Here is a 72,089-nt window from a genome sequence, read left to right as displayed (position 1 = left end):
AGGAGCCTCAAGGTTTGAAGAACTAAGCACTTGGCATACTTCAGAATATAGAAAAACATGGGACTGCTATTGAGACACTATAGTGACACTGTCCTGGCTTCAGCCCTAGGGTCCTCCCTGGGAAGCAGGGATGCAGACATTGTCGTGGCTGTGCTGCAAGGGTCTCATGAGAAAATGCAGGAAAGTGCAGTCCAAGAGGTGGGGGAAACCGAGTATTTCAGTCTCTCTGAAGCCCTGATGCCTGTGCGTCCTCAAGACTTTCCCTCAGGGCCCCAGATCACTTCCACTTAGAAGCCCCACGACGCAGATGTGTGCTTTGTGTATTTTCCTTGTTTTGGTTCCTGTTTGGCTTTTTTTTTTTAAGGAGAAAAAAGAAAAAAAACAGAAAAAGGGTACAAGTTATACAGAATTTCATAAAAAATAAACAGTAGGAAACAACTAGTTAATAGATTACATATTGTCATCTTAGAAATAATAGTTCAAGTTACAAAATTAAAGCATATAGAGTGGACATTCAAACAGTGAGACTGCAAACAGTTCTGTTCAATGATCCAATAAAACTCGGTAATATAGTTACCTGTCTTATACACTTAAATATACATGCAGTTATGTCCTTTAGAGCACTTTCTTTTCCTCTCTTTTGTACAATGACAATTACACAATTACTTTTTTTTGAAGAAAGTAAACCAAATGTGACATAATAGGACAGAGTCAGTCAAATCAAAAGGATGGACATAATAATGTAAAAACAAAATACAAGGTGATCAACAATGGTTACCATTAATGCCTCTTGCTATCTTAAAAAGAATTGCCTATATCATCAGTTATAATAAAATTGAACAAAACAGTAAAGAACAACTTTAACACTATTCCACCACCAGGTGGCAGACCTTGTCCCATGTGCTAGTTGACAACCAGATTTGGAAAGATCCCAAAAGCTCTTTCGGGTGGAATGCCTGACTGGGAAGCACCACAGCTGCAGAGATGATGCTTCCCAGGCTATGCGAGGGCCATCCGCCATCATCATCTCTGTCCTTGCCTTCTACAGGCCAAGAAGCTCCTCAGGCCAAGAAGAAAGTGCAAACTCATGCAAACAAATGCGTGAAACTGAGAAGAGCAGGCTCTAAAGTGAAATGAAGCAAAATGCTGTGAGGCGGAGCTGGAGCTCAGAGCAGATCTGCTCCCAAAAGGTCACAACTTTTCCTGTGACCAGAAAGACAAGAGGAGCCAGCCTGCTGGGTGGTATCTGGAAGCAGCAGGCTAGGGGTGAGCATCCATGTGCAGAGACTCAGCAGCACAGGAAATTGTTCAGAGGGGAGGTTAGCAAGGCGCCCTGTAATGCTCAGGTTACTGGGAGCAGAGGAGGACAGAGAGCAGTGGGGAACCAGAGCCTGAGACCCACAAGCCTGTGCTGTGAGGCAACATTACCCTAATCTTACTAGCCTGAAGGAACTCCTTTACATGGTGGCACACACCTGTAATCTCAGCATGCAGGAGGCTGATGCAGGAAGATCACTGTGAGTTGAAGACTAACTTAGGCTTCATAGGGAGACCCTGGCTCAAGACAAAATTCAACATTTACTTTCTCCCAGATTCTGTGTGCCAGGAGCCAGATACAGCTCAGCTGGGTCCCTCTGCCTTAAGCTCTCTCAGGAAGCTGAAGCCCTGGTCTCAACTGAGGTTTGCCTGGTGGGGATTCACATTTTTGTTAAATTTTTCTCAAGCACATTTATTATAGAAAACTTGGGAAATCACAAATAAACCACCAAAAACTACCCATAACTGTTGTCTAGAGTAAACATTTTGTCATATTACCTTCCTCTTTGCACATGTATGTATTTGGTTGAGACTTCATGTTATGTACCTGTTGAAAAAAAAATCTTTGTTTTCAGAAAAGCTGGAAATTTGTGAATTTTACTTGAATTTTAAATCTCTGACAGTGCTGCTTTTCTTTTTTCTAAACAGGGAGTAATCTGTTATGCTTCGAAAGCTTCCTTTTCTGCATTCTCCCCTATGTCGGGTTAAGTAGCATGCTATTACTTAAGAAAAATCACTGTGTTTGGGAAGACTAAGGAAGCTGGACTCCTGAGCACATCCTCTTTGGGGATGCCGGGGTTTCTTATTAAGCTGCTGGCCTAGACCATGCACCCTCTGATCCTGTAGCTGCGCACCTCCACGCAGATCTGTGAAACCTAATTTGCCAGTGGGTAACTTTCACAGGCTGGCCACAGAGCACTTCTAGCATGGAAAATACTGCTGGAGAAGGCTGATCTTGATGTTGTCATAAACAAATAGCTAATGCAATGGGATGAGAAAATGTGAAGAGAACACAGCTGACTGCTTCGAAAAGTTTAATGACCCAAGGAAATGAATCCATAGGATATTACAAGAAGTAAATGGGAGCAGCACAAGGGACGTGACTGTCATCGTAGTGCTTGGTTTACAGGTGCTACGTGAGGACCTTGTGTATATAACACTAGCCTTGAGCCAGGTTGCTGATGAGGGTGTTAAACACTTAGACAAGGTAACTTTGCTTAGGAGCGTACCAGGAAAAAAGGCTCTAGTGTATGAGTCTAAAAAACTCTCCACAAATATTGGGGACCTTCAAAATTGACTTTGGCTCAACCTTATAAAAATAGAGGTGTCCAGGGATACAGAGTGGGATTGATCCCTTGTGAGAAAGATTATTAAACACATTCTAAAGTATTACAGATTAACAGTTCTCTGTAATAGTAGACTGAGAAAATGATGCATATGTAAATTTGCCATATTGATAGATATTGGAATATTTTTCCCTGCTATCTGCTATGTGAAATCTTCACTGAAAGTGATTGTTAGCTTTTTATTTTGTGTTGCAGACCAAACTCAGTGCATGATTTGGGACTCTGTCTCCAGAGGTTGTCTTCCTAGTGAAACAGGAAATCCAGGAAGTGGACTGTTTGCTTTTCTTTTTTTTTTCTGACGCGGCTCCTGACCTCGCTGTGGGTGGGATTCTGTTCTGCTCTTCGTTCCATGGCTTGCATCTCTCTTTTCCTTAGTCTTCAGCACCAGCTCCCCAAGTTGGCACGATCTCCTTTTGTCCTCACACCTTATTTTTATTCTCTTTCTCTTCTTCCTATTCTCTATTTTGTCCTTAATCCATTCTAAATTTTAAGCCCTTTGGGCAAACCATTAGAGGAAGGGGACAAACTGGGAGCCAACAGCAGTAAAACAACATGACAAGGGTAAGTCAGTACATCTCAGTTATAACCATCAATGTCAGTGGTCTCATACAGCAATCCAAAGGCACAGACTGGCAAAAGAGATCAAGAAGCAAGATCCCATAATATGCTGTATAAAATAAACATACTTAATCCAAAGAAATTCATAGACTGAAAATCAAAGGGTGGAAAACAATACTTCATGTGACAGTAACCCAGAAAAAAATTGTGGTAGCTATTCTATTTGAAGATAAAATGAATATCAAGCCAAGACTAATTAACAGAGATAAAGATAGTCACTATATCCTTGTCAACGGAACAATCTAAGAGGAAGATGTAACAACCATAAATGTATATGCAATATATAATGGTGCACCCACCCAATATAAACAATTACTGACAGACATGAAAAATTATGCCCTAAGGGGCTGGGGATTTAGCTCAGCGGCATAAGCGCCTGCCTTGCAATCAGGCAGTCGTGAGTTTGATCCCTGGTACCGATAAAAAACGAAAAAGACAAAAAAAAATTATGCCCTAATACAATTCTATTGGGAAACCTCAATGCTCCATCATGACACAAAGGCAGATCAACTACACAAAAAAATCAATTATGAAATATCACAACTAAATCAAACTTTTAAAAACAATGGAATTAGTAGATGTCTATAGTGTTCCACCCCATAACATCACAATACACGCTCTTCTAAAGCTACACAAGGGACATTCTCCAAAACAGACTGAATACTGGCTCATAGAATATCCTTAAGTCAATGCAAAGAAATTGAAGTTATGCTGTGCATACTCTCAGAACAAAGTGCAATGAAACTAGAAATCCATGCCACAGGAAACCACAGAATTTCATAAACACATGGAAATTAAATAGCACCCTAATGAACAATTAATGGGTCACAGGTGAAATTAAAGATGAAATTCGAGAGTTTTGCAATTCAATAATAGCATCTTGTGGGAAATCAAGAAAGCAGTCTTAAGATGGAAATTTATGGCAGAGAATATCTATATCAGGAAAACAGAGTAAGCACATAGAAAAACTTAATGTTGAACCTCAAAATTGCTAGAAAAACAAGAGCAGGCTAATCCAAATGGTCATACAAGGAAAGAAATTATAAACATCAGAACAGAAATCATCACCCTGGCAACTAAAAAAAAAATACAAAGAAAGTGAAATTGCCAAACCCTTAGAAAACCTTAAGAAAAAAAAGGAAACAAAAGACTTAAATTCACGTAACTATGAGTTAAAAGGGTGACATCACAGCAGACCCTCCAGATATTCAAGAACTCTTCTATACCTACTTTGAAAACCTGTATTCTAAGAAGATGGAAAATACAGAAGAAATACAGACTCCTGGATACATGTGAATTACCAAAGCTGAATTAAGAAGATATAAAAATCTTAAATAATTAAATATCAATAAATGAAATGAAAGATGAAATTGAAAACCTATCAGCAAAGAAAAGCCCAGGCCTTCAAGGATTCACTGCTGAATTCTATAAGAAATCTGGAGAACACCTAACACCACTACTTCTCAATGTTGTAATGAAGCTGAATGAGAAGCAATACTTCCAAATTCGTTCTTGGAAGTAAATTACCCCGATACCAAAACCAAAGAGGGATCCAACTAAGAAGTGGAATTGCAGGGGCTGGGGATTTAGCTCAGTGGCATAAGTGCCTGCCTTGCAAGCAGGCGGTCATGAATTCGATCCCTGGTACCGATAAAAAGGAAAAAGACAAAAAAAATAGAATTGCACACCAGTCTTATTAATTAACTTTGAAGCAAAAATCCTTCATAAGATACTGCATTTATGCATAATGCATAAGCATTTATACAATAAATGCATAAACATAATACAGCATATAAACAAAGCCAAGAACAAAAATTATATGATCATTTCAATAGATACAGAAAAAGATTTTTCAAAGTCCAGCTCCGTTCATGATAAAAGCACTACAGAAAATTATTTCAATCTGATAAAAGACATCTATGACAAATGTAGTCAACATCATACTAAATGGATAAAACTTGAAATTTTTCACTCTAAAATTAGGAACAAGACTAGGATGTCTACTGTCTCCAATCTTATTCAATCTAGTTCTGGAAATTTTAGAACAATTAGATAATAAATAAAATAAAAGAAATAAAGATAGAAAAGGAAATAGTTAAATTATCGTCATTCACAGATGATATGATATTCGGCATAGAATATTTCAAAGACTCTACAAAAGGCTTCTAGATTTAATAACCATATCTAATAGCACAGCTGGACAGAAAGTCAACACTGAAAACTTAATAGCCTTGTTGTGCTCGGATAACACACTCACTGAGAGAAATTAGTGGAACAGCACCTTTCACACAGTAGTATCCAAAGAAATGAAACACCTAGGGATCAGTCTACCAAAAGTAGTAAAATGCCTCTACATTGAAAACTACAGTACTCTGAAAAAGGAGATTGAGGAGGATGTTGGAAAATAGAGAGACAGCCCATGCTCTCTGATAGAAAGAGCCAATATAGTGAAAATGGCCAAACTTCCAAAAGTGTTTTACAGACTCACTCCAATTCCATTCAAAATTCCAATCGCATGTGTCACAAAATTAGAGAATACAAGGGCTGAGGATTTAGCTCAGTGGAGTTAAGCACCTGCCTAGCAAGCGTGAGGTCATGAGTTCGATCCCTAAAACTGCAAAAAAAAAAAAAAGAAAATTAGAGAACACAATCTTCAAATTCATCTGCAACCAGAGGAAACCTAGAATAGCAAAGACAATCCTGGACACCAAATACAAGACAGGGGGCATTACAATCCCTGACTTGAAATTACACTACAAAATTACTGTGATAAAAACAGCATAACACTAGCGAAAACAGATGCAAGAAACAATGGAACATATTAGAAGATGCAAAAACAGCTCCTGACACACTAAGCGACCTTATCTTTGACAAAGGTATGAAATGCATTCCCTAGAAAAAAAGCCTCTTTAATCAATAGTCGTGGAAAAACAGGCTTATATAGGCCAAGGGTTAAAACTGGACCAGAATCTTTCAGCATACCCTAAGCTAAAATCAGAATGTATCAAAGATTTTAATATTAAAACAGAAACATTAAATCTGCTAGAAGATAAAATAAGTAAAATGCTTGAAGACATTGGTACAGGCAAACACTTTCTAAACAAAACACTGACTGCCAGGAGCTTTCACAAAGAATCAACAACCCAGATCTTACCCTATTGAAAAACATGCACATAAGAGAAACCACCCACAGAGCAACCTACTGTGTGTGAGAAAATGTTTGCCAGCACTATTTCAGATTATTATTGAGGGTTATTATTGACAATGTATAAACACTCAAAAAAAATGAATCTTCCCAGATTTAAAGACCAAAACTAAGACTGAGCATCTGAGATGAATACACATACTCAGACAAAGAGATATAAACAGCAAATAAATATTTGAAAAATGCTCAGTGTCACTGATTTTTTGAGAGATGCAAATTAAAACAACACTGAAATTACACCTTTCCCCAGAAAGAATGCCTACCATCTAGAAATCAAATAATAACTAATGCTGGAAGTGCTGCGGGAAAAAGGAGCCCTTCTCCACTGTCGTGCGAACGCAGACTGTGCAACCTCGGGGGAAATCAGTGTGGAGAAACCTTGGAAAAAGTAGGACTACAGGTCCCATTTGACCCAGCCATTCACCTTTTGGATATCTCACCAAAAGAAATAAAAACACCAAACCCCAATGATATATGTGACCCAAGATTCTAGAAGCAGATTTTGTAGGAGCCAGATCTTGAAAATGACATAAATGCCCATCGACTGAGGAATGGATAAAAACATCATATTTTCTCATTAATGTGAGAAGCTGAAAGAAAAAACATAAGTCTATGTCTATGTCTATGTTCATAATAATAGTTAAGAATTTATCCTATTCGTTTCTGTGAGTTCACTGAAGAGGAAGATTTGTTCCTGTATTGTTTGGACTATTGAGTGCAAATGTCTTGTGTTTTGGGTGAATGATTAGGAGATTAAAATGCATAATATAGGTACCATTGTTGCCCCTGATTAATGTGTTTTGTAATTTTGTCGTAATTTTTTTCCTTGTTCTTCTTTTTTCTTTTTCTTCTTGAAATAAAATGTATTTGGAGAAAAGAGAGAGAGAGAAGAGAGTTCACATCAGGAAAGCCGGTACAGTAAGCTTCTCCAGGAGATTCATCAGCATGCCAGGTTCCCCTGCAGATTAAGCATCTCCCCCAAATGAGCATAACCATTTCCAATAATAAGGCCCTGAGCTCCTCAGATGATAAGAACCAGGTTCAGAGCAGAAAGCCAGCAGGACAGCTCCTCCAGTAGAAGTCACAGAACCAGCTCTTCCTCTTCTATTCTTCTGGGTATGTTGTGGGCGGTGCTCAGGAGGGCCCCTGCACACACAGCACCACACTGATGCAATTTTTCTGGATGTCACCAGTTCACCTCCAGCTGTCACTCCGCCAAACTGTGTAAGAGGCATTTGCTGACAAAAGTGTGGCTACCACCACTGGGAAGCCACCAGCTACATGTGCCTTTGTCCTGTGCAAGGTGTGCCAGAAAATGCTGTTTGTGTCAGGCCACAGAAAGGTGCCCTAAGTCCAGTACATGTTGATTGATGTTCAAGTAGCACCTTGACTGTCTCTGGACGTTGATTGACTTCTCTAGCTATGATATCAGGTGAAGTTTCCTTGACAGCATCAGCTCATTCATGATTTTTCACCTTGAGACTTACACTCACCTCCCACATCCCTACCACTCTGAGCTCACTGGGACCTTCCCTCCACTTGCCAGGGCACAGCCTCTCTGGCTACACATGACTCTGCCCTGGAGATTCTATTACTAATGTTGCCAGTGAGTTATAGGCAGAACTCAGTCTATAATGTGGGTCTCAGTCGTTGTCCCTGCCTCAGAGACCACAGTTTTTTCATGGCAATCTTGAATATTATTTTTAAGGTATTTCATTAGTTGGAAGCCAGTAGGGAAGTCTCATTTATCTGAGAAAGCAGGCAATTACAAGACAGCTTGTACATTCCTGTTGGGTTTTCAAAGTTACTGCATTAAATTGACTTCCATCAATTTTCCTGTGATGAAATTGGAGGTCTTAGGCAGGGCAGCCTGGAGCCAGTACACAGTGAGGTCTGAGCTTATCCTACTGCCCTCGTGTCTGGCAGCCAGGAATGGGACTTGTCTTACATGTGCCATGTGGTGCTCATGCACGTTTTACCCCAAGAACTCAGCACAGCACCCAGGGGCCACAGCAGTCCCCTTCAAAAACACTGGGTGGATCTGAGTAGTACCCTGGCTCTGAGATTGCTAAGAAATGGGTGGGGGAAGAAAGTGCTCCTGCCTGGGTTACAAAGCCTGAGGGGACTTTGCCTAGGCTTCTCCAGGCTTCTTCAGGAGCAATAGGAAGGTGCTACCGCTGTTTGCAATGAATATTCACGAGTGTGTCACTCTTTATCCCTTAAGTCATGTTCTAGGAAGAGCTATGTTACAAAAGTGTCCTCCATGGAGGCATTACCAGATGGGAATCATATGATGCTGTGATGTTTTCAGACATTTAGGACTGATTGTGAGGAGCAATCTCAGCACAGATTCAGAGATGAACAACCACATATGCAACGTGAAAGAAAGCATGAACACAAGGACTCTTTAACCACTGGGTCAGGCCATTGTAGCTCAGTTAGAAAAGGAGGGGATGGGTCACCCCCTCACCCTGGCATTCTACACTATCCCCTGTGGCTATTCCCGACTCCATTATCCTAAGAGAGATAAAATGTAGAATAAGGAAGCTTAGGAGATGCAGATGCCTGAGGTGAGCGCACATTCAGTGTTAGACCTGCTAGCCTGACCTTCTGGTCAGCATTACCCTACTCCCCCCTCACTGGAGGCCTGAAACACCAGCTGGCAAGCACATCTCAAGATTCGGGGAGGCCCTAAGCAGGTGTCCAGCCTATAAATACTAAAACCCTAAATTATCAGCACACTATTGTTCTGTTGCTGCTTTTCTGTCACTTGGTGTGTGCTACACATTCATTTGCATAGCTGAGCCCTGAGCGCAACCTCTTACATATTAAACAAATGGAGCTGCTGAGCATACAATTGGCGATCCTTTCTCATGGTGCACAGGGGCTGAACTACTATTAGCCCCATGCCCTGCAGCAGTGGTTGCGAGAGCCAAGGGAGAGCTTAGGCAAAAGGAAGTACCGTGCTCCTTGGTGCATGCTGGGCTGAATTTAGGATGTCCACTTGTCCTACCATAGCACAATAATTTAAAATAGCTAAAAGCAATACTAAAACTATAAATGTTTTTAAAAATTTAAGTGTTGTAGCAAAGCAATTGTTTTTTAATTTTCTTGACTTAAAGAAAATAAATTTAACAAAATTGCCATACGATAAAGCTAAACTGAAGCTGATTGTCCTGGAAAAGATTTTCCAGGCTTCTGAGCATTCAGTCGATGAAGTATTACAAGCAGTAGAAATTCAAATGCTAAAATCATTTTACAATCATCTCCAGATTCACCACACCAAGAATGCTGGCTTTTAATGTATTCTTCATACCGAATCTCCATAGAAACATTAAACAGAAAGTAACTTGCTTTATAATGGCATGAATGACATTCAGGAGACCTACTTTCTAGAACATTTACCACTAATCCTGCTTTATTGGCACCATGTCAATATGGTATTTTTCATTATTTTATCTATTGTCATTATAATTCTTTATCAGGAAGTACACAAAAATGAATCATTTCTACTATTTGTCTATAAAATATGATCTCTAATAATATAAGTAAGTGGTTATTAATTATTTGAAGGATATAATTAAACTTATTTTTGATGACTTTGTAAAATATCAATTGTAACTTTTTGTATCTAAGACATATCCATGAGGAACAAAGCAAACTTTAAAAATACAGCTCCAAGGGGCTGGGGATTTAGCTCAGTGGCATAAGCGCCTGCTTTGCAAGCAGGCAGTCATGAGTTCGATCCCTGGTACCGATAAAAACAAAAAAGACAAAAAATAAAAAAATAAAATTTAAAAAAAAATAAAAATACAGCTCCAAAAAAAAAAAAAATACAGCTCCAGAATAAGTGAAATGACACTTACTACAGGCAGTGAAATCTCTGTCTAAGCTGTAACAATGGAAAAGTAAAATTTACTTTGTACCATAGACCTATTAGGCTAAATGAACTTCTATTCTGTGTCCTACAGGTGTGCTTAGGTTTCTTATTTAAGCAGCAGAATTATTTCACTGACTGAAGTCAAGTGAACTTCTTTGAAAAAATGCATGTGATGGAAAACACCTACGATCCCAGGATCTGGAAATCTGCAGCAGGAGGATTGGACGTATGATCCCCGCCTGGGAAATTTAGGAAGATGAAATCTCAAAATTAGAAACAAAAGTAGAAAACAACTGAAGATGTAGCTGAATGTAAAGGCCCTTCGTTCCAATGCTAGTGACAGAGAGAGGAGACAGAGGGAAATTTTGAGGGTTTTTTTCTTTTTTTTTTTCTTTTTTTTTTTTGTAATAGGAAATGTACCCATGACTCATGACCTCACACTTGCCAGGCAAGTGTTTGTGTCACTGAGCTAAATCCCCAGGAGGCAGAGGGTTTTTTTGACCTTGCTGAATCACTGAGGCAGGGTTCATACTTAGGATCCTCCTGCTTCAGCCTTCCAGATACTGGGATCACAGATGATTTTCATCACGTGCATCACTTCAAAGCAATTGATCCTACTGCAATAAATGAAATAATTCTGCTATTTGCATAGTATGTCAATTTTATGGTATCTTAACATAAACAGGGAAATCTGGAAACTGGATGAAGAATTCTATAAAATTTTTAATAAACTCTTCAAATTTAGCTATTATTCCAATCCATTTTGATTTTCATTTTTCTTTTAAACATTCATGGTCAAGGTGATTCTCTCTTCAAGATACCTGTGAAATTTCAGTCTGTTTGCCTTTGAAACAGTGATGATGGACAGATTCTTCACCATTTATACCCCAAGCTGCTCAGCAGGTAGTGGGTGGCTGAGTCCTTCGTCATCCCAGTACCTACTGACCCATGGCCTACTTGTCAGCAGCCCCAAATTAAATTAAATTTAACTAGCCTCAAATTAAAGTGGGCCATGTATATAGATAAAAAGGAAAAAGCCTTCATTCAAAGCTAGCTCTGAGGCTGAGGAAACTGTTTGCATGAAATCATGATGCACTGTGTAGAGGTGGGCAAGGGTTTTACAGTAAGGAATAGAGAGTAGAGGAGCAGGCAGAGACATTGAAATCTCCTCACGCAGTGGATCGCTGTCAGCCATCTTCAGCTCATTGTCCAGTTTTTCTAGAAAGGAAACTGAGCTCCAGCCACTTTGATGTCAGTATCTGCATATTTTTTAATCATCTGAACTGAGGAGATGTTGGGGAGCTGTTTATGCCCTAAGCCTCAGGAAGCCACTTCTCACTAAAGGAAACAAAGTGAAACATTTAAAATTTTAATTTCCGGTGCCACTTACAGTTCCCTTTCTGATTTCAGCCTGTGTCCTGAGGCCTCAGGTGTCACACCACCTGCCTGCTGTCCAGAGCGGGGCCTCTGCTTTGAGTCCTTTAAAGCCACCTGGAGCATAAGACAAGGGAAGTCAGCGCTTGAACCGCCCCCAATTAACTAAACTTCATGATGTGAATTATCAATGAAAGCCAAGCTCCGGAGATTTTTAACCACACTAACTTACAAGTTAGCAGAGCCTGGGGCTTTTAATCAGTCCTGCATCAGGGTTACCCTTCAAAACCTCAGCAGCTCTCCTTACTTTGGTAGGTCTGGCATACAGGTAACTCTTTGATTCTTGCTAATTGTCCCCCTTATCTCTGAATGTATTTTTAAGACACTGTCAATCATAGATAGCTATGCAGCATGGTGGCCAGGAAACTTTCATACGTATGATTAATTAGAGTACATGCTGCATTGCAGTGGCTGTGACACATAGTCACAGCTCTAGTTGTGTTAAATTTGAACAATATCAGATTTAGAAAGAGTGATTCTTATAGTCTGCTGTCATGTATAATCTTTTCTATTTAGTAGTTAACATCTTAAGTTGTTAGAATCTTGACAAGCAATGGTTGCAATGGCCATTACAGATTTTAATCTCTGTTTTATGCCATAAACAGACATAAAACCAGTGGAAAACCATAATGCAAATTTATTCTATGCCATAGACTTGAACTAAGAAACACAGGACCAGGTTAATGAAAGAAAGCCAATATTATTGTGAAGCAAGCTTTAGTTCTTCTAGAAATGTAATTAAGATGATTTTTAAACTACTGTGAATTCCCACTTAGAATAAAGCACACAATTTACTAAGATTATAATTTACTGACACCACTGTAATATTTTAGATACTCAGCAGAATCTAACCAATCTTGAATATAAGGTGAAAACAATGTTTATTTTACAATCTAAGAGTATAAATTTTTGAGCAGAGTGTTTCTTATTAGCCCAGAGAAACATGGCTCTTGACAATGTATGACCATACAAACATGCAAAGTAACAATTCAACAAAACCGGTGACTTTCATACCATGTTAAGATAACGCCATAACTAAGATAGTTCTTAGTCAATTTCAAAGTTCTTGCCCTAGGTGTTTTGGGGGTTTTTTGTTTTGTTTTGTTTTTTGGTCTTTTTCCTTTCTATCGGTACCAGGGATCGAACTCACCACTGCCTGCTTGCAAGGCAGGCGCTTATGCCGCTGAGCTACATCCCCAGCCCCTGCCCTAGGTTTTAATACATTATTTTTTGCGCTAAATTAGATACACCTGGTCAGAAATTTATGTCTCACATCAGCTCTGTTGCTAACTCGCTGTAATATGGGAAAAGATGCCTGATTAGGAACAATGCTGCCCACCAGGAAAAATGCAAAAGGAAAACTTGCGTACTCACAGGTGTTTGCTGTGGTGGTTAAGGAAAGGAGGAAGCAGCATACAAAAACCAAGTTTTAGGGAACATGTTTTACAAATGTTTTCAAGCACAGTTGCTTTACATTGAGTCAAGGACTGTTACAGAAACCAGGTGGAGTGAAGTCCCAGGAAACTGCCTGACATTAGTCAAAGAGCCTCGGGGTTCAGGAGCCCCACTGCTCTTGCTTGCCACCATCCTAACACAGACAAATGCAAAGAAAGCTGGTGTGGATATCATGTTGGACAAAGTGATTTCCGAGAATCTTTTTTTTGTACTCACAACTTCTTTTTTGCCAAGCAGGCAGCTATACTGTTGCACTAAACCCCCAGGCTCAGAGAACCGTTTTGAGGGCAGTTCCATGAAATCAGAGGGTGCCTTCTGCTAACATGCTACAATGTATCACAACCAAATGACCTTCTTCACGTCATGGGTAACTACAAATATTTAGAGAGATGCAACATGGCACTTTTAGTTCTGAGCACTTTGTGACAGAGCTCCTGACAGGCACCTTCAGTGCTCTGTGTTCCTGAAATCTTTCCATCTAAGTTTGTTCACCTCCAAGTGATAAAAGAACATTGAGCTCTATATTGCTTCACTGTAGCTCCCCAATCAATATTGGGACTGATCTCTGATGAAAATGACATGTGAGGGGAGGGCTGATAGTCACCTTTACTTTTGGAAGTGTTGTGTGTTTTATTCTCAGTGAGAACAGGGGCTTTCCTTGGGGATTCCTAACCACATTTATGGAAAGTGCATGTCCTCCCTGAGCCCACAGCTTTGGGACAGAGCAGGAAAGGGGCCACATCCTGTAGCTTCAGGGCTGCACCCCCTCCAGTCCTGCCGGGCTCCACTCACAGTCCTTATACACAATCTGCTTCATGGACATATTTTACTGCTGATTCACACACTCACAAGGAAGCCCTAAAAGAACTGAGCCCAAGTGGCTTACAGAATTCTAATGGGCACCAAAGCCTGCTGCCCATTCTAGGCTAAAGGTGGTTACCGGAAGAGAAAGAGAAAAGAAACAAAAGCAAATAAAAGCATACCAGAGCAAAGCCACACAAATGAGTACTGCAATCCAAAATAACTGCTGGACAAATAATTTTAACCTCTGAATCTCTTCTCAAGCCAATTAGTGTCCCCAAATGACAGCAACAGTTCCAAGGGACCACCAAGAATGGCACCCTCCTCACACAAATGGCCCTGATGACCACCTGATGTCTCAAAATGTATTACATCCCACAATCCCCCCAACAGTGAAGGTCCTTACCTTGCTGCAGGAATGACCTTGGAGTAAATCCAAGCCGTGGGGCCAGTGGATTCTGGGGAGAACTTCCCAGCAGGAAAACAGGCACAGATCTCCCCCTCCCCAGCTCCCCAGCAGCCTTTTTCCTTTTCACAGCAAAAGGGGGAATCTTTTTAGGCTGCCTATGCCATGAATAGGAAAGGAGGAAAATTCCTAGTTAAAAAAGTCATTCCTAGTTAAAAACGGTCTTGAGTTCAGGCCTTGCTAACAAAATAACAAAACAAAAACAGTGACCCATGGTGTCCAGGGATACAGCTCAGGGACATGAGCACCTGCCTGGCAAGCATGAGGCTGTGAGTTTGGTCCACTGTCCGGAAAAAAGAAAGTAACCCTGGGCCAGAGATGTAGCTCAGCACCACACAGTCTGCCTGGAAAGCCCAAGGCCCGACTTCATTCCCAGTACCAATAACTAATTAATTAATTAATTAGGAAAGTAGCCCAGCAATAGCTGCCAGCACTACATCCCTGTTCCCAGCATGCATGCCTCTCAAAAGGCGGGACCTGTGTCCCTTCATGCTCCCCAAACTTACTACACTCTTAGGTCCATAGGCTTAGGTTTCTCTGCTTAAGGTTGATGAAATTAGAGGAGGCCATGAGTTTGGAGAAAAAGGGAAAGATTTGCCCAAAGCTGCCTCTGTGGCATCATCTTCTCAGCGTGGAGCTGGCCAGGCTCTTTCACAGTGAGGAGCAGAGAGGAGGGAAATGCAGGAGGGTAATGCAGGTCTCCACACCAGATTCCGCAGGGTTAGCCCTCCTCTGTTCTTTGTCCTCTTGCTTTTGTGCAAAGGAAACTGGGCCCCTGGCTTTCTGATGCTAGTATCTGCATATTTTATTTGTTTATCTGAACTCAGGATATGGGAGGAAGCTATGCATGCCCTAGCCTGAGGAAGCAACTTGTCTCTAAAGGAAAAAAGATAACTTTTACATTTTACTTTGCAATGCCTTGGATATATTCTGTCCTTTTTGAAATCTAAATTGTCAACATTGTTTTTAAACAGGAGTTTCAGCTCTATCATTGACTCTAAAATAATTTTAGTTCTTTGCACGTGGTTTTATTTGAGCTCCAGTAAGATTCTTTTACATTCATTAGTTTTGTTTTTTGTTTTTGTTTTTGTTTTTGTTTTTTCTGGAATAAGTATCTTTGACTTTGAACTTGGTGTTCTCTGTTCTGAGTATTTTTAAGAAATTCCACAAATTTTCTTTATTGATTTAAGAGAATTGCAGGGCACTCTTCACATTCACTGACATTCCACCATCTCAGATTTTGGTCCATGTATTGGGAAACCTGAGATTTCAGCTTCGCTGATGACCTCACTTGTAATCTTCCTCTGGGTCAAATCCAGCCTTCATTTTAAGGTGGCTGCACCTTCGTAGTTGGACCCGACCTCCCCTTCACTTGGGCAGCAAGGCAGCAGCCCTTTCTTCTCTTCAGTTAGGAAGAGGGGTCCTTAGGTGCAGTCTCCTACTAGGTGATGAGGCAATGTTTCAAAGGGACATTAAAAAGTGCAGTGTTGCTTGGCCTTTCTGCCCACCTGTCAGCCCAGCAATGCGCTGGATGAGGTTCCCCTCCACCTTCTCCCTGACTGTTCTCCAACTGACAGGATGTGTGATGAGACTGGAGCCCAGTCTTGAAGATGTCTGTGTCCCAGCTCCCTCCTGGCATCCAGGCTGGGAAGCTGCATGGGGAGATGGGTAGGAAGGAAATTCCAAGGCTTCTCTAGCCATTGGGGACAACTGAGAACACCTGTGGTGCCTTGGTGTACAGTTCAGTGACGGCAGGATCCCTGCCTGCCTGGTGCATGATTGTAACCAAACTCTTCTTGTGCTCCTGCCTTTGCATATTTCATTACTACATGAGAAATAATCCCAAAAATTTTGGTGTAATTTTTACATTCGTCAGTGGTTTCTACCCAATGCAAATATAATTTTTAATTATCTTCAGGTTTGCATTTTTGCATACTGACCACAAGTGATGTTTTATGATTTCTCTTCCAGCCTGCAAATCCTCTTAGCATTTCTTGTGGACCAGGTCTGCAGGAAAAACTGCTCTGGTTTTGTGGTGAAAAAACTGAAAGTTCATTTTGTTTCTTTCACTTTGGAAAGTTATTATTCCACTGTCCCTGTGACTTGCTTATATTTCATGAGCTGTAACCCATCATTCTAATTTTATTTCTTTTATTAGATTAGGTATTTTTTGTTGGTAGCCTTAAAGATTTTATCTTTTATACTTTGATTATGGTGCCACAAGACTCCCTTTTATTTTACTTGCAGTGATTAAAGATTATTAAAATGCTTGAATCTTGTGGATAAGCTGCTTGATAATTTTCAGAATATTCCTAACTCTCTTACCCTTGCAACATTTCTTCTGCTGTAACTTATGTCTGTCTGAGTCTCTCATCACAGGTTTCTTACAGGGCTCAGATGATCTCATCATTGGTTATAAATGTCTCTTCTGTTTTTGATCAGATGATTTCTTTTGTTCCATTTCCATATTCACCAGTCTTTCCTTCTACTGTGTCCAGTGCGTGCTAATGTGTCTGAGATAAATTTTATTTACAATACAGTAGATTTCAGTTTGAAAATGTTTGACATTTATATAGCTTTATACAAATTTACTCTCTATTCTTGAATTTTATTTATCTCCACTTGTCTGAATCCATTAAAGTTATTAAATTATCATTTTAAAGTTCTTGCTATCTCATTGTACCTGTACAAAAGCTACAGTTTTGCTTCAGGGAAATTCTTCTTCATGGCAGTCAGCATCTCCTGAGATCCAGCCATGTTGGAACTTAGGGCTCTGAGCAAGAAAGCAACCCTCCCCTTCCTGGTAGGCAGTCATGCCTGGAGTAAGTGGCAGGCGAGCCAGGAAGAGAACCAGTCAGCCTCTTCCGTGAGCCTACCAGTGCATGGACTGAGAATCATATGTCCAGCTCTCCTCCCCACCTTTAGCAGCTGAGAGCCAGAGGTTGAGCATCTCATGGGAGGATGACCCTATGCAATATAGCAAAATGAGAGATTTCCTTCTGCCATCTCTTTGATGGTAAATATTGTTTTCACTGTTTTGCTTTGTTCGGATTGCTTCATTCTATTCAGTATTATGTTTTGGTTGGTTTTATAGTGTTCTTGATTTTGGTTTGATTTTACTATATCTGATTGAATGGACAACTATTGTGAAGGTGCTATGGTACCTATTACTGTTATCCCAGTATCCTGCTGTGGAGTTTTGTACCAATTTCACTGTATTGTCTCATAAAAAAGAAAGACATTCTTCCTGAGTGTAGAGCGAATAGGTTCCTTAAAATGTTCTCTAATTTTTCATTGTATCTTAGACACTATTTAAAGAACCATGGAGACCACATCACATAACTACTCACAGGGACTTAGGCTGAGACAGTGCAATTTGCGGCTGAGCCGGGTTGGGAGAGCTTCAGTGTGTCTTCAGGAGCAGCTGCCCCCTGCTCCCCTCTGTCATTCAGCTGTCACTGCCCTGCACTCGGTTTTGTCCTGAGTACCGCAGGGGTCACTCAAATTGTCTCCTGTACTGTCTTCAATAAACTATTTTGTCACTATATCCTAATTTTTTACAAGTTTTTGCAATTTAACTTTAAATTCCTCAAAGGCAGTAATCCTGTAGTTAATGACTTACACAGATGCATCCAAACATAGAAATGTACTCTTACACATGATACATAGGTATATAGTAACCACTGCACTGTATGAGCTTGGTTTAAGAGGGACCCACACATTTCAATCCTTTGTATCCAGGCCCTGGGTCTGTGGTTTACAAACGCTAAGGATGCAACCCAAGCTTTCAGGGCTGTTGCATAAAGAAATGCAAGAAGTAGCGACAGATCTCTGCCCCAAAGCTTCCAGAGCATCAGGTGTGGCTCCAGCCTCCTAAGGTGCTGCTTTACCTTCTGCTCAAGAGACAATGCACTCTGTGTGGAAAAGTGATTCTTAGCAGATGCAAATTTTAGATTAAATCTAGGTATTCCACATATGGTGTTAGCCTTGAAGTACAGATTTTTCACAGCATGAGACAGTTTGCAGAGGCTTTGGTGCGCTGAAGGGTGAGGAATCAGAAGAAAGCAGGCCACTGATTGGGGAAGTTACCTCTAGCCTCTGAGGGCTGAGCACTCTGCCAGGAACCGGTCAGGAACGGCACTGCTGATCCCATGCCTGTTCTTAAACATGACTCTTGGTGCTTGCTCAGGACACCACGTGTGAATGCAGCCCCTCTCTCCCAGTCAGATGCCTGAATGTCCCTTGTGCTCTGACTCTACCCCCAGAGTCCTTGCTCCCAACACAACTGCTCAGTTACTCCTGGGACTAGAGTCAAACCCCAGCTCATAAACTCTATGGCTCCTGGTTCTCACCTGTGACGCAGGAACACTGATATCTGACACCCAGGGTTGCTGTGAGACTCAGTGAAATCCCCATTGCAAAGCATCTGCATTTCCCAACCTCAGGAGACCTCTCCACAAACACCTGGATGGTGCACCCTGGGAGCAGGCTGTGCCCAGCACAGCAGGGGCTTGCTTTCCTTTCCTTCCTTCCTCACCCCTGTGTCCACTCAGAGTCCAAGGGAAAGGAATCACCTGCCCCTCACTTTCCCCATGTTGGCTGAAGCTGTCTGTACAGCTCAGCCAGCTGCTCTCTGCCCCCGTCCCTAAAAGGACTGGGACAGTCTGACTCAGTGTCCTCCTGCTAGGCTGGTGGGGTCTTCGCTGGCTGTGCAGCTGCCACTCTCCGTTCCCACAGGAGCCCAGGCAGTAAGCACAGGCCCTGCCTTCCCTCCAGTCACTGCAGAGGCTCCTGTTTCTGAGTAAAGGAGGGGACACCATGGCTTGGCAAAGACCAGAAAGAGAGAGACCCAGCCCCGTATTTGCATACCCAGCATTCAGAAGATTCCCTGGGCTCAGCCCTGCCCCTCACTGACAGAGACCTACAACATAGAAACACCAAGTGATCCCTCCCCAGCTGCCCCAGCCAAGAAGCTTGGGCCCTGTGCTCAGCTGGTGAGGGTTGACCTGGTGCCCAAGAGGAATCCCAATGCCCCGGCCATTCTGGGAAGCCCCTTGGGAGGAAGAAGAAAGGGTCTTTTTATTAACTGAGCTGCAGGGGTTAGGGCAAAAGGGCCATGTCATTCCATAGTGGCTGGAGAAGGCTCCTGGGGCATGTATCATGATTTGAATCGCTTTGGGCAACTTCAACATCAAAAAATAAAAACCTAGTGGAGAGAAAGAGTTCACATTTCAAAAACCAACTATTGAGCCAGAGTAAAGCAGGATAAAGCTGGCTGCCTCCTAACTCCAAACTAAGAGCTGGGTGATAACATTTCCTTTCCTTCAGAACAATTGTTATTTTAATTATTCATTTATGACAATTTCTTACAGAGTGTGTTGGATTATTCGGGTGCAATAGAAAAGTAAAAATACAAAACAAACAAGTTTATTGAGGTGAAGATGTGGAAAGGAGCACATAACCCATGGCGGCTGGGCTGTCTCCTTCAAGGAGGATATGGGGTAGGGGACACATTAACCTTTGACCAGGGGTGATGCTTAGGACAGGGACTGACAACACAGGAGGAGCTGATGGTAATTTTCTTCACAAGCACTGAGAAAGGCAAAAGGTAGTTGTGATGGGGAAGGAGAAAGTGACCTCAGCGTACACGTGCCGGATTTGGCCTTCGACTGCCTTAATGTCCTGTAGTTTATTCTAGGGCAAAACTCTTTCAGTGTGAAGCAAAATGAGGTCCTTTTAAGAAATATTGTCTGGGCCTGGGATTCAGCTCAGTGGCATAAGTACCTGCCTGCAAGTGCTAGGTCGTGAGTTGATCTCCAGTACCAAAAAATAAAAATAGAAAAGAAAGAAAGAAAGAAGTATCATTTGTAGATGGTGGTCCTTCACCCTGCTCAGAGGATTCTGCTGTCTGGGGAAGTGAGGAAAACTGGCTTTCAGCCCAGGAGACCTGAGTCCCAGTTCAGCAACCCCACAGAGCTGCTGTCTTGGGTATGAAAAGCAATGATTTTCTTTGTTTTTGTTTTCAGAAAATATAAACCTCTTTGTGAAACTGATTCAAGGATTAAATGAGAATTTACATTAAGTATCCTCCAAAGCATAATAAAGTAGATGTACGTCTCTCAACTTTGATCATTAAAAACACATACAAATAAGCAATTTTAGGGCTGGAGATTTAGATCAGTGGCACAAGTGCCTGCTTGGCAAGCATGAGGTTTTGAGTTCAATCCCCAGTATTCAAAAAAAAAAAAATGCTACTTAATGAACAACAACAGGGCTGTGACCACAGAAGTAAATCAGAAGTAAACTGGATTTTAAAATCATATAACCATAGAATAAACAAATTTCCCTAACTAATTAAACAGAGGTATAAAATACATTACTTCTTAGGGAAAAAGGAAATGACATTTCAATATGGATATTAGAGAAAATTAAAATTAAAATTAATCAATACTCAATTAAAATGAAAATAAAATTAAAATTTAACAATATGTAATTTTCATAAATGCATAAAATAATCAAAACTGAATAAAGAGATATCAGGTTATGGTTTTTATAAATCAAGTACCAGTGGGATCGTACAAATGTAGGCATCTCAGACTAAGCTGTCATAATAAGGGCACTGGGTACACAAGTGACACAGAGCCTAGAGAAATAGCGGGATCACTAAGCAGCAGTCAGCAGCTGGTGGGACCAAGGGGAAGGCACCAGTAGCAGGAGCTTCCCATCAGCATCCGGCTCAATGAGGGGGAAGATAAAATAGTGCTGGGATTTGTAAAGGGCATTCAGAAACTGTTTGAGAGGCTGCCCCAAGAAGTAGCAAGAAGGAGAGATGTCCCCTTTCTCCTCCCTCTTCCCTTCCTCCATTTTTAACCAGTGCTTCCCATTGGCCACGTCACTGAAAGTCAGAAGGCATGCTGCCCTGAATAAATGCTTCCCTGAAATTTAGAGCAAACCAGAGGAAGATCAGATAATAAAGTTAGTCTCACAGAGGGCCAGGAGTGAAGGTCATGGACCTGAGGAGCTCAAGGGCAAATTCCACTAAACTTTGAGATAAGGGTTCACTCCAAAGTTGTACAAACTATTTTGAAGCATAATGTAAATGAAAATATTCCAAATTAATTATATGAACCAGCATGACCTGATTCCAAGCACAGAAGTGTTTGCACAAAAAACAAACAAACACCAAAAGAAAACTTTGCTCTTAAAATTGAAAGGCAAGGAGGCTGGGGATTTAGCTCAGCAGCATAAGCACCTGCCTTGCAAGCAGGCGATCGTGAGTTCAATCCCCGGTACCATTAAAAAAAAAACAAAGAAAAAAATTGAAAGGCAAAATACAGAATGAAAAACCAAAATCATGAGTGGATTAAGCAATATGCCTAATTTACTTTAAGGATAAATAGTTCAGTATTATAATATGTTATTGTAACATAACACAAATTTTTATAAAGATTCTGCACATTTTAGTGCATATTGAAGTCAGACATGATAGAGTTCCGCAGGCTTTCTCATTAAAACATAAAGTTTTGGCATTGTGACAGAGTTTAATTTTGCAGAAAGGATGTGACCAAGCATGTTCTGGTGAGTATTCTCACCTTCTAAGGAGGAAAAAAATGAATCAACCCCATGGCAGCTTCATCAGAGTTCAAATGCCCACTGAACAGTGTGGACCTATAGTCTGCATGTTGCTGTTCTTTACTTTAAAATTAATATTGTTAAAGATGATAATTTACCTCTGTCCCATGTTATCTGCTTTACTTCATTGTGCCAAATACACAGAGAAGACTGTTTAATCTGCATCAGGAAAATTACATTTTCTCAAGTGCCAAATGTCAAAAAGGTCATCCATGTGATGGGCTTAATGTGGCATAACTAAGGCTTCCACAGTAACTCACAAACCCATTGTGAATTCACCACCATCTTAAGCTCCCCCAGTGATTGACTTTGCAGACTGAAAAGGCACAGGGGCCCAACCTGAGGACAAAAGAAACAGTGCACTTCTGCGGGGAAATAGAATCAGCAGGAATCTGGAACTTACTTTCTGTCATTTCAGGGAGGGAGGGGTGGCTTTTCACGTGCCATTTCTGAGTAGGACACAGGGTGAGCCATGAGCGATGAGAAGCTAGGGACCTCTGGAGTGAGACAAAAGCAAACTTCACCATTCCAACCCAGGCCAGGCTGCACAGCAAGTGAGTCCCAGGCTTCCAGACAGAAGAAAGCAAAACCCGTGCCTCCCTCCTAAGTTAACAGCTTTACCAGCATTTAAAAACCAACATACTCAGTGAGGCAGGAAGAGACTCCAGTTATTCTTAATTTGACAAGTCTTCAAATATGTTTACAAACAGCATAGAAAGAAAAAAGTTTTGCAGCAAAGGACAAGCCCAGACACAAGCCCTGCCGATCTCAAGTGGACACAGTGCTTTCTTAGTTTCCAGGAAAAGCAGCAGCTGCTGGTTGGCAGGAGAGGGCTCTGGATGCTCTTTGGGTTCAGTGAAACCCATTCCTTGAAGCCAGCCTGTCCAGGTGTCCATGGCAACGCCACCACCCAGACCCATTGTAACAGACAAAGGCCACTGCTGTCTTGGCTGTGTGAAAGCTCTGTACAGCACCCAGAAAGGCCTGTTAAAAAGTCACTATGCGCAATCTAATCACCTGCGCTTATGTTTAGAAAGATGAGAGCAAGTGTTTCTGATGGCAAACATCTGAACCTATAAGTGTTCTTTAGGAATAAATGTGTCAACTGTAACTTAGGGGGAATTGGTTTTACTGCACTTGAGTGAGCCAGGAACAATAGTTTGTTGATCTGCAAACATATAAAATAACTGATTGTCCTCCTGGGAACTCTGGCTTTCAGGCATAGAGTTGTGCAAAAATGCCAGCTCAGATGTCATATCTATCAGAGGGACATGTGACATGCTGCACACTTTCAGTATAACTTCTTCCCTGGAGAAACAGTCAGTATGGGCTCAAACCCAGCACTGATTCCATCTTGGGCCCTCTGGCTGTTCTACCTGGGGCTGTCATCCTTGGGTGCTGTTTTGAGGACTCAGGCAGCTGGCCTGAGAGCAGGAGCCCCTGGAGGTGCCGCTGTGGGCCTCTAGGGTGCTTTGCTCTGGCACACCAGATGTGTCCTTGGCCTTTTCTAAGTCTTCTACGTGACTGACTGAACTGCTCTCATTCCCAGCATCTGATCCCTTAAGAACCACTTTAAAGACTTCTAACCTGGACACCTCTGTTTGGTGCAAGTGCCTGGGGGCATTGGAGGCAGTGTCATCCCTGTACCTTGTACTTTGTACACTTTGTACACATAGGTGTGCTCCATGGGCTCTAGAGAGGCTGCTATTAAGTGAAATTTTCCTACCTATTGAGAAGCTTATACTGGAGAAAACCACCTCAGTACGGTCCTACCACAGGGATCTGCACAATATCCCCTCGTCCAGAAGTCACCCCTTATTTGCCTTCTGCAGCCCACCCTGAGCTTCCTGAGTTCCTTTGCAGATGGCTCTGTCATGTCTTCCAGGAGCCTTGAGTTTTCTTCAGTTTCCTGAGGAACAGAAACACAGCTCTTCATACTCCTGTCTCAGCACCCATTTTAACTATGAGGTCAGATTCCGGCTTGTTTCATTTTTCTAGGAATTCAGCATGGATTCTTTCTTCCTCTGGATCTGATTTCAGACTGCTGTTATCAGCAGTTGCCTGACAGCCTGACCACGTCTATTCCAGACCAGTTGCAAACATGTAGTACCTACTGCTTCCCTCTTGGATTCTCTTCGAAGCTGCAGGGTTCAGGTCAGGACAGACAGTTTGCTTGGATGCAGGCTCTAAACTGATCCACATCCGCTCCTCATGTTTCTAGCTCTGCTGCCTTCATCCAAGGGCTGAACTGCACACACCTGCCCTCGACTTGCAGGTCCACCATGATGAGGCTGCTCACAGGCACCAGCTGCTTCAACTGCTCTCCCAGCCAGGAATTCAGAGCTTCCCAGGAAAGTGTCTCCCAGAGCACTCTGGGGAGCACCAGGCTGGCACCAAGACACGTTTTCACACTAAATGATCTTGGTAACTCCTAGCAAAATCTGAGAACTGAAATTCTGGAGAACTGAACTCACCCTCCACCAAAATTTTGGTTTAGTTTCTTAAACTATCTTGCAAACACTGACCAAGTTGACAGGCATGCTTTATCCTCTCCAGGATGCCATGCAGTGCCAAGTATTGTAGAGACAACCACAGAGGAGGGCACGGAGTTTGTCTGCTGACTTTCTTGATGTAAGAACAGCAACTCATGTGAAGGCAGGATCATCACATTTGTCCAATGTCACCGCAGGAACAGTGGACATAACCAGCCATGGGCCAGGACTCAAGGACACACTGTCAAATTTAGTTGCAGCTGGTACTGATGAGGAGACCTCAGCGAGGGCCAATAACACCAGATCCACAACCCCCATTCATGCTTTCAGACTCTAGCCTTGTGTGTGCCTGACTGCTGCAGCTCTGCACAGCATCTGCAATAAGCAGCAAGGGCAGCCTCCCTCATTCTGTGCCATGTTTACTCAGTTTCCCGAGGAAGGCAACATCCATCTGATGCTGGAGCCCAAACCCCCTGCCTCAGGGTACATGACTCAAGTGCAGAAAGGGCAAACTGAGCTGAACACTGAGCACAAAGCTGAGTACCAAGGTGCTGAGTACAAGGCTGAGTGAAAAGGAACTGGTCCAGGCCAGGTCTCCCAGCAGCACTGAGATCTGTACCAGGCTTTTTGTTATATTACACGTTGAATCCATTTACTCAAAGCCTTCATATGGAGAATGAATGGGCAGCCCACAGGTCTGGGCAAGGCCTTCTCTTTCTTCCTCATGGAAATCAGCACAACCATTTCCACACCAGAAAATTCTGCACAGCCATGGGTAGCCAGATTTTTCACAATTAGGATCTGAAGAATCCTAATTGTGAGAAAAAAAAATCCTAATTGTGAGCTCTCTCGGCCTCTCTTTGTCCAGAGTTGAGTCATAGCTCCTACGCTGCGTCCCTGCAAAGCCATGTAACCTCGTTCTCCCATATTCTGGGTGGCGATCTCTGGGGCTCCACACCATCATGTCTGGGCTTCAGACTCTGAACTAGCTGCAGGGTACTCACCGTATCTCCCCCACTGCCTGGAAGGCCCTGGTGTATTCTCTGATGGAAGCTTCTTTTCTCTGACTTCTTCTATTCTTGTGACCATCCTCTCCATCTTCAGTGCCTCCTTCAGGCCTTTCCCATTTCAGCTCCTGTAGGGTCTGCTCTCCCCTCCAGGGACCCTGCAGGGCAGAAGCACGGGGTCTGGTGTGGCCTGGGGCTACTTCTGCTTCCTGTGCCAGATCAGTGTCTTTCTTTCAATTCGCAGTGACCACTGAAAATATCTAGTAAGAATAGTGCCTTTCACACTTGTAACAGAAGGTATTAACTAATCCACAAACTTATGACAGTATGTGCAAAGAATATTTTCAATTTCAGTGAAAGGTACATAAGAAGGCTTGGTAATATTCTTCTATGGAAGACCTAATCTTGGAAATTCATGATTTCTCATTTTAAAATATATAAATATAATGGATCACTATTACAATTCAGGAAAGTGACTTCAACTCAATAACTATTTCCAGAAATCCATTTAGAAAAAAATAGCAGTGTTGCAGGTTGATAAGGTAATAGGTTTTTAAACCTGTATTGCAAATTCTGCTAATAGGGGTCAAAGCAGCCACTTATGAACATGGTCATTTAATGTAGAACTGAAGCAACATTTCAGCAGGAAAAGGAAACAGTAAACTATATTCATCTCCTAAGGGAAGTTAGGCCCGGTCTAGCATCACAAATAAAATAAAACTGAGTTAAATCTCTAAAAATACATTAACTGCAACATTAGAAAATGTAGTGGGTTAGCACTTATTTTTAAAACATTTTTGTGATTGTGATTAAGGAAGCTTTTTAAAGAAGAAACACAAGATCAGGCAGTCAGAAAGGAGCACGATGTAACCCAAGACACTGAGGGGAAGAAAAGCAGAACTAAAGAGGTGATTTTTTTTTTTTTTGTCTTTTTCATTTTTATCGGTACCGGGGATTGAATTCATGACCGCCTGCTTGCAAGGCAGGTGCTTATGCTGCTGAGCTAAATCCCCAGCCCCTAAAGAGATGATTTGAGGGAAAATACTTATGAAAGAATAATTTTTAAAATTCGATAAAGTGCCTGAAATTTAATAAGAAAACCTAAAGTAACTTTTATAAATGGCAGAGAAAATGCAAACATTCCAGTCTGAACAGACTGTAACTAAATTGGCCAACAGGTAGTTTTGCTCCAGTTACATTTTTATCCTATTTTTAACTGTATGATTGTATTTCACAAAGTAATGCTTGTTTCAGGATGTTGGTCCATTGCTCACTTGAAATATTTCACCTTCTTTTTTTTTTCTTTTTTTACCTTCTTTCTCTCTTCTTACTTCCCGTCATTTGAACCCCTTCATTATTTCCAAGTGTCACCCTTTAAGCTTCATCTTATTTTTCCTTTATTTTATTCATTTATTTATGAATGTTTCAGATTCCTCATTAAAGCAAGTGTGTGACAATTTTATGTGTCTGTCTTATTTACTTTTTTTGATAATGACTTCATTTTATTAAAATTTGCATAGTACACAATTTAAAAGCTAAAAATGTAGGACTTATTGTATTTTAGCTTATGGACAGAGTTGTACAACCCTGACAACAATGAAATGTAGATAATTTTTGTTATCTCAAGACAAAACACTCTATCCACTAGCTGTCAGCTCCCCAGGTCCCCTCCTCTAAATATAGAAAAATCATAGGTTCATTTTCCTTAGCATGAGGGTCTGAACTTCTAACAATCCATTTCCCTGGAAATAAAACAATTTCACTCTTTATGGCTAAAATTCTTTTGTGTACAAATGCCACATTTTCCTCATCTGCTCATCTGTCCATATATCCAGGCTGTTACCAGACCTTTCCTGTTTTGAATTAGGATGCTGTAAACCACAAGGCTATGCATGTATCATTCTACGATGATGTCTTTATCTCTTTTGAGAATGCACTTGGGAGAGAGATGGCTGGGCCAACTGAAATTTTTATTGAGTTTCTAATGAATGCCTCCAATGCTTCTCATAGTTTAAATCACCACCGACAATGCAGCACTGCATTGTGTGTGTTCAATCACACACATCCATCTGCACCCTGCCAGGCTTCATTTCTTTCGTGTGTGTTTGTGCTGTTGATGATTGCCATTTAAACTGGTGTAAACTGCAATCTCAAATTCATTTTGAATCACATGTTCTTAACAGCTAAAAGCCTAAATGTATTTATATTTTTATACATTAGTTTGGTGTGTTTGTTTTGCTACCAGGGATCGAATTCATGACCTAGTTCTTGCTACACAGGCACTTGTGTTGCTGAGCCAAATGCCCAGGCCCCATCTTTACATTTCTTTTTTTTTTTTTTTTCATCTTTACATTTCTGATGGAACTATTGGTGGTTTGTCCTCCTTTTGAGAAGTGATTATTCCGTTCATTCATGGAGTTTTGATTCGGCCATATTGGAGGATAATTTTTTGAGCTTTTATAGATTCTAAGTATTTGTCCTCCATCAGAGTATAACTAGGAAACTTTTATATCATTTCATATGGTTTTTTTTTACCTGTTTGTTATTTCCTTTGTTCTACAGGGCATTTTTTATGTGATATAAGCCACTTTTATCTCCTGTGTTATTGGGATTCTAGTCAGAAACTTTTTTCCTGTTGCTTTTTATCTGCCAGTCTTGGGTTTGCAGTGTTCTGATTCATGTAGGACCTTGACATGCGTGACTAGATTATTTACTTGGGACTGATACATTTTTCTGACAGAGGTACTCATAGCTGTGCAATTTCTCTTAGAATGACTTCTACTTTTTCCCACAGAGTCTGAATATTTTTCCACTATGATCTGATATTTCAAAGGATTTTGTATCCTGATTCCTTCTGAGCGCCATGGACTGTTGAATACTCACCTGGTAATGTAGTTTCTTTCTCTGTTGATTCCTAGTTTCTTTCCATTGCAATCCAGCAAAATCCATTTTTTGGTGTAAGGTGAGAGTTGTTTTTGGAGTGAAAACAGGATCTACTGTTATAGTTCCATTACCTGCGGAAAAAAATCTATATCCTGCTGCCGTGGGGCAAGCAGATGTCTCTTAAATCTATTCATCCTGCGGTGGATTTTGAGGCTGACATTCCTTGACTTTGTGGTCTAATCTTCTATTTAGAGAGTAGGGTATTTAATTCCCCCACTATATTTATATGCATATCTGTTTGTCCCTTTATGTTGAGCAGCATCTGCTTTATGGAGCCATTGTAATGAAGATATATATATCATATATAAAAAGATTATTGTCTTTGCTGAATTGTTCCACTTATGAATCTGGACTGATATTTTTTGGCTCATCTGAACTGTTTCTTAATTGTTTTGAAAAAGTAAAATAGAAAAATGGAAGTGATACAAATAAAGCAGGGATTTACAACTAGTTGATATATTAAGTATTGTTGTCTTAGAAGTTGTACTTCGGGTCACAAAACCTAGGCACAAAGGTGATCAGTCAAGCAGTGACAGCACAGCCTGCTCCTTTTGGTGAACTAACAGAGATAAGCAGTGTAGTTAACTGCCTAGCACACGTGTGCGCACACACATTTATATGTGCTTACCAATGTACATATGATCTTTTCCTTTCTTCCTTTTTCCTTTCTCCTATCCTAGTTGTTCTGTCCTTTGGAGCACTTTTCTTCCCTTTCATTATGCAATATCTACTGTATATTTAGGATCTTATTACTCTCTCAGATTTTATTTTTTATTATTTTTTACACTAGGGAGACAATACATACACAAATGTGAGTTTCATTTATTTCACTCATGAGTGTGGTCTCAAGCTGCCTCCATTTACCTACAATAGCCTCAAGATTATCCTTTTTCATAGCTGAGAAATATTCCATTGTATAAAAATACAACATCTTTTTATCCAGTTTTGATTTGTATTTTAAAATTACATTGTTCTACCCACCACAAGGATGATCTGGCCCGTGCTGGGCACCAGGAGGAGGCAGAGTGAAGCAAACCCCACTCTGGGCCCCGAGGCCGTGGCTGAGGACCTGCGCTCCCCGCTGCCCATGGCCCCCTTGCCGCTCCTGCTGCTCCTTTTAGTCGCAGCTGCACCACCAAAGCGAACCTTGCAGACAGGACGAAGCAGCTGCAGCTCACAATGGCCTGAAGGAGTCAGCTCTAGGTGGATGTAAGCTCTCAGAGCAGAGAACCAGAAAACAAAGGAGAAGTGTGACAAAACCAGGCAAGCCCGAGATGAAGCTGTTTCAGAGAATTTCTCCCGTGGTCATGGAGGAGGTTAACCTCATGCAAATCCATCTTGGAATACAGAAGACTTGTCAAGAAAGTGCGAAGCTTAGGCAACAAAGCTAACTGAAGAAAATCAAACGCTGATGAGAATCAGCATGTTACACCTGGCCAAGTGGAGGAAAGAGGTGACAAAGGTGGGGGGGCCACTGGGGATTTAGCTCAGCGGCATAAGCGCCTGCCTTTCAAACAGGCAGTTGTGAGTTCAATCCCTGGTACCGATAAAAATGAAAAAAAGACCAAAAAACAAAGAGGTGACAATGGGGGAGAGAAGCAATAACAATGAAGATGCCACCACAGACACAGCCAGAACTGCAGAGACCCGTGTTTCACTGGTGACAGAAGCGGACCAAAGAACTTCGAGTTCAAATCATGTCTGCCCAGGAGAAAAAGGAGGTATTTGCCACTGAGCTGCAAAAGCGCAAGAGCAAACTTGTGGAAGTAACTGAAAAAGTTAGTAACGTCAAATGAGAAAAGGCTGTTTTACATGCAGAAGGTCCTGAACAGAGAAAAGTCTTAGAACAATTCAGTCAAGTGTCCGTGTTGGCAGTAGAAGAATAGCAGATGCAAGGGAGCCTGGAGCAGGAGAGGACCTTCCAAAGGCAGCAGCGTCATCTGCATAAGAGATGTTCCCAGAATAAAATGGACTACAGTGTCAAAGCCATCTTCTGCTACAGGACACAGTCCCTGACCAGCAGCTTTGAAAGCTTTAGCTGAAAATGCAGAATTCATCCAGCAATTTGAAAAGAGATTTCACACCTTCCAAAGGTCAAAGAGATGGAGGAGCAACTAGAAAATAAAAGACTGCACGGAGATGCACAACCTCAAACAGCAACTGGTACTTCTAGAAAAAGATAAGAGCAAACTGGAATTGGAATGTCAGGATGCAGAAGAAAATGGCAGAAATGTAAAGCATTCTGGTAGAAGGCAGGACGTGTATCTTATTCTTCATCTGTTAAGACCAAGGACGAAGCATTGGATATAATCAGTACTGAATGCCATGGGGAATAGCAAGATTGGTTTTTAAATTCCTGTCTAACTACAGACACACAGTAGAATAACTTCTGTCATCAAGTAGTTCACAATATTGAGACTTTCTCTCTTTTTTAGCTTTTAACAATTAATCCAAAATTAAGAAATTTTGCTTTCCTTTTAATGAACATTAGAGTAGCCAACTTTATGGTGAAAAGAAGACATAGGCACTGGAGATATTTAAGATTCAAATTTGAATGTCTTTGCTTAGAATCTGCTGTGGGTATCTCCAGCTCAGACTCAGGCACCACTAAGAAATTAGAAGAAAATAGAACATGCTCTTTGAGGTCAGGTTTCAGAACTGGTTTGGAGAGACGTTGCATTCACACGAAACAGTCCGGAGTGTTCTTGGCGTTAAGAGTGTAGCCCACACTGCCTGTGTAAGGGCTGACGGTGAAAACAAAAGCTGGTCCCTGACAGAGGAGGTTACCTCAGCACAGAGTTCAGTGGGTCCCAGTTAGCCCGGACTCCAGGAATGGCCTCTGTGACATACATTTATTTATTCATTTATCTGGCACCAGGGTGTGAACTCACTATTTTCCATATGCCAGCCAGGCGCTTATGCTGCTGAGCTCAATCTGCCGCTCTGACATATGTGTATTTATTCAACTATTTTTTATGGTGCTGGGAATTGAGCGCAGGGCACCGTGCATGCAAGGAGGGCAGCGCTGCACCACCGAGCGCACCCTTGGTTCTGCAGCTCCCGGAAGCCAGGAGCTATGGTGCATCCCCAGCAGCTGTGCGCAGGCTGCTTCACACTGTCAGTGTTTAGTAAATGTTCCTCTCATCAGTGACTTCAGTGAATTGCATGAATAAATTCTACTTCCAGGGTGTTCTTCAAAGGAGCAAGAAGTTCCCTGGATACAGGCCTTTAGGAATCTGAACCAGATTAAAGCAAGGACCCTAGTATAGCAGTTTTGAAGGAAATGAAGCAGAAGAGCAAAGTATGCGACTATTAAAGTTCTTTACTAAATGTCATCTTTGAAATTAACTCTATATCCATTCACTTTGAAATTCAAATATTAACGATCTCCTAGTATTTGAGTAGCATACTACATTGTTACAAAGATTTCTCCAACCTGCTCAATCCTTACTTCCTACCTGTTAGTCATTGTCTTGATTTTTTTCTTTTTCCAAAATTGTATATGGAGGAAAAAGACTGTAGCATTTTATTTTAATAGATAGAAGGCCTTCCTTGCATAGTCATAAACTAGATAATGGATCTTTGAAAAGTCAAAAAATTATGGTTTATATATAAGCGATCAATTTATAAGATAAGCACATCGTTTATGACTATGTATGCTACCTCACAAAGAGCTAACCAATAGTATTAAAACTCATGTTATTAACTCATATTTGTGTCCTGAATTATGTCATACATAGATATAAACACTGTATATCTAGGAAAGAACATATAACATGCTTAAAGTAGGAAAACCCCAACAAAACAGTATCAAAACTTCATTGTAAGTATTTAATTTAACCAAAGAGTGGACAGTCAAATAGTAGTTTATTTATTATAGAGAAGCAAGCCAGCTTTTTCACCTTTTAAATCTGTCAGCATTAGACCGTGTAATCATTACCATATCGGGTATGATACAGCTACTAACTCTTTATAACAAATAATTTTGTAAACTGTTACTAAAGGTTGAGTCAGTTGGGATAACATAAAGTATTAACTTAGGGTGTGTTACACTGGTGAAGAGACAGCTATGAGTGGGGTGCATGCCTAGAATCCCAGAGCTTACAGGATCACCAAGAGGTCAGAGCCCGCCTGGGCACATAACGAGTCTAAGGCCAGCCTAACCTACAAAGTAAGACCCAAAGAATAGACATCACCCTCAGTCACCAAAGATTGGACGTTTATTCAGTTTTAGGGAGGTACTAGGCATCAAACTTATGCTTGCCAGGCAGGAAGTTATGCCACTGAGCTAAATCCAAAGCCTGAGTTTCAGTTCTTGGAGTATAATTTTTTATTTTTTATTTTCAGTTGGTGTATGATTGTGTAGACAAGGTATATCTCTTGCAACATATACATGGATGTTGTTTCTAAGATTTAATTGTAGGTAAAGTTAGCAGACAAGCAGAGATAGTTAAAGAGTCTCAGTGAAGTTTCTGGCAAATAAACAGTTAAAGAGGAGAGAGAAAGAGAGAGAGAGAGAGAGAGAGAGAGAGAGAGAGAGAGAGAGAGAGAGAGAGAGAAATAGAGTCAGAGATCACAATTAAGAACAAAACAGAAAAAGGATAAATCTCTCGAAATCTGCCAAGGCTCAAATTCCCTCCCCCTCCCCCTTCTATTAAACACAAAAGGAAAAAGGTGGGGAAGTGAGGGAGGTTATGTTAAAAAACAAAACCAAAACCCCCTTGGAATATAAAATACACACTAACTCCTAGATACGCACGTACCGCGGTGTGAGCACGCACACATTGCACTATCCTCTCACCATGTTAACACAGTGCAGGGCACACGCATCTCTTCCTTCTAACCCTGCCTTGAGTGCGAGGCTGCTGCAGATCCCTCAGGAGAAGCCAGGACAGCACAAGGAGCCACAACAGTGCTCATCTGACAACGTGCACATGGGAATGGATGGGGCCATGGCCAAATCAGGGGTCTCCAGCTGGAACAGCCAACCCAGGGGTAACAGCTCTCAAGGCTTGAGGCCCTTTCTTATCATCTGATAAAGGAGCCAGAGGGAAAAAAGCACCCCACAACAGTTATGTGCTTCCTGCCTCACTCCAAGGTACTAGCTGTCTGTCTCCTTTCTCTTCCCTTTCCAATAAAGTAAGTTTGACTCTCCTTCTAAAACTTGAATCTCTAGTTATTTCACAGGTATAAAGTGATACAAACTCTACCTGTGATCCACCCTCATCAGACACAAAGTCAGGCTCCCAAGCAGCAGGTGCTGCCCTGCAGATACTGGTTGTCGTGGTCACCTCTCCCCTGACTGGTGGCTATGGTTTCTGCCTCCCCCTTAAGGGAGGGAAGTCTCATCCCCCTTGTTCACGAAGGCTGGGGCCTGTGTGGGCCACACGGGAATAAGCAGAGCCTTGGTGCCAGGCCTCAGGCCACCCAATGGGACACTCTAGGGATTCCATTCGATAGAGATTAGTTCTAAACAGTGTGCATTGTATTTCATGGTGACTGCATCCTATTGGACTTACAAACATAACAGTAAGACAAATGTCTCAATTTGAGTACTTTATGGTTTGAACAGAACCCAGCTTCACTGCATACAATGCCCTCTAGTCCTAGACCAGGCTGATATCTCAGGGCTCCCAAAGATGAGGAGCACAGTTTGGCCCTGAAGGATGTGTGCAGTGCTCCCAAAAAATTTCTCCCTTTTTAATTCTCACAATAAAAAATGTAAGGAAAAGGTGTGAGAGTGGATTTTTAAGGAAGTTGGATATCGGTGCAAGGAATGTTAACCTAGACCATGCTGAACTTTTGTAAGAACACACTAAGCAAACATTTTGGTTGCAATGTAAAGGGCTTTTTACTGGAGATCAAAATCATGGCCTTGCTCGTGCCAGGTATGGACTTTACACCTGAGCTAAATCTCTGGCTGGTGCAACAGTTGGAGGACCTAAAGTGTGACTAGTTTATTTGGATTGAAATATGGATCAGGAGATGCTCACTCTTAATGATATGCAGAAGCCTGAATTTTGGGGGGAGTGGGGTTACTGTTGATGAGGGAATTCAAAAGATCAGGGAGGTGGGAATGGTGGAGTGGATTTGCCACATAAAAACTACTCCACAGAGAGATGGTCTACAAAATGATCCCTTGACCTTGAGGAAGAATTTCTGGAGCTGGGGTACAGCTCAGTGTCACATCACCAGCCTGGCAAGCATGAGGTCATGAGTTCGATTCCAGGTATAGAAAAAAAAAAAAAGAGAGCTTCAGAGAAGAGCACCAGCACCCTTGAAATTTTCATCACTACTCTTATCTGCATGCGTGACCTTTTGGTGGTTGTTCCAGTTACTCAATTGGGAAGCCAAAATATAGCAAGTATAATTGAATCCCAAAGGACTCAGTGTCATTTCTCAACTGCCAAAGTCAAAATGGGTTTGTTTGCAATAACTGACAAAAAATAATTGGAGAAGTCTTTCATGTACACAATACACAGAAAAAAATTAAGGACAAATGAGTCAAATTGTACTTCAATTAGCAACATGTGACTCATAGCATGTGAAGACACTAATTCCCAGACTTTAGCCAGTTTACACTCCCAGAACCCTTGAACAAAACAGAGATTGGGCCCTTCAATAATGGACCTTGGTGAAAAACGATATTATTGTTAACATTTCCATCCTTTCCCAAAGGACCTGTGGGAATCTTTCCATGTTAACCATGTGCTGGGTGAAAGGAAATAATCAGACATTTCAAGGAATGCTTGATACTGGGGCTAAACTAACATTGATTACAGGTGATAAAAAAATAAAAGTCATTGTGGTCCCAAGAAACAGGTCCTGTCTTAATCAGCTTTCTCCTGGCTAGGACAGATACCTACACACGTGGATGAGAGGAGAGATTTACTTTGGCTCCCAGGGGCCTGGTTCCCAGACAGACACTGTATGGCAGAGGGGCACAGGGGCAGCCAGGAGCCAGGGGTGGAGGAACACAACGGAGAAGCTTCATCCTTCCTGCTCCAGTGTCCAGACCACATCTAACCAGGTCCTCTAACCAGGTCTCCTGAAGCACCCCTAAACCAGCCACACCCACAAGCTTGCCTCTGAGTGTGTGAGGCTTGGGGGGTCATTCTCCATCTAATCCAAATCACTCCTCCCCGGCCTCCAGAGACCTGATGTCACCTCTGTGCAAAATGCATTCACTCCAGAGGACTATATGCAAATAAGATCTGTGCTAAACACTGTGGAGTAGAGTTACATACAAATGTGTGTTAGGAACGTACCTGTGACAGAGTGACTGAGAAATCAAGGTATAACACGACTGCAGGAGATCTTGGTGAGCATGTCAGTAACCCAGTTCTCTGAAAGTTTGAGGATGTTTACTAAAAAAATAAACCATTTCAGTTTGTTGCTTTAAATTAACCCACAATTTCAAACATGACTAAACTTGTCACTCAGACTGATTGATTTAGAATGTTGTTCTAGATTTTCCTTAATAAAAATACAGAATATCTACTCAGTTTACATACTATCACCAATCTCCCTTTCTTACATATCTAAACAAGATAAAACTCCTACATTTAAGCAAATTCTTAAAAGACAAGTTTCTGGTCAGGTGCGTGGTCACATGCTTATAATTCCAGCACTGGGGAGGCTGAGGCAAGAGGATCATCATGAATGTAAGCCCAGCCTAGTTACACAGTGAGGCAAGTTCAGCCTGAACTATATAAGGAGACAGGTGACAGAAAAACACATAAAAAAATAATTTCTCCACTGTGTGAAAACATGACTAGTGTTTTACTATTTTTAAATTTCATTTCTTTTTTTTTTTCTTTTTGAGACAAAGTCTCTGTGCAGTTCAGGCTGGCTTTAGGTTCATTCTGAAGTGCTGGCTGGTCCTGAGTCTCGAACTTGCAATGATCCTCCTGCCTCAGCCTCCCAAGTGCTGGGATTGCAGGAGTGCACCACCATGCCTGGCTCTAACTTGTGTTTTGAAGAAGTCAAATATATAAGCTGATAGGAAGGATCTGCTCACAGCATTCCTTACTGCTTAGCTCTCAATTTTGTGCTTCTTCCACAAAACAGAACTTCAGAAATGTATGGAGCCAGTCAGGGTTATTTATAAATCTTAACAAGGGAACTCTGCCACCTCTCTAGGAGGTAAATAGAGAGCCTTGCATGTGCTATTCAAGTGCTTCACCACTGACCCCCAGAGCTTTTCATCGGTTCCCCAGGCTTGCCTGGTCTGCCATGCCTAAGAGCACAGCTGTGTGCTGCTTTACACGTTCCATTTTGTTCTATTTTGTTAGTTTGAGTCAGGGTGTCCCTATGTGATTCAGGCTGGCCTTGAGCTCTCATTATGTGCCCCAGTGTGGTCTGAAGCTCAGAGCGATCCTCCTGCGCCTCAGCCTCTGGAGTGCTGGGATGATCGGCATGCACTGTCGCATCCCAGCTTCCTCTGCCCACTCTTAAAGCCAAATTTTTAAAATTTCTTTTTATGTAAAGAAAAGGAAACAAAAAAAAAAAAAACCATGGAGATAAAAAAGGGTAGAAATAATACAAAATTACAGAAAAACAAACTGTAAGAAATCACTGGTTGATAAGTTACATATTGTCATCTTAGAAATAGCTGTGCAGGTTACAAAATTAAAGTATTTAAAATGACATTCAAAAAGTGACACTACAAACAGTTCTGCTCAATGATCGAACAAAAACTCAGTAATATGGTTATCAGTCCTACACACTTGTTTTACTTCTCAGAGAGGGTAAGATTAAACATATCAAAACAGAACAAAACAGTTAAAAAACAATCTAAAGAAATACAGATTTCAAAGCAAGTCCACTGGAGATCCTCACTGTCTATCTAACTGTCTCTAGTTTCTTACAAATAGTTGTCCCCATCTTCACCCAATTTATATACTTATTGCATATTATAGAACTAATCAAATCATGACAGGATGATGAAGGCTTTTTAGGTCTTCAAGTTCCAAATTAGGGAAGACAATAATAACTACCATTGCATCTCTCATTCTCTTCGTGGTAGCCATCCCCATCTCTACATATGCTGAAATTGAATCAAGAGACCAGACCAATGTCATTCTAATCAGCGAACAATAGTATTGCTAGAATTTATATCATAATGCTACAAAATTAGCATTGGGTTTCTTAACGTCTCTTCTTCAGAGTATCTGTTCATTACATCTTGCATTATGTAATCTGTTTCCGTAAATAGTTTTTTTTTAAAAAAAAACTCATGTGTGAATTTCTACATATATATCTATCCTCTCTGTATTATAGGGAAAAACAAGTCATAACAAGACAGCAAAACAAATTCCTAGAAAAACACGCAATGGAAAAGACCACAATATAGGTGATCTTCTGTAGTTACTATGTTTTCTCTTGTTATTTTCAATAGATTTGTCCACAACATGGGCTTATTATAGTTAAACACAGTATCACCTATTTTTATAAAAACTTAACTTTGACAGCATTGTAGGATTTGAGAGCTGTTACTAGTTAATACCAGTATGGATATCCTTTACATCTTGTCATCTTCAGAGTAGTTGCCTCTACTTTTAGGGTTGATACTAACAAGCATACCAAATTCAAATAAAATCAGCCAAGGCCAACCCATAGTCTTATGATTCAGATTCAATTAAGATCAGTCATAGTAAGACAATGTAAGTAATACAGGATTTCAGTTTAAGTTAATAGGAAAGTAAGGATAGTTACCATGGTATAACCTGCTACTTTTGGGTCAGATGTCTGTGCCCTCAAATCTGACATGAGTGGACAGACCAGAACAAATTAAATTCAAACTAAATATGGTGATAAGACTACTGTGTCTTTTAAATTCTGATACACTATTAACAATGACCTCTGCCTTTTTTAATAGTGTTTCAGAGCTGTCTATACTAAGACTATAGCTTACCGTCTCTGCCTCATGTCTCCTACTCCACTTTTCTGCTATAATTTGTCCACCTTATTCCCTCATTCCACTGTCTGCCCCGTTCATTGAGGCCTCTCTGCCACTGTTGCTGGAATCCTGGTATCCCTTCCTCTCTTTCTCTGGAATGTCCTTCAGCACTCTCTGTAAGGTTGGATTGGTGGCCACAAACTCCCACAGTTCCTCCTTGTCTTGGAAGCATCTTATTTCTCCATTAATTTTAAGAGAGAGTTTTGATGGGTATATGAGTCTTGGTTGCATATTGTTTTCTTTCAGGACTTGGAATATTTCTCCCCATTCCCTTCTTGACTTAAGAGTTTGTGTTGATAAGTCTGTTGTTATTTTGATAATTTTCCCATTGTAGGTAATCTGCTTCTTTTCTCTGGCTGCTTTTAATATTCTGTTCTTTTGGTGGATTTCTGGAATCTTGATTATTATATGTCTAGGTGTAGATCTGTTTTGGTTGTAGGTAGCTGGTGCTCTGTATGCCTCTTTTATCTGGATATCATTTCTTTTTGCTATACATGGGAAATTTTGCTTTAATGTATCTGTGAATATTCTTTTTATCCCATTTTTGGTTGCTCCTGCTTCAAAAATATGGAACGCTTCACGAATTTGCATGTCATCCTTGTGCAGGGGCCATGCTAATCTTCTCTGTATCATTCCAATTTTAATATATGTGCTGCCAAAGCGAGCACTTAAAGCCAAATTTTAATTACCAAATTTAATTCAAAGTTTACACACATATGCGAAATCAAAAATGCTTTAAAATCCAGAACTTTTTGAATTCCTTAAGCCTTGAATGGAAAATGTAATACCTGATCTCCCTTTGCATTCAAAATATTTTATAAAAATACTTTGGGCTAAATACACAAGGTACACAAAGTGCAAATGAATTCTGTGTCAGACTTTAATGCACTCTCCAATGTGGCTCCTGAGATTCTTGGGGTTAAGGACCAAGAGAGGATGAGAAAAATAAAAGTCAAAGCTGGGGCCAGGGGGATCCTCACCCCCTGAAGGGAGGAAAGGTGCTGCTCAACCAATGCAGCGTGTTTATTATACACTGGGAAGGATGATGGCACCTTCAGCCCCTCTGCCCAGCAGCCCATTGCTTGGATTGTCCAGGGGATTGGTGTTTTTCTGGGCTGTAGCAAGTTCTTCACGTGGCTGACACAGGCGCTCTTTGTTTTCTGGTAGGATCACCTCTGGTTCATGCCCTAGGTCAGCTTCCATGGCTCCCTACACCCCAACATGTCTTATTATGCATTGTCAAGGTTCCCAAAATCTGAGAGAATCTGTCACAATTCTGCTATTGAGCATTTCAAATAAAGAGTAGGCACCTTTCAAACCATTGCTGAAAATGTTTTATTTTGAAAGATTTGAGTATGAAGTTTTAGATCAAAATTCATGTATCTTTAAACAGATTTTTTCCCTTCTCTTTAAAGTAAACTTAAGATACAATTTCACACTTTCCTAGTTTTCCCAAAGACTTATACTACTAAGATTCTTCTTTGTTTTTATCAATACCAGGGATTGAACTCACAACTGCCTGCTTGCAAGGCAGGCACTTATGCAGCTGAGCTAAATCCTCAGCCCCACTATTAAGATTCTTATAAAACAATTTCTTGAGCTTAATGTTCTTTAAGAGAGACCTACAAACAGTTCAGTATTCACTTTTTTGCTTTTAATTTTTATAGCACATTAGTTAAAGAATTTAATAAGACAACATTATGTATTATGTTCAAATTAACTAAAAATACCAAGCAATATCCACATATATCCAACAGTGTGGCTAGCCTTCAAACCCTACTTTTTGTTTATTAAGAAGCAAACACACAGCACCCTGGACCCTTGCAGCTCCCGTAGAGCTCTGTGGTGGGCTTGAATGGACCGGGAGGCCTTGGCTTTGGGTCAGGTGTCCTTTGTTCCTGGCTCCATCTCTTCTCATTGCCAGGAGCAGATGGAGAATTTGCCGGCCTTGCAGGGACAGTGGCACAGGCCACACCAAGCCCTTTGTTATATCTTGAGGAAATAATATTTTATTTAGGGTTCATAAGAAATCCCCCATCAATGGAAGAATTAGAGATATAAGTTCAGAAGAAGAAACAAAATTCCTTTCCTGGGAAGAAAAGAGAAGTAAGGAGATAAGTTATTGTGGTGAGGTGGGGTGTCTCACTCCAGAACTTAGGGGTCTTCATTCACAGCCCCTCTCACTCCATGCCACCAAAGGGACTATGCCCCTTGAGGCTATTATACCTAGATCCATTGCTCTGGCTGAGACTCCTGGTTTGTCCACCGCCTGAATGCACATTCTTGGATGAGCTCTACCGTGGTGTCTTTGTGTTCTCTGGTGCTCCTCTTGTGAGGTCTGCAGCAGAGTTACACTAATGTGTGGATTAGTAGAAAGGATACATGCGCATTTCTGTGTATTAATATGGTGAGAGAAAAATAAAATACGCATGCAGTCAGATGCAGGTGTGTGAGTGCCAGGATGTCAGTGCATATTTTATGCACAGTGAGTTTTCCACAGTGGAGACGCCACACCCCTCCTTGTTTCCTTTGTGTTAAACTGGAGATGGAGGAAGGAGGGACCTGAGCCTGGCCAGCTCTCAGTTTTTCTTAGCCACTCTTTCTCTAGGAAGGATTTAACTCATTATTTGCCAGATGTCTCTGTGAGCCTCTTCACTTTCCCTGCCTCTCTCCAGCTTTCCTACACCTTCAGCCCTCCCCCTGCCCCGCACTCTCCTCTGGAAGTGTGAATGAAAGTTTGATGTGGGAGGTTCCTTTCTGGTCATGTCAGTTTGGTGAATTTTTCGCTACTCAGAATTTGTGGATTTTTCTGCTATTAGTTTACTGAATAGATTTTTGTACCTTTAGTCTTTAAGCTCTTTTCTTATTAAAAAAAAAACTCATAAATTTTGTCTCTGAATTGTTTCCCTGAAGTATCTCAAGTTTTATGTATAGCTTCTTTCTTTGTCTCCTACCATCTCAACCTTGTGATCCATCTACCCTGTCCTCTGGTCCTGAAAGTCTGTCTTATGCCACATCTAGTCGATTGGTAAGTTTTTCTATTGAGGTTCTATTTAACTTGATTTACATTTCCAACTGTTTTGTTTGGCTCATTTTCAAAATTTTTTTTATGGAATGCATCATTTTTAGCCTCCACTGTCTGTAGTATTTTGAGCTTTCTGTTTCTTTCTTTGTTTTTTTTTTTTTTGTTTGTTTTTTGTTTTTTGTTTTTTTTTTTTTTTTTTTTTTGTGGTACAGAGGCTCAAACTCATGGCCTTGTGCTTGTAGACAAGTACATTTGCTGCACAGCTAAATTCCTGGCTCTTTGCTTTTTGAGACAATGTCTCACTATCTAGTCCAGGTTGGCCTTTAACTCACTGCTATGCTTCTGTGTTAATCTACCTGGAATTGCAGGCTATAGCCACCACAACCTGCCTTTATTGTCTCCTTAAATTTATTACTTGGCTCTGTGTATTCTTTTGGGATTTAGTGATCCCTTAATAATGTCCTTTGAATTTGTTATTCCACATGCCACCTATTCCAGTCTTTGAGCTGATTGCTAGTGCATTTTGAGCCTTGGGAAGTGTTGCCTTGCCTCACCCTTTCCATTTTTCCCAAATCTCTGAGATTTGGGCCTCTGTTGGCTTGGGTGTCCCTTCAGCCTGTGAGTGAAATCCATTTGAAATGACCTTCTGTTGATGGTGTTCCCTTTGAAGTCAGATGTTCTGCGGTGTTAAATGTTTCTGGAATGTGCTGTGGGATAGACGCTTTTCCTTCCCTATGTTCAGTGTATTTGCACCCCATTGACACTCTCTCTTGTCTGGGGGTCTCAGTCTCCAGTAGGTGCTGAGAAAGTGAAGTCCTTCCAGGTCCTTCCATCTGGCCATCAGATCTACACAGCAGAGTACACGGGTTTGGCCCCTGTGACTGCTCCCGTAACATCCGCAGTGACACGTATCTGGAAAGTCTGTGGTGTGACACTGCTGAAGACCCACACAGGCATGGAGCAGGGTCTCTCTCCCTCTACCATCACTGCAGCCTTGATGCCTGGAGCCGCTCTTTAGCATGCTGCACAACTGCCTGGGGCCTAGGCTTCGGCAAGGACTTTTCATCTCTTATTCTTTGAGTAAAAGTGTTCACTATAGGATAACCGGGCCTGCCTGTGGGTGGAGGCAGTCCACTGCCTGTCACCTGTAGTGGGAGTGTGACTCAGTGTCAGGGTGTTTGCACACAGTACTCAAATGTTCACACCCGGTCCACAGTACCATGTAGAAAAGTGGTAATGAAGGATGAAGATGCCCGAAATGCTGTCAGGATCTGCAGTTGCAAACACCCAAAGAGGCAAAGGGAGATGGACTGAGATCAAGGCCAGTCTGGGCAACCACAAGGAGCAGAGCCTCACACCACACAGGAAACCTGCAGAAGACAAGCCAGGGATGCAGCACCGTTGCGCAGCACCATGTACAAACACACACGCACTCTGCACTTACACAGCCAAACAAATGTAAATGCAAACAGTAAATACATGGATCTTTAAAAATTATGAAGACAAGGGCTGGAGATTTAGCTGAGTGGCGTAAGTGTCTGCCTGACAAGTGCAAGGTCATGAGTTCCATCCCTGGTACCAAAAAAATTATGAAGACAAAATAAGATATCAACTGTTAGATGGAGGACAGAAAGGATAGTTGAGACCTAAAAAGTGCATTAAGAGGAAAAGCAATGCTTACAAAGACAATACAAGTATCCATGAAATAATCAGGAAACACAAAAGATTCATTATGGAAAATGAAAAATTATCTCTCCTGACTAAGGTAGTCAAACATGTCAAAAAGGGAGGGCAGTCACTGCCACGCCAACCTGTACTTCTCTCCATGTCTTCCTTGGGCCGTGCACTCCTTAGGGAGAGCAAAACTAGAAGTAATTCTTCTCCTCCTATTTTTGGACTGCTTGCTTGGCCACCATGGGCTGTCCAGGGGCTGAGGCTGATGAGATATGGCAGACACTGGCACTTTGTTCTGCGTGGCCCTGCAAAGCGGGACTCTGTAGGTAGACAGCACCCTGTACCCATCTTAAAGAAGCAAAGGCTCACAGAAGGTAAGGGGTTTCCTACAGAGACCGAAGCACTGAGCCTGAAGGAGGCCCAGCCTCTGTGTTTCCAGACTCCATGTTCCTCCCACAATTCGGCACCATTCACTCATGACTCATCCATTCTTCAAGACCAGCCTGGACTGCACAGGGGGTTCAAGACCATACACAGTGAGAGCCTGCCTCAAAAAACAAATAAACAATATATAAATAAATATCTGGGCATGGTGGTGTGCTGGAGACCACTATGAGGCAGCTCCGAGCAGATTAACTGTTTGGCTTTCTGTGTTTATCTGTGAGTCTGTCCTAGGCCTATACCCCTTGCCTGATGACAGGAGCTGATTCATAATAAGTGAATCTTCATGAATCACTGGTCCGGGTTGAGGCCTGTAGTGGCCTGTGAAGCCAGAGATATCTCAAAAGGCATGACAAGGCCATAGCTGTGGACACTTGGCTCAAACATCAATTAAGTAGAGAGAGACTGCAGCTGCAGGAATTACTCCCAGTCTCACTCCTACTGTTCATCATGAAAACAAGATGATTCTCCTAAATTGACATGATTTATTACTTGGAGATGTCCTTGAAGGGACTCCCAAGGTCTTGCTCTTTGCCTGCCCTTTCCTCAGTTCCCCCACTCATTGTTTTGGACCTAATAAAAAATGGGTGGTCCAGAGAAGTCTTTGTCTTAGCCCTCAGTCTCAAATTCAGCTAAAGGGCTTGGGCCCTCCTGGAGCCCTAAAATCATACCACTTGTCTCATTTTATTTAAGCCTTGGCTGTACTCTCATTTGGGAGATTGAGACTCTAGGTCAGGCCCCAATAGGGGTGCACACCTGTAATTTCAGAACTTAAGCAGCTGAGGAGGGGACTACTGTGAGTTTGTGAGTTCAAGGCCAGCCTGAACTACAGAATAAAATCCTGTCTCAAAAAGACAGAGAGAAGTAAAGAAAGTAATACACTCTTCTTTCTCAATTCTTATGTTTGTAGCCATATGATACTAGCAGGAACCTCTAATAAAGCATTAAATACAAATAAAGATGGTAGTGCTACTGTAACAAACTGTGTGAGCTTGGCGATTTATACAAAACAGAGTTTTACTTGTCAGAATCAGAAGACCCCTAGAATCAAGGACCTGGCAGGCTCTGAGTTTGGTGGGGCCCAGTCCTCTACTTCCTGGGTGGTGGCTTTTTGCTATGTGCTGTAGGAGGAGGAAGGCTGTGTGTTAACACTGCAGAAGGAGTGGAAGGAGGCAAACCAACTCCCCAAAACTATTTCATGAACACCTTCATCGGAGCCATGAGACCTCTTTCTCTGGAAGCCCTCTCCTCTTAACACTATTGCATTGGAAAATCAGCTCCAGAATAGGAATCTGGGGGACACATTCTAATCTAACCTGTCCTCACTCATGCCTTTTCCCTGCATTGTATGGAATGTATGTATGACATCACATTAGTAACAAGTCATAATGAGCTTCTGGGGAAAAATTTTTAAATATATTTAACACATCTTTATCATCCTAAATTCAATGACCCCCCCATTCTTTTCACCTTCCTTTCATCCAATTTTCCTTCTTTAGAAGACTACCTTGTAGTTTCCTTTCCTCTGTCCATTTTATTGTATTTATTCCTGGACTTAGTTACTCATACAGAAGAAGGCACAACTGTATGGAATTTACTCTTGTTTCCTCCACTGAGTTAATCTGGTTTTGAGCTTTTTGGTCAAAGCTTCTGGCTGAATGTGCCTGGGGTACCCCTGCTCCCTGCATTCGGTCCCACTGATTTGGTGCGTCCTGTTTTGTGCCAGTTCCATGCTGTTTTTAATCACTGTGGCTCTGTAATGTAACTTGAAATCTTGGATTGTGCTGTCTCCTGCTTTGAAGTTGCTGTCTGGGACTATTTTTACTCCTCCAGGTCTCTTCTGTTTCGATTGACTTGTGAGATGGTTTCACTAGTTCCGTGGAAGATGCAGTGTGTCTGCGACTGTATTACCTACAGATCAGTTTCGGTAATATTTCCAATTCAGCAAAATTCATTCTGCCTGTCCAAAACAGGGGATATCCTTCCTTTTTATGATGTTCTCTTTGATTCTTTTTCATAGCATTGGGGTTATGATTGTAGAGGCCTTTTACTTCCTTTCATAGATTAAATACATGTTAAATTTTTCTTGAATTTACTGCCAATGGTATTTTTTCTTAATTTATTTTCTAGTGAATTCATTTTTGCGTACAATAATGCTATTGACTTTTGTGTTTTGATTTTTCATATTGATAATTTCAATAGATTTCTTCTCATAAATCATTCTTGTATTCCTGAAATATGCTGCTGTTTGACCTTTGTCTCCCAGGGACATTTTGGTCTATTATCAACTTCTTCTAGGATTTCAAATTTAATGGAATGAAGTTTTCCAAAGTAACATCATTTCAAAGTTTCACATATTTCAACAATTTTTCCTTATCATTTGCTATTATTTTGTGTGTGTGATTAACTAGGGATTGCAATGTACACTATTACAACTTTTAGGCATATTCTGCATTTTTTGATAATATTAGTATTTTGACATGGCAGTCATTTAGACTTGAGTAGCATATCCAGGCTGAGAGGATATTTCATCTTTCAAGTTAATTTATAGTTTTACAGCACAGTGCAAACAATATGTTTGTGTGAACTTGACAGCATGGAATTTATTACACTTTTTTTGTACATTAGTATGTAGTTGGTTTTCATAAATATTTTGCTCTGTGTACCTGAAAATGTGTTTTCTCTGTTATTAGGCTATGAAGTTTAGTACTGTAATGATTAAAAAAACTGAGAGGTTCCTTTTTATTTTATCTTTTATTTTTTAAGGCAGGGTCTCACTATGCAGCCCAGGCTGGCCTTAAACTCTCCCTACCTCAGCCTCCCGAGTGCTGGGATTCCAGGTGGGCACCAGCATACCCAGCAACTGAGGGCCCCCATGTAATTTAATTTTGCCCTCTTTGCAGGTGGAAGCTGTGGGAAATGCACAGATGAGGTGACTTGTGAAGAACTTTAGCCCCTGAGTCGTCACTGGCTAGGAACCAGCCCCAATAGGAGGTAAATAGATAGTGAATGAATTAGTAAGTGAGTGGGAATCTACCCAGTAGGTAGTGAGGAGGTCCTGACTTGGACCCACATGCACAGTGGGGGATACCGGGGAGGTTCTGTGCCCCTGTGGTTGTTTAGCTGTAGCTGTAGCCTGTGTGCTGGGCACCTGGAGAGACCTTGTTAGCTCTCTCCTTTGGGATAGCACTCATTTTTGCAGAAGCAAAAATGTACTGTGTATCCTCAGTGTCCCCATGTGTAATTGCCAGCCTCTCCCTATGTGTTCTGGGAAGAGGACAGGTCAGTTTGTGGCCAGAGGTGAAACAGCAGGGGAAGTGGAGCCCTCAGCACTGTGCTCAGGGTGGGATTCATGGGAAGACTGGGGTGGCAAGGGCCCCAGCCAGATCTCACAGGGTTTGGGGCCGGGTTGAGGATGTTTTCTCTAGGAGAGATGGGAGCCACAGCAGAAACTGACAGCTGCAGACAGGAACTGGATCCATGAGTGCACTGAGGTGGGCCAGGCTGAGGGAGAACTGGGGTGGGAGTGGCTGTCATTAAAGGTGTCCTAGCCAAGGAGGCCTTCACTGGCAGGTGACAGTTGAGCTAAGTCCTCACAGTGACTGTTTCCAGTTTCTGCAGACTTGATACTTTGACATCCATTCTATGTACACACACTGGACACTTGGTGCTCTGCAGGAGTCAAGGATATGCCTGACTTATTCTTCTCTCAGAAGAAGCAGGGACTGTGCTTCTCAGAAAAAAGGAAGCAATCCAGCTTTGCATTTTATTGTCATATATAGCCTGTGAAGATCAAGGAAAACAAAATATCCAACTTCAGCATCGACATTCTTGTCATATGGGTTGTCATAACTTATGGCCCCAGTGTTTGGTCTCAGCTGATCATTAGCACCTTTGAAGGCCCTGATGGTCACTGATGAAACATATGATCCAATAACATTTGTGGGCGACTGCAGATACCTGGCGCTCCACCTTCCTCACTTGTTATGGTTTATACTCAATGTCAACTTGAGAAGTCTAGAGGCTTCACAAGTGTTTCAGCATTTGAAAAGTTTGGAACTTAATAACTATGTGATTCAGCAGGGGTCAGGGTCCCTAGTTTATAACATCCTGCAGACATAAAATAGGCAAATGAGGGGAGACTGGTTGCTGCTTCTAGGAGGAGTTCCAGTCTTCATTTTTCAGCTCAGACATCATCATCTCCCGGCTTCTGTTTGGCTCAGCCTAGGACTCCCCAGCCTTGTCATAGAGTCTTCCACCTCCATCGTTGATTCTTCTGTGCTCCATCATAGAGGCATCAGCCTCCTGATACAGACTTGCATGGGACACAGCAGTAAGCTCCAGCCCATGGGCTAGACCCTTAAACTTTTGCTGTGCAGACATCTTTTGCATGCTTCCTTATTCAACGTTGTGGCTGATCATTGTAAGCCATTCTTGTAATTTCTTGTACTGTTTTGTATCTTGTGTTATATCTGTTTCTCTAGTTAACTCTGACTTAATACACTCACAGACAATTTTTGAATCTTTCAGATTTCACCTGCTTGTTCTCTATGACTGGGAAGCAGGAATTGTCCTTGGGTTTTCTTGCCCTCTTTGTGTGTTGGACCTGCTCTTGGTGGTGCTTCTTCTCCCTGGTGCACTTTTAGCTTCAGTAGAACATAGACTTCAGTGTTTCCTGAGATATGAAACACACAAGACAGGGAATCACAAAACCATTTTGTGCAGGAAGGTGCCTTTTGTTCAGTTGGGTAGACAATTTAGGTAAGTGTGGATCTTAAATTGAAAATCAGTTTTCCAGAAAAACTACTGAATTTTGATTGCTTTCGTCATTTCTCTTCTAACATTTGGTGTTGTCTGTGAAAATATGAAACCACTATGTATCACCCTTAATTCACTTGTGTAGCCTAATGTTGTGCTCTGCAAACTTGTGGTATTTTCTCTTTGTGCTTCCCTCTATCCTAAAATTGAAATCCAGGTGTTTGACCCCTCTGTGTGGGCAGCATGAGAACATGGTTGTGTGCCTTGTGTGGGCTGGTGCTGAAAAGGCTGCCAGTAGCTCACACAGGATAACCTGGCTGCTAAGAAAATACTGAGTGTTTAGAAAAAGAGAAAAGCCTATTAAGTAAATTTTTTTTGCAAACAAAAGTGCTTTTAGCTTTACAAATGAATTTAACTTAATTACTTTCCATACATTGCACCTTGAAACAAACATGGATTCAAGTAAATCCAAGCGTTAGGAATTAAGAGGAGTCATTCTCTGTGCTAAATGTCCAGGCTTATTCAGCTGCATGTACATCATGCAAAAACTCAGGGAGAGGGGAGAGTTTACCACACTTCATTCTTCTGATGTACACACACTCTGGGGCCTCCTCAGAAGCACTCAAGTTAGAAATGACAAAGTACACAATATAGAGACAGATTTGCAGTCCACTGTGATAAATCTCATTGCCTTTTGCTAGTTATTTTGTTTGTGTTTTTGTAGCACTGAAGATGAAAAGCAAAGCCTTGCTTATGCTATGCAAGTGCTGAACCCCTGGCGCTCTCCCACGCCCCACACCTGCCTCCACTGCAGCATGTTTTTGTTCAGGTTTGTGTATGTGCTGGTTGTTTGTTTGTGTTTTCAGAGTGTCTCATTATATAGTCCAGGCCAGCCTCAAGCATACTCTGTTCCTGCTTCACAGCCCCCGCAATGGCTGGGATCCCAGACTTGTGCCACCAGAGCCACATCTGGAACTGTGTATCTGTGCCACATTTTTCCTATTCACTTAAGTTTGGGGTCTCAACAAGAGATGTGTGGGAGGCTGGCGCCACCCAGAGTCTAAATCTGGGAAGACAGCAGCAGTGGTCCCGCCCCCTAAGACCCCCAGAATAATGACGCTGCGCAGGCGCACTGGAGCTGTTGCGTCGCGACGGCGCAGACAGTGACATCATCAGATGGTGCAGGCAAGGGCCACGTGGAAGACCGACAAAGAAAGACTGAACAAGTATATTTGCTGTGTGCACAAAAAAGATTTCTAGGTGGCTTTGCGTTCTTTTCTTTCGAGATGGTGCTGACACAAGCGTGTTACGCTGCGGTAGACTTTTCCGCGAGCCGATGCCCTCCAGGCTTCCTCCGAGGAACTCATCCCGAGCGACATGGAGAAGGTAACTCCAGAGCCGCGCGACCCCTGCTCTCTGGCTGCACACTTGAGCATTATCACCCAGTGCTCTTTCTTTAGGTCACAGAGGTCCTGTGGCCCATCCATCACAGTTCTAAAGAAAGCAAACAGACCGACAGATGCTCTATCCAAAGATGAGGAAAGAAGAGTTAGCGCTTGGGGGAGGTTTAGGGAACCTCACAAGTAAAGATATGTGGGGTCCCAGGTTGGCTCTGGAATAGGAAAAGGTCATTAATGGGCGAACGGATGAAACCCTCATGAATTCTTTTATGTAGTAATACTGTGCAAATATCAGTGTCTTACTTTGAGTTCTTTGTGTTTTATTTGTGGTCACAGGTACTGTTAGAAGCTCATTGTAGCATTGCCTAACACTAAAACCGTTTCAAATAAAGGGTTTAAGGTAAAAGTTATACATAAAGTATTTCATGTTGCAGAATAGTTGATATTGCAGGGATTTTTTTTTGATCCATTGTGATAATCTCTGCTTTTCAATTAGTAATTTTTTTTTTTTTTTTGTCTTTTTACCGGTATCGGGGATCGAACTCACGGCTGCCTGCTTGCAAGGCAGTGCTTATGCCGCTGAGCTAAATCCCCAGCCCCTAGTAATATGGTTTTAATGTGCTTTTAGATTCAAGTTTGACTTAAGCCTATCGTGTAACTATTGATACACTCTGCTCTGTTATCTTTTTCTTTCTTGTCTTCTATTAGCTTAATCCTTATTTTCACAGTCACTTTTTTGCCCAGTGTTATTGCATGAATGGGTCAAATCAAACCTGCCGCCTGGTTTTTGAAATACGGCTTTATTAGAATCCTAGGTTTTTACCGCTGGCTCACATTTGCTTTCATGTTTCAGTGGCAGAGTTCAAGTGAGGGACACATCTGGTCGTTCGGAAAGCTGGCTAAATCTGTCTGATCATTCATAGAAAGAGTTTGCCAATTTCTGATGGAAGTTCCATAAGCGTCTTTGTTTAGGTCCCCCATACTATTATTATTAATAAGCATTCCTAGTATTCTGCCCCAGTCACAGATTTCTGACCCTCCAGCAGGGTCAATTCTGCTCCCATCCAGGCCAGAGCTGGGCTCCATGAAGAGCAGCAGTGCTGTGCCTGCAGTGGCTCTGAGCTATGGGCCCTTCTGCTTTGCCTCCTCAGCTCTGGGTCACCACCTTCACTATTGGTGCTTGACCACTTTCTATGTTCCAGGACTTTAAAGGGTCTGTGTGGCATCGTGTGAGCTCCCACTGGAGGGATGCTACTCGTTTTTCATAGAAAAAAAAAACAGGTTTAGTGGGCCAAGTGGCTTGCCCAAGTCCTGTGTTTTTGTCTTCAGTAGCAGTGGCAGGCCCAGGTCTGCGCCAGGGCTTTCTGGGTCTCCAGTCCCCATGTTACTGGAGCTCCAGCTGCCTCTGCTGGCTATTCCTGTGTGTTTGTGTGTCTACCCCTGCCTGGGAGAAGCATTAGCAGTTACTCCTAGCCAGCATCACCGCCTTGGGCCTGCATGATGACAATCAACTTGTGTCTATAGAGAAAAAGGTCATTCTGAAAAATCAATGAAACAAGTACTACATGTGAAAAACTGACATTTGGCATTTGAGTTTCATTATGATATCTTCCTTGTTGATTTTGCTTGAATCAAGATATAAAGAAATCTCACACATTACATTTGGTGAAACAGTCCTTTTATTTATCCCTTTTCAATTCTTCATTCAGTGACAATATAAATACAGGACTCAGGGTATAGGTCAATTGTAGAATGATTGCCTAGCAGGCACTAGACTCTGGGATTGATCCTTAGTGCTGGATAAACAAATAAATTAAAAGGAGACAGTACAAATATATACAACAAATACAATGTGGATGTACCACAGCACATAATGTGGTTTAGGTGAGTGCAGAGCTTGTCAAAAGATGAGATCCCTGGTTTCTTGAAGAACCCATTGTGCTATGATACAGGCTGAGCTCAGTGCTGTTGGTAGTCCTTCTTCCAACCCTGCCCCACTCATCTGTCTCCCAGGAAGGTCATTGCCCCTGAAGATTAGGGGGAGTCGCGTCCTGTGTTCATGTGGTTTGTCTCCTGCAGAGTAAAGCTCTTTGCATGCTTGTTCTGAAATAGCGGGAGCACCTGGAAATTGCCAACAGCATTAGAGGTGAGAGGCATCTCCAAAGTCCTTCTGCTTGCTTTCCTCAGGTCTGGATCACCAATGGCAGACTGACTTGGAGTGCTGTTTGCAAAGACTGAGGAATTGGATTCTGACAACTCAGTCAAAGGCAGACACAGAAATGTACAACTTGGGTAGAGTCACTAATGGAAGCCTGAAGATAGGCCTTTAAGGCTTCAGCTGTAAGTTTGTGTGTGTGTGTGGGGGGGGGGTTCAGACAGGCTGAACGAACCTGTGTTGCTTCTTCCAAATTTCAAGATAGAATGATATTTAATTGTTTTGGGTTTCATTAAACATTTTAGTAAAAGCATATTGAGGATACAGCAGACACACAGGAATAGCCAGCAGAGGCAGCTGGAGCTCCAGTAACATGGGGACTGGAGACCCAGAAAGCCTTGGCGCAGACCTGGTAATAAAGGGGAGTGCTTTGAAAATGCTATTCCACAGACAGAAAGTATAGCTCTCAGTGTGTTGAGCTGTGGTGAATTCAGGGGCAGTGCACTTGATGAAGATTTCAGCCTTGTTGGTGAGGGCAGCAGCAGCCACCAGAAAGGGCAGCACAGCAGATGTCCTAGTTAACTGCTGTGACAGGCCACCCTGGGATTCCTGCCTGAAATCTTCCTCTTACTCCCTCTTCTGCACACCTACACCTCCATTTGTCCCTGGTTTGTTCGGTTCAGTTGAGCACAGGGTCCTCAGTGTTGCCACCTGCTGCCTTTGGCACGTCCATGGCCACTGCTGTGTGCTCATTGTATCTAGGGACCCTGCTCTCAGGAGAGTATGCATTTCCATGTCAGTTGCCTGGGATCATAGCTCCCTCTACTGTAGGAAATGCTGTTCTCTCTAGCTTGATCCCTATCTCTAATCATTTCTGTTGTGTTGCCTTGAAAAAGCCTGACAGCCCTTAATAAAAATATTCTCTGCCTCTTCCAGCCTCTGTCTCTCATACTTTATTTATTTATTTATTTTTGGGTACTGGGAATTGAACTCACAGCCTTGTACTTGCCAGGCAGACACTTATGCCGTGGCATCTTGTCTCTCACTGTTACGCCACCTTTTATTTCATTTGTAAAACTGAACACAATATTGTATCATCTTGTTTATAGTTTATCTTCCTAACCATAGTGTGAACTCCAAAAATATAGGAAATTAGTGTTTTCTGTACTGTCCTACCAGATGCTGAGTGAATGAATTGCATGTTTGTGAATGAAGAGCAGGATGGTTTGCATTCATCAGATAAAGGCTTGTATTTCCTGTTTTCCAGGTTGCATAGTCCACTTGTGAACACCAGGGTTTCCATCCATAAAAGAGAAGCCAGAGGTGGGGAGAGGTGAGTTGCCAGCTGCCGTCCTGTAGCAGCTCTGTACCGGCATGGGTCTGACCTGTGTGTCCCACTTGTGTGAGCCTTGCTGCTAGCAGCTCAGCATGCACCTGGCCAGAAATTTATCCAGGCCTCTCTACTGGATCATCATCCCTGGAAATTAGCAGTACAGCAGCTTGAAATGTTGCATGCTCTGCACTAGGGACTGGAGTTGGGTTAGGAACCTTCCTTCACTGCAAGGCCATGATTGAGTAAGGGGAGGATTCAGTTGTCCACCATGAATACAGGCTGGGGGAGTTTCAGAGATGTTGAGGTTCTGATAAAGCATAAGCATGGGTCTAGGGCCTCTGTCTGAATGGCTTTTTATTTCTGGAGTGAAATAATTTTGGGGATGGGAAATAATTCATACAGCATAACATGTTCAACATTTTCCATTTGAAAATACACACTGGTTACTTTTTTAAAAATTCAATTTATTTTATTTTTAATCCATTTTATTTTAAAGAGAAAAAAATTCAAAATGCATCAATCAGGGGAACAATGGACATATATTGTGCGTTGTGATCCCCAATTCATTAACCTAGAGCACAAGATATCTACATTCAATTGTCCAAACAATGCCAGCACAGATCTTTCTCTTTAATGCGCTCAGAGAAATCAGTACTGTAAGTATCTTAACTACACACACACACACACACACACACATAGATGTTGTTTTTTTCAGCTCACAGTAGTGAGACAATACAGTGTATGCAGTGTTTACATATGAGTCTTAATTTATTTTACTTAGGAGTGTGGCCTCAAATTACATCCATTTACCTTTAAAAAGCTCCAGTTTATTCTTCTTTATGTCTGAGTAGTACTCAGTGTGTAAAAGCACCACAACTTTTTTTATCCATTCCTCAGTCAGTGAGCATTTAGATTGTGTCCAAGTTCTAGCTATTACAAATTGTGCTGCTGTAAACATGGGTGCACATATATCAATGTGATATGATGTTTTTAATTCTTTTGGAAAGATACTCAGAAGGGGAATAGCTGGGTCCAGTGGTACCTGTAGTCCTAATTTTTTGAGGATTCTCCACACTGATTTTCACAGTGGTTGTGCCAGTCTGCATTCCCACCAACAGTGGAGAAGGGTTCCTTTTTCCCCACCACCCCTCCAGCATTTGTCATTGCTTGATTTCTTGATAATAGCCATTATTTCTGGGGTGAGGTGGAATCACAGTGTTTTTTTAATTTATATGTCTGAAATGACTCATGATGTTGAACATTTCATCATATATATATTTATTTGTTGTTTCTATTTCTTCACCTGAGAAGTGTGTATTCATCTCAGATCCCTATTCTTGGATTGGGTCTTTACATATAGGAGGATGGATTTTTTTTTTTTTTTTTTTTTTTGTTCTATGTTCTCAGTGGTCATCCTTTGTCTGAGCTATACCTGGCAAGCATTTTCTCCCATATCATGGGAGAAAATCTCTTCACTCTGTTGGTGGTTTCTCCTGCTGTGCAAAAACTTTGTAATAGAATGAGATCCCAGTTGATTCTTTTTGGTAGTTCCTGTGCAATTGTTGTTTTGTTCATAAAGTCTACCCGCACCACTGTGTTTAAGGCTTTTACTTACTTTGTCTACCAGCAGATTTAATGTTTCTGTTTTAATATTAAGATCTTTGATCTACTCTGGTTTTAGCTTAGTGCACAGTGAAAGACATGGGTCCATTTTTAATCTTCAGCATGTGCTGAGCCAGTTTTTCCAGCACCTTTTATTTTATTAAAGAGGCTGTCTTTCTTCCAGTGAATGAGTTTGGTCCATTTCTAAATGATAAGTTGGCTTAGTCTCTCTGTTTTGGTTTCTTCTAATCTGTTCCATTAATCTTCAGGTCTGTTTTTAGTCAATACCATGCTCTGTTATCACAGTAGATTTATAGTATAATTTTGACCATTTTTTAAATATGGTTACTGAACTGTACATCATGACCTTGAGCATTGCAAAGCATTTTCTTTACACTGGAAGATATGCCAGCCCCTCCTAACCTCCACCTCTTAGAAGCTGTTATTTTACTTTGTGTCTCTATGGATTTGATCACTAAACATTTCATATCAATTGCTCATAGAGTAGGTCTTTTGTGTCTGGCTTCTTCAATGGTAAACTCTTCTCAAGATTCATGTGTCTCAGGGCATGAGTGAGTACTACATTCCTTCTTCAGAAAAAAAATTGTTTTTTCTTTTTGAGAAAGGGTCTCACTCTGCAGATCAGGCTGGCCTTGAGTTCACTTTGTAGTCCAAGGTGGTCTCAAACTTGCAATGATCTTCCTGCCTCAGCCTGTATGCTGGTATTACTGGCATGTGCCACCACAACTGGCTCCAAAAATATTTTTGACAATACTGGGGATTTAATCTAAGGACACTCGACTATTAGATAGTATCCCAATATTTTTCCCTTTTATATTTTGAGACATGGCCTTGCTAAATATCTGTGGTAGGCCTGGAACTTGTGGTCTTCTTGCTTTGTCCTCCCTCATTACTGGGATTACAAGCATGTATCACCAACCTGGCCCCCAGCCCTTGTAGTCAGGGATTGCAAGGAGAACGATTACATACAGGACACAGAATTTATATTATTTCATGATGGTCACCCAGAATTAAATACAAGAAAGGGCCAGGAATCTGTCCAAAACACTAAAGACCTAGAAAATCGAGCCAAGGCCTGGAATCCCATGGCAGTATCCTGAATGTGTCCAGCTGAAGACCTAGAGCCCATGACAGTGTCTCATGGAAGTCTGTTTCATGGATCTACACCAGGAAGCTCCCAAGGTCAGCAGTGGAAGCCAGAAACTATGCCAGTGCCGTGAAGGATCTGTGCCAGTAAGCTGAGGGTTCTACATGTGAGTTAAGAAGCAATGCTTAAAACAAGGACCAGGGCTCCCCCAGAAGCACCCCAGTCCTCCTCAGTGACAATGAGGTCCTTAGGTCCTCTGATGATGAGAACAGTTGAGTTCATATCAGAAAGCCAGCTCTCCTGGAGATTAAACACACATCTTCCCCTCTGGACCCAGGCAGTGATGCACAGTGTAGGGTCCAGAGCTCCCCCAAACTGAACCGCAGCCACTCTCAGTGACAAGGTCCCAAGCTCCCCTGCTGACTGTGGCTGGATTCATATGGGGAAGCCTGCATGACAGGCTCCTCCAGGAGAACAATTGCTCCCAACTGCAGCACAGGAGAGCTCACAGTGCTGTGCTCTTTTTTTCTCAGGTAACCATCTGCACTCAGCACCACGCTTATTTAATTCAGCTGGTGTTAAGCTGACCACTCATTTTAAATCCATAACAGCCCTGTTTAACTTTTATTTTGAGATGGAGTCCTGCCTTAGGTCAGCCCCTTCCTCAGCTTCCCAAATGGCTGGGACTCTAGGCTCGCGCTATGACACCTAGTAACACTGCACGCCTACTCATGGTAGTATAGCATTTTTAATGAAACATTTTATGAATTGCTGAAGATTTGTTTGGGTTGTTTCCACTTTGGGGCTGTTGTCAGTAATGCTGCTGATAATAGGCTCAAATTCATATTCAGGTTTTGTGTAGAAAATATGTCTTCAGTTTGGATATAAACCTAAGGTAGAATTTTGGGGCTGTGGCATGACTGTGTTTATATTGAGGATCTGCCAGTGTGGTTTCCAAAGTGACTCTGCAGTTTTATATTCCCAGCAACAAAGTGTGAGGATCCCTTTTCCTTGGTCTTCACTGACACTTTTTTTTTTTTTTTTTTGCCTTTTTCCTTTTTATCGGTACCAGGGATCGAACTCACAACTGCCTGCTTGCAAGGCAGGTGCTTATGCCACTGAACTAAATCCCCAGCCCCCCCTGACACTTTTTAATCTCTGGTTTTATGGTTACTCACAGGCAGTCATCTAGGTATGTTCAGTATCTTAGATCACAGATCTTGCATATTTTGTTTAAAGAAGTATGTTTTCAACCAGTGTGAAATGCATAGCTGTCATTCTAGCACACAGCAGGCTGAGACAGGTGAACACAAGCTCAGGGACAGCCTGTGTGACAGGGCAATTTCTAGATTAGACTAGAGTACATTCTGAGGTCCTGACTCAAAAAAACAAGACATTTTGAAATTTATTGCTCTAAAGTGAGTGGCTTTTGGTTGCTTCTCTGCCATAATTTATTGGTGACCTCAGATGAGGAATTTGACCCTGGAGAGCTCTGCCCAGATTCTCAGACAGGAGCAGAGACCAAAGTAGTCCTGCTTCTCTCTGGGGTGTTTTGAGAGTCAGATGACACTCAGATAAGGTTAAACAGTCTGCTTATTTGGATAAGACTGGCCCAATCTTGCACAAGTGGCTGCTTGTGAGTGCAGGACAAGGGGCTGGAAAGGAGGATAGAGAGTGCTGGGGTTCAGCCCAGTGACATAAGTGTCTGCTTGGTGAGTGCAATGTCATGAGTTCAATCCCCAGAACTCCCCCCCTCAAAAAAAAAAAAAGAGAAAGAAAAGAGGGGACAGGCTGTGCGCAGTGACAAGCTTTTGTTTTTCTTGTAATCCAGATGTTCACAAAACAAAGTTTTGTTACCCTCATGTATGTGGCCAGACGTGCTGCTGGGAAGCTGGCCTTGAACCTTGTCCCTCCAGCAACAGTGAGAAGCACAGGGTCCCTGTCATTCCAACACCGCATTTTAAGAAAAAATTTCTAGCATGATAGGTGATTGATTGAAAATGCAAAGAAAAATAGATAGTTTAAGTCCTTTACTCTTATTTTAAAAAAATTTATAGGGCCGTGGGTTTAGCTCAGTGGTACAAGTGCCTGCCTGGTAAGCACAAGGTCATGAGTTTGATCCCTGGAACCAAAAAATAGGTGCTTTTCTTGAACATTGAAAAATGCTGTGTTAGTAATGACCGCAGCCCACAATGGTTGCACTTATGTGGGGAGTGGGTCCATGCTCTTAGCTCCTCTTTCTTCACCCATTCCCCTCCCACTCTGCCTTCCTCCCTGCATCTCTGGTCCCCTACCCGTCTATAGAGGATCCGCCTCCCTGTTTCCTCTTTTATTCTCTTCTTCAGTTTCTCTGTACTTGCTCATATATGAAACACTGCCTTATCTCAGCTTGTGAGTGTGATTTATGCCAATTAATATGGTTTAAGCTGGATGGATTTTTCTCTTACAGATGATTCACATATACCCATTTTTAGAACAGTAGTACTCTACAGAACATAAATAACCACATTTTCTTTGTGGTTTCATCTGTTGATGGACATACGGGCCACACCCATGTTTTAGGTATTATTATTTGGTTTGTGGTAAGCATGAGTGTGTATATTGCATGGTTACACAATGTGTTCAACTCTTTGGGGAAGATATCTAATGTGAAAATAGCTGGCTCAGATGTAATTTGTTATTGTTAGTGTTTTTGAGACAGTGCCATACTGATTTGCATTGTGCCTGTACTAGTTTGAATCCACATCAGTAATGCAGAAGGGTTTCCTTATTTTCCACTAATGTGACAGCCACTCATTGGAGTGAGAAGGAATCTCCATGTTCTTTCAAACTCCATTTCTCTAATGGCCAGAGAAGTGAGTTTTAAATCATATGTACTTGTTTTGAAAAGTGTGTATTCATTTCAGTTGCATATTTCATGACTAGGTCTTTTACTGAGTGAGAATCTAATTTATTTTAGTTCTTGAAATATTTTAGATACTTGTCTGTCCAAATTCTCTTCCACATTCCATAGATTTTTCTTTCCTGTTGTGCAGAAACTTTTCAATTTGATGTAATTGCATTTGTTGATTGCTGGTGTTATGTCTTGTGTAGTCATAATGTTGTTTGGAATGTGCTTGCCTATGCATTATGTCTCCAAGAGTTACACCTGTTTTAGTTTCTAGTCGATAGTTCACATGTTAACATTTAGATCTTAGCTTCATTTTGACTTCTCTGATAGTGCATGGAGAGAGGTATATTTCTGAATTCAGTTTTCTGTATGTATACAGCCAATTTTTTTAGCATCATATGTTTGAAAATGCTGTATTATACCCTGTGTGTGTTTTTGATCCTGTTTATAGCCAGTTTTCCCAGCATTGTTGTTAAAGAGGCTATGCAAACTCTAGTGTATGGACTTTTATGACTTTTGTCAAAGATCTGATGGCTAATATGCCTGGGATTGTTTTGCATCCTCTGTTCCCCTGCACAGACTCACATGCTGGTTTTGTGCCAGCACCAGGTCTTTCTGTTCATCCTGGTATCTATGTACTGTAGCTTGGAATCTAGGTCCCGGATGCCTCTGGCTTTGCTCTTGACACACATGGGTTTTTGCTATTTTTGATGTCTTCTGGTTCCATAGGAGTTTTCAAATTGTTTTCTTTAGTTCTTTGAGGAACACAATTCGCATTTTTTTGGTACTGCATTAAATGTTTATATCAGTCTTGAAAGTCTATCCATTTTGACAATATTGGTCCTATCAAGTACAGGGAATATCTTTGCATTTTCTGATGTCATCTTCAACATTTTTCAGAGTACTATATTATTGTAGAGGTCTTTTACTTTCTGGGTTCATTAATTCCTAAGTATTTGATTTTTCTCTTTTTTTCCCCTTGTTTTGTTTTGTTTTGAGACATGGTCTTGCTATGCAGTTCACAGTTCAGGCTGAGCTCAATTCACTTTGTAGTCTAGCCTGGCATCAAAATCATGGCAGTCCTCATGTGAGAGCTAAGATTACATCATATCCAGCTAATGTATGACTTTTGGATGATTTGTTGCACTTTGTTTGCAAGTATCTTGTTGATGATTTTTGTGTTGGTGTTGATTAAGGAGATATGGGTGGAGCTCTCTTTTAATTGGGGGGTTGCTGTCTGGTTTGAGAATCAGGGTTATGCTAGCTTCTAGTAATCTTTTTAATAGTACTCCTTCCTTTTCAGTTTCATTAAAGATTCTGCAGAATATTGACATTAGATTTTCCTTTTTGCAGAATTCAGTAGCAAATCCATCAAGTATTGAGCTTTTCTTAATTTGTAGGTTTTCTTATACTGCTTGTTTTGATTGATACATTGTGTCAACTTGAGAAGTTTAAAAGTTTTATGGAGAGACTCAGCAGGGAGCAGGTTTCTTACTTTGTAAATAGCCTCATCCTGTGCTAGGCAAGGGCAGAAACACATTGTCAGCGCTGCATCTGCCTTAGGGGTTGGGAGAGTAGCCTGAATACAATATAAAGCAGGAAAAGAGGCTTTTCTTTTTTGCCTTGGCTGCTGCCTTGAAGTGTTGCCTCAATGCCATGCCACCCTGCCTTGCAGCAACTGATTATGGATTGAAACCTCCAAAGTCTGTAAACTAAATAAAGCATTCCTTCATTTTTGGTGTTGGGCATTTTGTTCTAGCAATGAAAAAAAAATAATCAAGTTACTTCTTCAATTTTGTTGTTTATTATTGAATTATTCAGGGTTTTTGTATCTTCTGGGTTGAATTTTTGTGATTTGTATGTATCTAGGAATCTATCCACGTCTTCGAGTACTCCCAATTTATTGGAGTACATGTTTTAAAGTTGCTAATAATCTGTTTTTCAGTAGTGTGCATTGTAATTCTTGTTTGTTTGTTATTGGATGCCAGTGATCGAACTCATGATCTTGTGCTTACCAGGCGCTTGCACCACTGAGCTAAATCCTCAGCCTTCAATTGTAATTTTACCTTTTCCATTTCTATTTGCACTGACTTACTGTGTTTTTTTTTAAAGATTGACTAAGGGTATGTTTTGTTCTGTTTTTCCAGTTCTGCAATGTTTTTATCATGATAGTTCTGCAGTATAATTTCCTGTTGATGGTTGTGATGCCTCCTGCCTTGTATTTGTTTTCCATAATTTGTTCTGTATTCTAGGTCCCTTTGGGTTACAAATGAATTTTAGGATTGTTTTCTCTAGTACTTAAATTACTCTACTGGTAGTTTGATTGAGATTGCATTAAACTTTTGTAATGGTTTAGGAAATACGGTCCTTTGTACAATAATTGATTTTGCCTCAAATATTTCCTCAGTTAGATCAATTCCAAAGTATTAGGTTTTTTGGTGCAGTTGAGAAACAAAGACAGAGATAAAAGAAAACCTTTTTTTTCTGGCACGGGGGCTGCTGGAGTTTGCAAGGAACCTCAGAGGAAACAAAGCTGAGGAGTTGCCCTTCTGGGATAGGGACAAAGGTGGAGACTGTGGGTGGATAGGTCATCAGGCTGGCAGAGGGCTGCAGGACTTTTAGGCAAAAGGGGTGGAGACTACCTGAGGGGACCATGTTGGGGAGGGGGATTGGAGGACCTGTGGTGCACATGAAAGGGAGGCAGATGGTGTATTGTTTTGGGACCAGAAGACTTGAAGAGGAGTTAGTGTGGGTGAGAGGCGCTGTTGTTTTAGGGGTCAGTGCCATGTTGGGCAGGTATCCTACTGAGCCTGACAGAGTCTCGCACAAGTAGAACCCATCACAAAGCATTTCACTTGTTGTGATGCTGTCATGCAAGGTGTTTCCCCCGATTCTCCTCTTATCAGTGTTATTTGTATACAAGCATGCTATTAATTTTTGAGTTTTGACTTTGTACCCAGATACACTTTTGAATTTGTTTGTTAAATCTAGAAGTCTTTTGGTGGAGCTTAGGAGTCTTCTATGTAGAGAATCATGTCATCCATGAATAGTGACGTTTAACTTCCTTTCTTACCTTATTCCTGTTGTTTCTTTTACTTGTCTAGTTGATCTGACTAATGTTTACAGAACTATATTGAATAGGTGTTGTGATAATGGGCATCCTTGTCTTTTCCTGAAGTGAAAGCTTGCAGTGTTTGAACATCTCATATGATGTGGACTATTGGTTTGTCATAGAAGGCTTCCAATAGATTTGGATTTACTTTTTTTTATATATACTTGGAATTGAACTCATGACCTCATGCTTGCCAGGCGGGTGCTGTGCTGCTGAGCTATATCTCAACCAATGGACTTTGTATTTTAGTTTTCTTTAAGGTTTTTGTCACAGATGGGTGTTAGGCTTTGTCAAATGGGTTTTTTGCATCTATCAAGATGGTGATGTGGTTGTTGCCTCTGGTTCTGTTAATGTGACTTGCATATTGCATCATCCCTGTTTCCTGGGATGAATTCTACTTGCATGCAATGTATAATCTGGTTGATGAATTGATGCATTCTGTTTGCCAGTATCTTACTGAGGGTTTTTATATCTATGTTCATTAAGCAGATTTGCCTGTAGTTGTCAGATTTGTTTGGATCCTTTTCTGGTTTAGGTATCAGGGTAACTTTTGCTTCTGGAAAGGCTTCACTTTCAGTTTCATTAAAAAGCTTGTGGAGTAGTAGCATTAGATCTGCTCTAAATTTCTTATAGTAGTCAGCAATGAATCCATCAAGACCTGGATTTTTTTTTGTTGGTAGTTTTTGTTACTATTATTATTAATAGTATTAAATTTCATGGGATGAAATTGGGCTATTTAGAATTTGTATATTTTCTTGATTCAGCTGGGATAATTAATGTGTATCTAGGAATCTATCCATGTCTTTTCCAGACATTTTGTATCTCATTAACGATTCTCAATGTAGGCATTGATGATCTTTTGAAGTTTTGCAGGATCTGTTGTGATTTTTCCTTTTTCATTCCTAATTGTATGAATTTGACTCTTCTGTTTCCTTTTTTTTTTCTTTTGATTAACTTAGCTAAACATTTGTCTATTATATTTGATTTTTCAAGAACCGACTCTTTAAGGCATTGATTCTTTCTGTCATTTTCTTAATCTCAATTGTATTGCTTTCTGCTCTGATCTTTAGGGATCATTTAAATTCTCTTGCATTTCTTTAAGCATATTCTGGGAGGTAGGAGGTGGTCTATTTTAGAGAAAGTCCCATGTGTTGAGAGGAACGTGTGTTCTATGATTGAGTGAACACTGAGTAGGTATCTACTAAGCCCATTTGTTCAAAGATGTGGTTCCTCCCTTGTATTTCTTTCATGAGTTTTCTGTTCTCACTCACTCACTGTGGGATTCTGACATGGGGAGCCCTGAGATGAAGTCACCCCGTAACTACTCCTCATCACAAGTTAAGGTGGCCCCTCCCTAAGTGGCATCTGGCCTAGCAATCTCTCAGGACATGGTGGGCTGTTGGCCTGAGCTCACTCCAAGGCCAGCTGCTTTAGCATGCATCCCTCTTCCCTGATGTGTATCTCCTTGGCGGGCTCTGGAGTCATCCACCCTCAACCCTCACCACCTTGGTGGATTTGATCCTGCTCTCATGTTGTGAAGCAGAGGCTGGGTAGAAAATGCACTTAGCTACCTACTTTTTCTGTATTGTAATCTGTTACTTCACTTGCACTGTGGATCCAGTTTTCCCTCAAGATACTTCCTGGGTCCTGGGTGTTCACCTCATCCTTTATTTATTTATTTATTTATTGTGGTGCCAGTTATTAAACTCACAACCTGGTGCTTGCCAGGTGTTGTGGTCAGGGGTTGTGAGGCGAACAATTAGAATCAGGACATGGAATTTATAATATTTTATTACGGTCACCTAGAGTTAACAAGGAAGTGCAGGAAATCTATCCACAGCACTAAAGACCCAGAATATTTAACCAAGGGCCTGAATCCCACAGCAATGTTCTACATGAGTGCAGATGATAACCTAGAGCCCATGACAAAGGCTCTCACAAGTCCATCTGGAGGTCTAGAGCCCATGCAAAGGACTCATGTCAGTCTGTTTTATGGATCCACGCTGGGAAGGCCCAAAGGTGAGCAGTGGAAGCTAGAAAGTTCATGCCAGCAGAGTGAAGGAGCTGTGCTGGTGAGATGAGGGTTCTCTGCTGGAGCCGAGAAGTCATGCTCAAAATAAAGACCAGGGCTATCCTAGGAAGCACCACAGCCATTCTCAGTGACACTGAGGTTCTGAACTCCTCCAACAATAAGCATATTTGAGTGCATGCCAGGAAGCCAGTCTGAGTTTGTCCTGGAGATTAAATGGCACACATTTTCCCCTCTGGAGTCAGGAAGCGGTGCTTGATGTAAGGACCACAGCTCCCCAAAGTGCACCACAGTCACTCTCACCAGCAATGTCCCGAGCTCCTGGGCTAAATCCCCAGCTCTTGCCTTATCTTTTGTTCCCCAAGTTGTTACTTTCCAGTGTCTGGATTTGAAGTCGTAGAGAGGTTGATTTGATGCTGCTGTGCATCACTCTGCCATCTGCCCAACAGTCCCACAGAAATACATATTTGATGACACAAAGATTAACCAGATTGAGCTGTACAGCGAAAAGCCAATTCATAGTCACATCTGTGCCTCCTGGGCAATAGAAAAAAATCAGCAACAATAATAGAGTTAAACAATCAGAAGGCTGAGGCAGGATAATCACCATGAGTTTCAGCACAACTGGGTTTCATAGTGAGTTGAAGTCCAGGCTGACTTGCATAGTAAGTGATTGTCTCAAAACACACATGTGCACACACATTAGTCACTAACAGTCTGGATATGGAAGTGTCATAAAATTCAATTGGCACTACCATTGTACATCTTTAAGTATGTGGGAAAAAATATATAATTTTAATACAGGCAGGAAGATGATCCAAATAGTGATATATAATAAATATGTATTGAAGACAACATCATGCCACCATTAGCAATAGAAAAGAATTCAGCCTTAACAGCATAGTTAACTAAATATCTAAAGAGTAGTAAATATTAATAATAGTACAGGTAGAAGCAGTGGGGAGCAGCAAAGTGAAAAAAGTGAAATTTGAAAAATAGTGGAAATAGGGGCTGGGGATTTAGCTCAGCGGCATAAGCGCCTGCCTTGCAAGCAGGCAGTTGTGAGTTCGATCCCTGGTACCGATAAAAACGAAAAAGACAAAAAAAAAAAAAGAAAAGAAAAGAAAAATAGTGGAAAGGAACATGAGGGAGAAAGGCAAGTGAGAAAAAGGTAAAGGACCCTAATAAGTCAAAGAAAAATAATAAAGTTAGATAAAAGTAACAGAAAGCAGTGAACAGAGAAATAGTTTGAAAAACCTCAATAAAAAAACTAAAAAGAGCAAACCTAAAACTTTCAAAAAAGGAATAATGTTCCCTGTCAGGGACTTCCTGACAGGAAGAATGCTTGTGATGCAGAAGTGAACATGCATGGCATGTGTCTGATGACTGCTTGGTTTTCACTGCCTGCAGCAGTGGGTGTAAGCATTTCTGTGAGTGAACGCCGAGCCCCCCTTCCCTTTCCTCATTGGTCCCTGGCATCCACCTTGAGCCTGTGTGCACTGCAGCCTTTTCCAGTTTCTGTACTGACTCCCTGAGTCACTGCTTGCCTTTCCTAGCCCTAAGCTTCCGGGGCTTGTGATGTGCTCCCCACCCAACTCCACAAGCCTTTCTGTGAGTGCCCTGGTCTGTGACAGTCATCCAAGCTGAGATGACTTCTTGGTCACATAGGGACAGGAAGAAAGCAAACAGCACTGTTCTGCTGGATTTGGGCAGCAGAGTGCAGGTTCAAGGAAACCCCCAGGCTTCATGCCAACACTTAGACCAAATGCCCTCCAGAAGCCACAGTGGACTGACTTGGCTTCTCAGCAGATAGGACAGGGTGTCTGTGTCATTCTGGGCCTGAGCCCAGACCTAGGGAGCAAGGATGTGTCCATTGCTCACGGCTGTCTCCCACCCAGTCACCGTGAAGTAATAGGTGTTGGGTACCTCAGTCTTACACAGGGAACCTCCCTAAAATAGCTGCAGGGAAAACCCTTCAGTTGGGCATCCACCGCACTGGCTACTTCTCCAGCTCCAGTCCGCCATGTGAGAGGAGTCACTTACACAGTTCAGCCCACATCACTTTTGCTGATTCCAGTAGCTGTGGGCTTTGCTCACTGGGGCTTCGACCCTCTCTGGGCTTACATGTGTCAGCAGAGACAGGTCTCGTAGCCCCTCATTTTTTGGTGCTGCTGGTGGTATTTTTACAAGTGAGATTACTTGTGAGTCAGGCAACTTAATAAAAGTGTGATAAACAGGAGTGAATTCTGAGATCATAAAGCTTCACAAGAATGGGTGAGAGTTACATGCCGATGCCCAATGACCAGCCGTAAGGGATTTTCCCCTCAAGGTACTCAGACCTTTTCTTTTTCCCCCACAGGATCTTGCCTTGTGGCACAGGCTGACCTGGAGCCTGTGATCCTCCTGCCTCTGCCCCCGAAATGCTGGGACTGCATGCAATGTGTGCACTGCTGTGCCTCAGTTGAATTGGAGACTTGATCAACAGCTGGAAACAGAGGCCAAGAGGCAGGTAGGAGCTGTTTCAGCATGCATTGGATTTTATCTGGAGAAAAAATGGGATCTGGCAATTGTAGATGAAAACTCTTGTGATGATAAGTGAACATGCACAGCTGTTGAAGTCTGTCAGGTGGCCTTAGGTTCCAGGGAATGACCTGGTTGCACACAGGATCCTGGCCTCAGGTGCTCACTGCAGAGTCTGCTGTGTGTGTGGGGTGAGGCTGGCCAGAGCCCTTTCTCGGGCATTTTTCTTAATTACTAAAGCGTAAAAGTGCTTTGAATTGAATTGTACTGCTGAAACTATTGAGTGGCTTTCAAAGGAGAGAGGAACAGGAAGTCAAGGGAGGAGCACTGAGCTCCCCAACAGGTCACAGGGAGCCATTGTCACCTCATGTCTAGAGACACAGAATGAATGAAGCTCAGGAGAGTAGGAAACTGGGGCCTGTGGCCACCCCTCTGGCATTGGGAGGGGTGGGAACACAGCCTTCGGATTCTTGTCAGGGGCTGGGGCCTCACCAAGCCCTTTCCCTTTCCTGGCTGATGCTGGGCCGGGCCAGGGCCCTTGTGAGATTGGAAGAATGTGTACTAAGCTTTTGCAGGCTCTTGGATTTAAGTCTCACCTAAGTAATCATTGAGTAAAACGTGGCCTCAGAGCTGGATTCGCCTTCCAGTAAACTACAGAGTCCATGGGCTTCTCTGCAGATGCTGCCCCAGCCCTGCCTGTGCAGGCTCCTAGCTGCAGGCCTGGGGCTTGGAGGTCAGACATGGTGGAGAGGCTCAGGTCAGCACCCTTCCTGTCTGGAGCCTTGGCAGGCATCAGTGGCAGTTCCTGCTATGGCAGATGGTGTTTGCGTTCACTGAGCTCATTAGCTTCTGTATGCAGCCTGTGTTTTTCCTTCCCCTTCCCCCTCTTCAGTCCTTGCCCTCTTGGACCACTTTTCTATTGTGAGAGATCCATCCCTTTGTCCCTTTCTATCTATCCTTTATTATTCTCTTTCTACTTTGCTTCACTCTAATGTGAAATACCATGTGGTATTTACCTTGTTGCTCTGGTTTATTTCACTCAACTTTGTATTTTCCAGGTACATTTATTTTCATGCAAATATCCCATGTTTGTATTCTTTATAGCTAAGAAGTACTGCAGTACATATAGATACCATATTTTCTTTATCAAATTGTCTGGGGGGTATATAGGCTGCCTTCAGGATTTAGCTATTACAGGTTATGCTGCTATAAAGATTGGTATGCATGAGTAACTGTAGTATCAAGATCTTTGGGGGATGTTTTACATCTCTCTCACTGGACATGAGATACCGGAAACCCCGAGTTAAAGGAATGAATGTTTTATATAGTTCAGTTTGTGGAGGTTTCAGTCTGTAATCAGATGGATGCAAAGCAGGTTGGCATGGCACAGAGGCAACATTTCAAGGTGGTAGAACACAAAGCAACAAGAGCACAGAGCATGGGGTACAAGCCTCTTTTCCTCCCTTATGTTGTGAGCAGGCTACCGGCCCTTTGGTGGGTGCAGCTCTCACAGCATCTCCCTGCCTTCCCCTTGTTCAGGATGAGGGTGTTTACAAAGTGGGCACCTGGCCCCCTGCTGAGTCATTTGATTGACCCTCTGAACTTCTTATGTTGACACAATGAACAGCATCCCAGAGCTGTTGGGCTTGTCCTGTTGGGTTATTTAGTTAAGCTTCTCAATTCTCAAGTTGATACAGTGTATCAACTGTGACAAGGAAGATACTTCAAGGGGAAGACTGGGTCATACAGTATTTCTAATGCTAGTTCTTTGAGAAATCCCCATAGTTATGCCATAATGCTGGTACTAATTTACATTCCCACCAACAAAGAAGGATTCTTTTTTTGTGACAGCCTCATCCAGAATTTGATACTGTTCTCATTTCTTAATGTTTGCCATTCTTTACAAAGAAACATGTAAATTTTGTTTCTTTTCCCTTTTTTTAATAAAGAATTTACTGAAAGAAAAAAAAGCTTCTCAGTAAGAGAAAAATAAGGAGGTCTAGCCTCAACACGGAATCGTATCAGGGTTATACATTACATTTCTGTAATGGTCAGAGATTTTGAACATTTTTTTCATAGACTTGTTGATCATTGGTATGTCTTCCTCTGTGAAGTATCTGTTCATTTCTCTTGCTTATTTTTGACAGTCTTTAATTTCAGGTGTCTTAATTTTTGAGTCTTTGCGTATTATTAGAAATTTGTCCTCTGTCTGAGGACTACCTGGCAAAAATTACTATTCTGTGGCTAAGGTTCTCATTAGAAAATGTTTTTTGGGGCTGGGGATGTAGCGCAGTGGCACAGCACCTGCCTGTCAGGTATGAGATATCATGAGTTCAATCCCTGGTACAAAAAAAGAAAGAAAAAGAATAGAAAATAAAATATTATGCTATACTGGTATCTTCAAGTGTTTTGTCTGTTTTATCTTCAGAACATCTAATGTTTCTGTTTTAATGTTGATCAACTTTGATTTTACTTTATGTCCAGTTTCCATCCTTGCAAACACATAACCAGTTTTACCAGCACCAGTTGTTCAATGGGCTGTCTTTTCTGCAGCCGATGCTTCCGGCTCCTTTGTCTAAGATCACGTAACTGCGTGGACATGATAGTGCATATCTCTAGTGAGAACACGCAGGAGACTGAAGCAGGAAGATTGCTTGAGTTCAAGGCCAGCCTGTACTACATAGGAAGTTAAAGACCAGTCTGAACTGCTTGGAGAGACACTCTCTCCACCAAATGAAAAACAAAACAAAGCAAAATGAATGAATGTGTCTGGGAAAGATTCTATATCCTGTATTCTGATCCATTGATGCATACATCTGTTTTTCTTCCAGTAATGTGCTATTTTTATCACTATTGTTTTGTGGTATAACTGAGATTAGGAATTAACTGTGCCTTCTCTTGTTTTGCTTTTGTTGCCTAAAATTTCATTTGCTATTCTGTGTCTCTTCTGTCTTTATATACATTTTAGGATCATTTGCTCAAGTTCTGTAAAGTCCGCTGTAGAAAATTCAGGATGTTGGCACATGTTTGTAATCCCAGCACTTGGGAGGCTGAGGCCGGACTATTATTGCTAGTTCAAGACCATTCTGAGCTATGAAGTGAGCTCAAGGCCAGCCTGAAATGCATAGTGAGAACTGTTATAACTCGGGCCCCGGTATAAAATCCAAGGAAACAAGAGTCCAAAAATTTAAGTAGCAAAGGCTTTATTGAGCCAGTCCGGGCGGCACAGTCTCTCCTGGATCGACCCAAAGACTGCGCGCCCAAGACTGGGGAAAGGGGTTTTTAAAAGTAAGGGAAAGTGGGGGGAAACCTGCGAGGCCATTAAACCTGTTGACCTGCATCTGGAAACTGTATTGCTGTCCACTTAGCTCTGACAATCTCGGGAGTTCCTGGTATTCCTTAAATTACTCCCATCCTGCAGACTGACATTATCTCAGAGTGGCACGTCTGCAGCAATATTTGGAGAAGAAAGTGGAGAGTTAATTATCTCAGGACAGCTTGTCTTCGCTAGTGAGTGCGAAGGGGTCACGAGTTATGAGACGCTGGAACTTAAGTTTTACAAAGATCTGATATCTAACTCATTTGATACATACAGAACAAAAGGAAAGCACCGATCGGGGTTTGGGCCATAGTGTTACCCGGTAATTTCTTTTAAGCTAAGCAGTTCTTAAAATTGGGGCAGGCTCATTTTATGACAGATCATCACCGGGTCGGGGAGAGGTCACAAGAAACCCAAATTCTTTATGGCCCAGATAGGTGGGTGGGGGGAGGCAATAAGGCGCGCTACAGAACAGGAAAACGGCGAGTATCTATCTTGTGGGAAAAGTAACTAAGGTTAGGTAAAAAGGTTAAACTTATACACAAATCTCCCTGCATATAAACAAGTTATTTCAAACAATGTGTAAATTAGTGGGCCTTCTAGTCTTCTTTAGCTCTTTAGCGGAGAATAGAGGCGCCTAACCATGATTAACAACCCTTGTTAGCTTGTTTTAGCACCACTCTTCTTGTTTGTAGAGGGCCGCTCTGGTTAACATCTCAATTAAGTGAAATTCTTGCAGTTCTTTACAGAGGAGAGTATTGCTCAACATTTCAATTGGGTCGCTGAACATATCAGTTGGGGAAAAAGGATAGAAAAAAAAACATTTAGTAAGCCACGGTACAGGTTTGCTATAATACACAAAATGATGAAGCTACTTTCTTAGAGTACAACAAGAACCTGTCTCAAACAATAAATAATGTATGCTGTTGGTGTTTTAGTTGGGACTGCATTGAATCTGTATAACTGTTTTGTGAGGAAAATGGCCAGGTCTTTTGTTGTTTTGGTTTTTTTTTTTTTTTGGTACTGGGGATTGAACTCACAACCTTGCAGTTACCAGGCAAGTGCTTGAGCTGCTGAGCTAAATCCTTGGCCCTTGGCCAGTTTTGATAATGCTGCATCTTTCTATTCAAGAAAAAAGGATGTCTTTCCATTTCCTGATGTCTTCTTCAATCTCTTTTCAGAGTGCTGTAGTTTTTAGAGGTCTTTTTATTTTCCTTGGTCCAGTTAATCCATAGAGTGTTGTTTTCATAATTTCCTTTTTACTCAGTTTGTTACTGGTGTTTACAAATGGTAAAGATTTTTGTGTGTCACTCTTGTATCTTGCTGTGTTGCTGAAGTTGGTTCTGCGGGAGATTTTGGGTGCTGTTACGGTTGATACATTGTGTCAATGTAAGCTTAAAAGTTTTCTTAACAGGCAGTCAAGACCCTTTGTAAATACCTTGTTCTGTGTAACAGGAGGAAGCACAGATTTTGTGTGTGGTGTATCTGCCCTGGGGGGTGGGTAGGGGTGGCTTGCATACAGTATAAGGGAGCAGAAGAGGCCTGCTCTATACTCTTTTGCTCTGGCTGCTTTTGCCAGCTGCTGCGTAAATCTTTTGCCCTGGTGCTGTGCCACCCTACCTTGGAGCCAGCTGATTATGGACTGAAATTATTTGGTCTTCTAACGTATGAGAGACAAAAAGAGAAAAAACAGAAGGAAAGAAAGGAGATCTTTAATGTGGGCACAGAAGGGCTGCCAAAGATGCAAGCACCCTCTGGAAGTTTTTAAGAAAAAAACTGCGGGCTTTATTCAGAATTGACGGGTGGAATTGAAGGGGCAGGTAGAGTGATGTACTGACAGCTGTCTGGAGGAGGGTTGGCATACATGAAAAGTAGGATGTTTAACTTTTAGGTCTAAAACTTATAGCACTCTGAAACACAGGGTGGCACTGTCCAGCACCACGTTAGCTCACACATGAGAAAAGCCTTTCAGAAACCTGCAGAAACAGTGAGCTAAATAAACCTTTCCTTCGTTCATTTTGGGTGTTAGATATTTTGTCCCAGCAATAACAAAAAGGTAACCAGTACAGGTGGATTTTCTATTTAGAGTGTCAGGTAGTAGCCAGAGGTCAGGAGAAAGAAATTGTACTGACCCTAGCAGACCCCAGAAGAGTAATCTGCAAAGTC

The 72,089-nt window shown here is 41.7% G+C and overlaps 1 non-coding gene and 2 pseudogenes across 1 annotated transcript; 1 reads left to right on the top strand and 2 right to left on the bottom strand.

Moving 5' to 3' along the window:
- Positions 1-24,560: 24,560 nt before the first annotated feature.
- Positions 24,561-26,994, bottom strand: LOC134475919 (pyridoxal-dependent decarboxylase domain-containing protein 1-like; annotated as a pseudogene).
- A 2,590-nt stretch (positions 26,995-29,584) lies between these two features.
- LOC100713773 (shootin-1-like) lies at positions 29,585-66,562 on the top strand (annotated as a pseudogene).
- LOC134476198 (U6 spliceosomal RNA) lies at positions 39,119-39,225 on the bottom strand. The gene has a single exon (XR_010047757.1). It is a non-coding gene; the product is annotated as a U6 spliceosomal RNA (small nuclear RNA).
- Positions 66,563-72,089: the final 5,527 nt, after the last annotated feature.

Source organism: Cavia porcellus, unplaced genomic scaffold (assembly GCF_034190915.1).
Source record: "Cavia porcellus strain 051 isolate PalLab524CR breed Dunkin Hartley unplaced genomic scaffold, mCavPor4.1 scaffold_5, whole genome shotgun sequence".
NCBI lineage: Eukaryota > Metazoa > Chordata > Mammalia > Rodentia > Caviidae > Cavia > Cavia porcellus.
Note: the sequence above shows the minus strand (reverse complement) of the source record. Positions and strands in the feature narration are given on the sequence as shown.